Here is a 71170-nt window from a genome sequence, read left to right as displayed (position 1 = left end):
AATAGAGTTGTTGTACGCACAAGTACATCCAAAGAAATTTTCCTCAGGAACTAAATTTTAGATAAACGAAACTGCATGTCGCACAATGTTAAACGCAACCTATACGGAAGCTTTACAAGGCTGAAGACTCAGAAATGTGTGAGCCACCGAGCCAACATAGAAAAGTTTAATGAATGGGATCTTTTTAAACCTCAGTCACATTTAGTAAATATTTTTTTATGTCCTGATATACTTTTCAATTAATTTTTAATTGGTTCAATTAAAAATGTAATCGCAAAATTTAATTACTATTTTAATTGAGGCAATCAATTATTTTTATACCCTCCACCATAGGATGGGGGTATATTAACTTTGTCATTCCGTTTGTAACACATCGAAATATTGCTCTAAGACCCCATAAAGTATATATATTCTGGGTCGTGGTGAAATTCTGAGTCGATCTAAGCATGTCCGTCCGTCTGTCCGTCCGTCCGTCTGTCCGGCTGTCCGTCCGTCTGTGGAAATCACGCTAACTTCCGAACGAAACTAGCTATCGACTTGAAACTTGGCACAAGTAGTTGTTTTTGATGTAGGTCGGATGGTATTGAAAATGGGCCATATCGGCCCACGTTTACTTATAGCCCCCATATAAACCGATCCCCAAATTTGGCTTGCGGAGCCTTCCGGAGCAGCAAAATTCACCCGATCCGGTTGAAATTTGGTACGTGGTCTAAGTATACGGTCTCTAACAACCATGCAAAATATCGGTCCATAATTATATATAGCCCCCATATAAACCGATCCCCAGATTTGACCTCCGGAGCCTCTTGGAGGGGCAAAATTCATCCGATCCGGTTGAAATTTGGTACCTGATGTTAGTATACGGTCTCTAACAAGCATGCAAAAATTGGTCCATATCGGTCCATAATTATATATAGCTCCCATATAAACCGATCCCCAGATTTGAACTCTGGAGCCTCTTGGATGAGCAAAATTCATCCGATCCAATTGAAATTTAGTACGTGGTGTTAGTATATGGTCTCTAACAACCATGCAAAAATTGGTCCATATCGGTCCATAATTATATATAGCTCCCATATAAACCGATCCCCAGATTTGACCTCCGGAGCCTCTTGGAGGAGCAAAAGTCATCCGATGCGGTTGAAATTTGGTACATTTCGTTAGTATATGGCCTCTAACAGCCATGTAAAAATTGTCAAATTTTATTACTATAGAAAGTCTTGTCAAAATTTCATTTCTATAGAAAGTTTTGTAAAAAGTTTATTTCTATACCAATGTTTGTCAACATTTTATTTCCATAGAAAATTTTGTCAAAATTGTAAAAAATTTGTAAAAAATTTATTTCTGTAGAAAATTTTGTCAACATTATATTTCTATAGACAATTTTGTCAACATTTTATTTCTATAGAACATTTTGTCAACATTTTATTTCTATAGAAAATTTTGTCAACATTTTATTTCTATAGAAAATTTTGTCAAAATTTTATTGCTATAGAAAATTTTGTCAACATTTACTTCCATAGAAAATTTTGTCAACATTTTATTTCTATAGAAAATTTTGTCAAGTTTTTATTTCTATAGAAAATTTTGTCAAAATTTTATTTCTATAGAAAATTTTGTCAAACTGAATTATATACGTATTTAATCGGCCTTTTTTTGTTTAATATATACCCCTTATGGGCTAACTTACAATGTAGAAGACAGTGTTAAAAAGTTTTACGATACCTTGCCATCGGCAAGTGTTATCGCAACGTAAGTAATTCGATTGTGGATGACAGCTTTTAGTAGAAGTTCCTACGCAATCCATGGTGGAGGGTACATAAGATTCGGCCTGGCCGAACTTACGGCCGTATATACTTGTTTGTATTATTATTTATTTGTTCATAATTATTATTATTAGTTTAAAGGATTCTTATAAATTTTGTGATTATAATTATAATTGGAGTTTTCTTTGTTTTTAAGTCAAAATTTAGTGAAACAATGAATAGTAAGTATATAGAAATTCATTTATATAAATTGCCCGCTCCATGGTTTCAAATTCGTTTAAATTCAAATTTAATTGGAGAGATTTTTGTTATTTAATTAAAATTGGGGTTATTAGGATAATTTTCTTTAATTTGATTAACAATTTAATTGTATCAATTAAGTTCTCTTTTATTGATTACGTTTTAAACTTCAATCATTTTTTAATTGGAAATATTTGGGCGATATTTATGTTTTTCTGTGTATGATGAAGAATAACTTGATATCTGCAATAGTGGATCGTAGCCTGATAGGAGGATCGCAAAAACGGTTGGGTTAATAAAATATTAACGGAATAAAAGGAATCAATCAAGCACTTATGTGGTAGAATATAGCACTACAATACTGGCGAACATGGCAAAATTTACCATAAACCAGCAACTACAATCTTACCTAATGTCTATACAGAAGAATGTAGAGAGAAATGGACAAACGGGTTTGAAATGAACCAGAATGATCACGAAAATTAATTGATCCAATTAAATTTTAGAGAGATGCTTGTAAAAAGATTTATTTAGGCAAAAACCGACTGTCAAATATCTTTGTTTCGGAAGATTCAAGTGTAATTCACTTTGGGTTTAGTGAATTACCGGAATATATTCTGATAATTGGTTGATAGTTTTGCTGCAAGTAGACGATGCTGATAAAGAATGTGGTTCCGAAACGGCCATCCATCCAATCATCTATAGGGCCTTGCTCAAATTTTTGACAAACATACTGTTCCTCTGTTGGTTAAGCTACTCTTATAGTTTAGTCAACGCAATGGTCTTAAGCTGAAATAAAATAAATAAAATTTCGACAATTTTTTTTTATAGAAATACAATTTTAACAAATTTTCTATAGAAATAAAATTTTGACAAAATTTTCTATAGAATTAAATTTTGACAAAATTTTCTATAGAAATAAAATTTTGATAAAATCTTCTATAGAAATAAAATTTTGACTAAATTTTCTATACAAATAAAATTTTGACAAAATTTTCTATAGAAATAAACTCTTGACAAAATGTTCTAAAGGGTGATACGGTCAAAATTTGATCAATATAAACTTGACGTATTTCTTTCAATTTTGCATTTAAAAAACCTGAATACCCCTCATTTTGAAGGTGTGTGTGTAGAATGTTGCTCCTATTTTGATTTTGGAATTCACTCTTCAGTTGTCAAAATGCCGTCCAAGCAAGAAGAGCAGCGTATCAAAATGTTGCTCGCGCATTGCGAAAATCCGAGCTACTCGCACGCAAAGCTGGCAAAATCGCTGAAAGTTACCAAATCAACCGTTACTAATGTAATTAAAGTGTTTGGGGAACGTTTGTCGACAGCCAGGAAGTCTGGATGGGGGGGAAATCGAAAACCGGAAGCCGCTGAGACGACAAAGAGAGTTGCCGGTAGTTTCAAGCGAAACCCTAACCTCTCTCTCCGAGATGCCGCAAATAAGCTGGGTGTATCCTCTACAACCGTGCATCGAGCCAAAAAACGACCCGGACTATCGACTTACAAGAAGGTAGTGACTCCAAATCGCGATGATAAACAAAATACGACGGCCAAAGCGCGATCCCGGAGGCTGTACACGACGATGCTGACGAAGTTTGACTGCGTGGTAATGGACGACGAAACCTACGTCAAAGCCGACTACAAGCAGCTTCCGGGACAGGAGTTTTATACGGCAAAAGGGAGGGGAAAGGTAGCAGATATTTTCAAGCACATAAAACTGTCAAAGTTCGCAAAGAAATATCTGGTTTGGAAAGCCATCTGTACCTGTGGCTTGCAAAGCAGCATTTTTATAGCTTCCGGGACTGTCAACCAAGAAATTTACGTGAAAGAGTGTTTGAATAAACGTCTGCTGCCTTTCCTGAAGAAACACGGTTGTTCCGTACTGTTTTGGCCGGATTTGGCATCTTGCCATTACGGTAAAAAGGCCATGGAGTGGTACGCCGCCAACAACGTGCAGGTGGTTCCCAAGGACAAGAACCCTCCCAACACACCAGAGCTCCGCCCAATTGAGAAATACTGGGCTATTGTCAAGCGGAACCTAAAGAAGACCAAAAAAACTGCTAAGGACGAGCAGCAATTCAAGGCAAACTGGCTTTCTGCGGCGAAGAAGGTGGACAAGGTGGCTGTACAAAATCTGATGGCAGGTGTCAAGCGTGAGGCCCGGCAATTCGGATTTGGAAAAGCGAAAGCCTAACTGAATATTTTTTCTGAATTTTATACTAATTGAACTTGAAAAAGAAATTTAATTTGATTTTTTAAATAAACGATTTCACCGATTTACACGCGTTTTCCCTTGACCAAATTTTGACCGTATCACCCTTTAGGCTTCATAGGTAAAATCTTTAAATTTATCTTCGAGAAGTGTACTAATTGAACTGCTCTGTTTGGGAAAACATCTGTCATTAAATCCCCCTGACATTTCAAAGGAAACTATAATATTTGATTCATGGTGGTGGGTATTTAAGATTCGGCCCGGCCGAACTTACTGCTGTATATACTTGTTATAATTGGGAATATTTGAGCGATATTTATGTTTTTCTGTGTATGATGAAGAACGACTTGATATCTGCAATAATGGATCGTAGCCTGATAGGAGGATCGCAGAAATGATTGTTTAATAAAGTAATAACGGAATAAAAGGAATCAATCAAACACGTATGTGGTAGAAGATAGCACTACAGTACTGGCGAACATGGCAATTTACCATAAACCAGCAACTACAACAGAAGCCAGAATGATAACGAAAATTAATTGATCCAATTAAATTTTAGAGAGAAGCTTGTACAAAGATTTATTTAGGCAAAAACCACCTATCAAAAACCTTTTTTTCGGAAGATTCAAGTGTAATTCACTTTGGGTTTAGTGAATTACCCGAATATATTCTGATAATTGGTTGATAGTTTTGCTGCAAGTAGAGGGTGCTGATGAGGAATGTGGTTATTCCGAAACGGCCGTCCATTCAATCATCTTGCAGTCTATAGGGCTTTGCCCAAATAAATTTGGCAAACATACTTTTCCTCCCTTGGTTAAGCTAATCTTGTAGCTTAGTGAACGCAATGGTTTTAATCTGAAATCAAAGTAGTAAATAAATTTTGCACAATTTTTTTATAGAAATACAATTTTGACAAAATTTTCTAAAGAAATAAAATTTTGACAAAATTTTCTAAAGAAATAAAAATTTAACAAAATTTTCTATAGAAATAAAATTTTGACAAAGTTTTCTAGAGAAATGAAATTTGGACAAAATTTTCTAAGAAATAAAATTTTGATAAAATTTTCTATAGAAATAAAATTTTGACAAAATTTTCTATAGAAATAAAATTTTGACAAAGTTTTCTATAGAAATAAAATTTTGACAAAGTTTTCTATAGAAAAAAATTTTGACAAAATTTTCTATAGAAATAAAATGTTGACAAAATTTTCTATAGAAATAAAATTTTGACAAAATTTTCTATAGAAATAAATAAAATATATATAATAAAATAAATAAAATTTTGACAAAGTTTTCTAGAGAAATGAAATTTTGACAAAATTTTCTAAGAAATAAAATTTTGATAAAATTTTCTATAGAAATAAAATTTTGACAAAATTTTTTATAGAAATAAAATTTTGACAAAGTTTTCTATAGAAAAAATTTTTGACAAATTTTTCTATAGAAATAAAATGTTGACAAAATGTTCTATAGAAATAAAATTTTGACAAAATTTTCTATAGAAATAAAATTTTGAGGAAAAATTTTCTATAGAAATAAAATTTTGACAAAATTTTCTATAGAAATAAAATTTTGACAAAATTTTCTAAAGAAATAAAATTTTAACAAATTTTTCTATAGAAATAAAATTTTCTATGGAAATAAAATGTTGACAAAATTTTCTATTGAAATAAAATTTTGAGAAAATTTTCTATGGAAATAAAATGTTGACAAAATTTTCTATAGAAATAAAATTTTGACAACATTTTCTATAGAAATAAAATTTTGACAAATTTTCTATATAAATAAAATTTTGACAAAATTTTCTGTAGAAATAAAATTTTGACAAAGTTTTCTATAGAAATAGAATTTTGACAAAATTTTCTATAGACAAAAAATGTTGACAAAATTTTCCATAGAAATGAAATTTTGACAAAATATTCTAAGAAATAATATTTTGACAAAATGTTCTATAGAAATAAAATATTGACAGTTTCTATTGAAATAAAATTTTGACAACATTTTCAATAGAAATAAAATTTTGACAAAATTTTCTATAGAAATAAAATTTTTACCAAATTTTCTATAGAAATAAAATATTGACAGTTTCTATAGAAATAAATTTTTTTCTATTCAAATAAATTGTTGACAACATTTTCTATAGTAATAAAATGTTGACAAAATTATCTATAGAAATAAAATTTTGACAAAATTATCAATAGAAATAAAATTTTGCAAAATAAGAATTTTTGTTTGGCAGTTTTTCTGGTAAAATTGTCTCCAAATTTTGGTTGATGATTTTTTGCTCGAGTGGCAACCGTGTTTTTTAGAAAAATGTTGTGCTGTCTAAAGTATTAATTTTTGATTTTTTGGTTTAAGTAGCAAACCAAAAAACAATTAAAAGAGGCTAAAATGAAATGTATTTTGAATGAAATTCTTATGTACAGTTTATTATGACACTCACTGTATATGCCACCATTGTTATAGGCGAATATTGCTCTCATTTCTGTGTGGCCGAGTGGCATTTTTGCATGATTTAACATCAGATTTGTTCACTGAATTGCTTATAACTTTGTCATTTTTCGGTCGTTTTTCTTCTAGTTGGTTTTATTACTTATGTTAGAGTACCATCTATACGACCATGAAGAGAAACATTTTTTTTTTCAATGGTTTGTACTTTTCCGGCGGAAAAGGGTCATTGTAAAACATTTTTTGAAAATTTTGCATCGATATTTTAAATTATCACTGATCCAATTACACTCGATTACTCGTCATCTCAATACCTTTCATTTAAATTCCAACAACGATATAATCGGACATTTCTAACTCGAGATATAATTTGTTTAGTGAAAAAAGGGAGCGAAAAACTAAAAATAACGGGATATCTCAAAAACTACTTTTTCGATTTCAACAGATCAAAATACATGAGGTAGGTCACATCTCATCAAATCGATGTCTACATTCCAAAGGATGCAATGTCTAAAAAGTGAATTTTACAGGAAACAAGTTCAAAGTTTTTTGTAATGGAATTTCTCAAAAACTGTATAAAATAGAAATTCCCTTTTTTGGTCTTAAAATCATATTTATTATAGATTTTTTTAGTATGTACGAACTCAAAATAGTGATAATAGAACATGGCTAAAAATGAATTAGACCACTTTAGACCGAACAAAGTTTTTTGACCTTTTTGGATTGGACATTATTTAAAACTTTAGTCGCAGGCTAAGTACAATATTAACCATAACTTTTGATAGGAGTGTCCAATAAATTTCAACTTTTGACAGGATGTAATTCACATCAGTCCGAATAATAAACAACGAACTCCATCAAAACATGCCAAGTCGACTTATCGTACTCTGGAATTAGGGCATCGAAATGTACCTGAAAAAATTTTATTTTGTAAATTAGTGTTTTCAATATGTATAATGATACAGATAAGAAGCTAATATCGGTTCACGCAGAAGGAAAAACCCGGTGCTACGATCCAGGATCATAAGCGTAGGAAGGCCTCTGGGGAGTGGGCTTAGACCCCCCCAGAAAAATTTTAGCCTCCCCCCCCCCCCCAGAATTTGAAAACCTATTTACGATTTTACATTTTTATAAAAATTAAACAAGTATATACTCGTACAACGCACAAAGTTCCACTAAAGACTTTCATGCACAATCGAATTACTTGGGTTGTGGTAGAAGTCTGATATTTATGAAATAAAGCTGTGGTGGAACTTATGATTTAGTTGAAAAAAATGGTAATTGATATTAAAACTATTCTTTCATAAATTAATATCTTAGTAATGCTGCAAAAAAGCTGCTGGCGGAGAATTGGCGGAGAAGCGATGAATGTAATATGAACTTGTCATAGAACGAATGTCCATCGTTTCAACAGCCGTTGCAATGAATTTGTATCACTTCTTAAGGTGTGATCCGAATTCAGTATTTTGAATGTGAATTAAAAATTTTGTGATATTTTCCCAAATAAATAATTTTTATACTTTTTTAATGCATTCTAACGCTTGTTTGAAACGATTTCCCTCGAATATTTTCAAATATTATCGATTTTTCTATAATGGATTTAGCATTTTTGTGGCAAAATTTGAATAATTTGTGTTATTTATTCCTACACTTTTTTTTAACTATTTGAAAAAAGAAAACAAAAAATTACGCATTAAAATATAAAAAATGAAGTAAAAAACCTTCCTGTGTAGTTAAAATAGTTAACTTCTTTGTGAAGACAATCTTGGAAGTGCTTTTAAAGTTGTGCCTTTAGAATAACTCCCAATTTTTTGCTGGGAAAAGTGTGGAACTACCCTACGGGTAATGGATCAACCACAGAACTGGTACAGGACTAGTTCCTGGTGTGTATGGACCAGTCCCAGTTCTGATCAAAACGTATGGAAGGGACCGTCCACTTTAACATGGGGTTGTCATTGACGGAGTAAACTTACATTTTAGGACGCGTATTGGACACATCCCAAAGGACACGTCCTGGGACAATTTAGCAGGAGCAACCCATAAACAGGTCCTCAGGAACCAGTCTCGGACAAACTCTTAGAAATCTCTTTCAATTTGGGCTCCTAAAAGAACCCGAAATGAAAAAAACTTTTGAAATATGTCGAACAAAAGGTTATTCTGATAATTTTATTTCACTAAATGTGAAAATTGCACCTAACTGGAGCAAAGGTACCAGTTCTGTGATAGGTCCGTCAGTGGCAATTTGCACCAATTTCCCGTAGGGTACTTTTAGTTGCTTTATTATAAATTGATTGTCGAGTTATTTTGATGTCTATTTTTTTATTCAATTTTATGAAATTAGTTGAACCTATAAGTTCAGTCTATAAAGTTTTAGCTAGGGGGGCTATAGCCCCCCCTAGGAAAATTGTGTAGCTACGCTAATGTCCAGGATTGAAATGTATGCGACATCTTCAAACTTTGTATCAGAAATGGGTTATATATAACTTTAACCTGATTGATTGCCATACGATTTGATGACTTTTTTATACAATTTTTTTCGTTTTGCCTTTTGGAAAACATCAAGTTATTCACAATTGGAAAAAGTCGATAAAAATAATGGAACTTGAAGTCACATTTTTTACCATCCTAATTTAATTATTTAGCTATGAAGTTTGCTGTGAAAGGACTAAGTAAAGTATTCCCCGTCTTCGTTTGCTTCTAAATTATTTACCCTATCCATATAAGATTTCTAAAAAACTTTTTATATACCACACTGTGCCAACTAAAACTATTCTTAGGACACAATGGTTGCAGATATATTACGGTGAAATAAATGGACGGATTGAAAATAAACCAAAAATGCTTTGGAACACCGAAACATTGGCTATTGAGGATTTAATAAATATTTAATGATGTTGAAAAGTAATAAACAACATCAGTTGTTGTGCGTTTTCATTATTCTTGCAGGAGGTTTCAATTAAATTTTAAACAAGGTAATTTTCCGCAGGAGACAATCCCTGTACATAGGTAGATTAGATATTCCAAGGGTGGTAAGTGTGTAATGATGATTGGCATAATGATAATGATAGATTTTAAATTATGATTTAATTTTAATTACATTTTCTTTTGTAGTATTTGAAATATTTTTCACTTGATTTCACTTAAACATATGTTGATAAAGACAAAGAACTTTTTAATGATTAATTTAATTTATATTTTCTTTTTAATGATACTTGTTTCTCCTTTGGTGTGATAAATATATTTTTTTGTTGCATATTGTAGGAGGACAATAAATTATACACAATTGCTAAATTTCAATGGGGCCACTCAAATAGAACATAAAATAAATAATGCCAATTTGTTGATTTGCATTTTTTCTTCAATCACACGAACAAGGCAACATGTTAATCATCATTAGCAACAGAAAAAATATATATTTAAGTTCGTTTGATATTCGTATTATTATATATTTTTTTGACAAATTTTCGTTTTTTTTTTTTCAAGACATTTAATTCCTTTAATACTTCGTTGATGAATGGGAGACAACGTATTTCACGCGTTGTTCTAATATTTCTTTCATACAATGCCGTCGTATGCTTGAAAAAAGAACCGAACTAAATAAAAAACAAACCGAATTCAACCGTTGTGCACGAATTCTCGTTTCTAACTAAGCGCCAAATGCAAAATGCACGCACTTTTTGGTAGTATCCATTCATCCACATCTATCAGACACACAAACAATAGAAGAAAATTTCCCTACTTCATCGTTTACTACCTACCCCCCGCGAATGTTAAGTACACAGAGTCCCCCTCGTTTAGTCGATTCAAGAGGAAATTTCCCAAATAATGCAAAATTGTTCCCAAAACAAAGTTACTGCATCATATGTTTTTCTCTCTTGTCTCATAGTTAGCGGTACTTTTCATATAAATATTTGTTTGTTATAGCAACAACGCATGCGTCAAAATGAAACATGTGTAAAAATGTGTTTATGAATTTTTGGCGCCAAAAAATGAAAACTCACTAATACTCACATGATGGGCGAATGCCATTAATTCTGCTTCTCATATGTATGTTTCTCTCTTTTTATAGTGGCGATCTAGTAATGTTGGTTGAGATTTTTCTTTTTATTTCTTTTTGAAATATAGTGATATGCAGATGTAAGTCAAACCAATAATAATTGTTGTAAAATTGTTGAGGATTTTTTTATTTATTTACAATATGGTGATGACATTTTTAAACCTAAAAGGAAATGATTATATTAAATTTATAGTGGTTAAATAATAAAAACAAATGTATGTCAAGGTGTGTACTATGTTCGGTTTTCGAGTTGAAAATCACTTTATTTTCGCGATTACTTTTTGTTGTGTCGTTAAATTGGTTTCCAATAACAATAATTGAAAAAATGCACGCTGCTTTTATACTAAAACTGTATTTATTTTCTAACAGCAATTAATCTTATAATAATGATTACAAAAAGGTGACTTCTTTTTATTTAATGCGATCGTAAGTATATCAAGAACAAGAATAAGAAATAAGGGTAAACAAGAATGACAGTTGCCCTTTATGGTGATGCCATATTGATTGATCTGTACGGCTGTGCGATGATTAATGGTCATAACAATTCTCCCCCACTTATTGAAGACTCATCCAGTTAGTGTCGAACATAATCGCTGTAGTAGCTAGGTGGTTTCCTTAATCTGCTGGATGTACGCCGTGACGGAGTAGTGTCAACTTCCGAATTCCCTGTTGAGGTGCTTGGTTGTTGTTGTAGTGGTGTTGACGGTGTTTCAGGCTCATTACTGTGACTTGTTGAAATACTGCCGGGAATATTCGTAAGAAGATGCGGATGATACAAAAGTTGATTATCCGAATGTTGATTATCATTTGTTGCTGGTTCTGCCTCTTGAGACTCTTGTACATCAAGTTGATTCTTTGCCATGGTAAAATTAAGTTGATTTATATGGCGTTTAAAAATAAACCCATTGTCCAAACGAACAAGGTAGTGAAGACGACCAAGTTTTTTGACAACAGTCCCAAGCTTCCATGAAGGTTTATTTGCCATGTAATACCTTGCTTGTATTCTGTCTCCCACACGTAGCTGTCTGACAGGTAACTCCGGATTTGAAGATGCTGTAATTTTTGAAGGTTTTAATACATCCAACTTTATTTTAATCTGCCTTCCCAGATATTGTTCAGCAGGCGATTTACCGTTGTTTAGAGGAGTAGCTCTGTAACGAAAAAGTATTTCTTGCACCTTAGTTGAAATTGACGATGAATCATCTGCCATAGCCGATAGGCGTTTTTTCAAAGTCTGCACATTTCGCTCGGCTAAACCATTGGTCGCAGGATGACCAGGAGCGATGAATTTCTGGAAAATTCCACAATTGTGACAAAATGATGTGAATTCTTCGCTTTTGAAGATTGTAGCGTTATCTGAGACGATAACGTCAGGAAAGCCGTTTCTTGCAAATATATTGCTCAACATGTTTATGGTTGATGAAGATGATGGTGCATTGGAACAAATTCCAACTTCCACCCACTTCGATTTGGAGTCCACTACAATTAGAAATTGGTGGCCTTGGAAAGGTCCAGCGTAATCAATATGAATACGTTGCCAGTTTTGTTGCGGTTCCTCCCAGTGGTGTAAAATTACTCTTGGAGGACTGTTTTGCACTGAAGCACATGCTGCACAAGATCGAACGTAATTTTCGATGTCTTTATCAATAGCTGTCCAGTAGACGTAACGCCTCGCTAATTGCTTCATCTTTGTTATCCCTAAGTGGGTATGGTGAAGTTCCTCAAGAACAGCTTTTTGTAACAAATCTGGAACAACCACTCTCGGCCCCTTGAATAAAATTCCGCAATTTATTGTGTATTCAGTATCGACCATACCTGACGACTGCAAGTCGAACATAATTTTAGAAAGTTTTTGATCTGATTTTGTAGCTTTCTCGAGTGAATCGAAATTAATAATTGTTGATGATATCTGTTGCACAGTTGAATTACAAATAGACTGCACTTCTTTATCGATGAAATTTATATAATTTATCTTCGTACTTATTGGTGCACGTGAAAGACAATCAGCGTTTGCATTTTCTTCACTCCTTTTTGCTATAACTTCATAATTATATCCAGCTAGAAATGCTGCGTACCTTTGAAGTCTTGCCGAAGTCATTTGCGGTAGTTTAGAGTTTTGATGAAAAATTCGTGATAGCGGTCTATTATCAGTGACCAGCTTAAACGTTCTACCGTAAAGATATTCATGAAAATATTGAACAGCATAAACAATGGCTAAGGCTTCTCGGTCCAGCTGAGAATAATTTTGCTCTGACGACGTTAATGACCTTGAAGCAAAAGCTATAGGCCTTTCTTCGCCGTTGATTAAATGTGATAGCACCCCAGAAATGCCTGTAGGACTAGCATCACAGGCTAGCTGCACTGTATGATCCGGATTGAATGGCATGAGGACACGATTACCGGCTATTTCTTGCTTTAAAGCTTCAAAAGAATTTTTACAATTTGAATCGAATTTGAAAATTGAATTTTTGCACAATAATTTCCGTAAAGGTGCGGTAAGTGTTGACGCGTTAGGTATGAAACGAGAATAGTAGGTCACCATACCTAAAAATCTCCTGACGTCATCTACATTCTTGGGTTGTGGCATCTCGACAATCGCTTTTATTTTAGAATCAGATTTTTGCACTTTGTTGAATTCAACTATGTGGCCCAAGAATTCGATGCGTTCTTGAAAAAATGAGCATTTTGAAAGATTTAAGTGTAGATCGTATTTTTTTAGCTGCGCTAAACAAGCCTTCAGATTAGATTTGCACTCAGTTACAGTTTCGCCATGAACCAAAATATCATCGAAGTATGCTTCTGTTTTTGGAACCTCACGCAGTATTTGATCGATAATTCTATTGAATTCTGCTGGGGCGGTCTTGATTCCAAACGACAGACGGTTCATTCGAAATGTGCCTCGATGCGTTGAGATCGTTTGTATCTCAGATGACAAATCATCAACTGGAACGTGTAAATATGCTTTGTAGAGATCAAGGCGACAATAAAATCTCGAATCTTTGAGGGCATTAAAAATTTCATCCACTTTTGGAATGGGGTAATGTGCATCTACCAACCGCATATTGACTCCGACTTTATAATCAACGCAGAGGCGTACCCCTCCATCCGCTTTTGGGATTACTACCAAAGGTGACCCCCAATCGCTATTAGTTACTTTGGTTATAATGCCTTGATTTTCCAATTCATCGATCTCCTTATTAACACGTTCTATTAATGCATATGGTATTTGGCGCTCTTTGATATAAATAGGTTTTGCATTGTCTCGAAGTCGAAGGGAGACTTTATAATTTGGTACACAACCTATCTTCTGTTGAAAAACTGTTGAAAATTCTGACATTAAATCATCAATATGATTTAATTCGCTTATTGAATTTGTAATTGGCTCATTGTTGATTTTATCCAATTCGTTGAGATTAATGCATAATCGACGAATCCAAGTACGACCTATGAGGGCTGTACAGCCATCTGGCACAACATAAAGGTCATCATAAATTGAAATGTTGTTGAAAACAGCATGAACTCGAACTTTCCCTTCGGGCTTGAATGTATTTTGAGTGTATGATCGGAATATGATATTCGTACTTCCAAGTTTGTTTGACAAATTTAACTTATTGAAAATTCCTCGGGGTAGAAATGAAAATCCAGATCCAGAATCAACTTCGAATTTTATAACTTTGCCTTCTATCAATATATTAGCATAGTATCGATTAGAATTTACATTACCATAGCTGCTTTGGTATACGTCGACTATTTTGTAAATTCCGTAGTCGGAACCATCACTCTGAATTTGATTCGTTGAAATCGACTTGTTTTTGTTGTTATTTGTAGGTCCGGCATTAGGACTATCCGCCAAAAGAGATGCAATACAGACTTTTGCTACATGCCCGTGTCTAGAACACAAATTGCATTTTAAATTTGCACTAGAACGACATTCTTTTGCAAAATGATTATTTTTGCCACATCTTAAACATAAGCCAGCTATACCAAGTTGCTCATAATTAACTTTGACCTTCGATTTTTGCACATTAGGACGCTTTGGCATTTTCCTTTTGTTTGAAATTTTATTAATTGTTGCACTTGAACTATTTGTTTGTGATTGTGTTAGTTCTTTTGCATCTGCTTTCGCTGCTTCTAAAGCTAAAGCTTTTAAAACGATTTCTTCAAACTTCGATGAACTTGATTGCAGCAATTGCTCTCGAATACTATTGCAAGAAATTCCTCGAATAAATTGTGCACGTAAAAATACATCAGCAATTGAACTTTTGCACTCGCACTCTGAAACAAATTCACAATCACCAATGTCCGTTCGAAGCATTGCAACATATTCAGAAATTGACTGTCCATCCGTCTGGTATTTTGACAAAAATTTATGTTGTGCCACCAAGATATTTCTTTTTGGTGTCAAATGATCCTCCAACAATTTCAATAACTCGTCGTATGGCAGTTCCATTGCAATTTTTGGTGCCGCCAGCGATGTGACCATATTGAAGTATTTTGCTCCAATTGAATTTAAAAGCAGCTTCGTACAATAATCTTTATTCGACTCAATGCCTTTCATGGTTACGTAATTTGTAAACCGTTGAATGTAATTTCGGTATGTCTCCTTTGCCGGGTCGAAGATATCAAAATTGGGAACCAAAATTGTATTTATTGTTGCACTGCCACCATTTTGTACTGCACTAGATGTTGATGCACCAGTTGTTAATTTGGCTAATTGCGCCACCAAAGCTTGTTGCGCCTTCATAAACTCTGCAAATTGAGCGGCATCCATTTTGTAATGCGCGTACTGCCTTACAAAAAAAAAAAATGAAATAATTAATTTGCACAATAAAAATTAATTTATTTGGTTTCACTCTCGTCGCCAACTGTTGTGTCGTTAAATTGGTTTCCAATAACAATAATTGAAAAAATGCACGCTGCTTTTATACTAAAACTGTATTTATTTTCTAACAGCAATTAATCTTATAATAATGATTACAAAAAGGTGACTTCTTTTTATTTAATGCGATCGTAAGTATATCAAGAACAAGAATAAGAAATAAGGGTAAACAAGAATGACAGTTGCCCTTTATGGTGATGCCATATTGATTGATCTGTACGGCTGTGCGATGATTAATGGTCATAACACTTTTCCTCAAATAATCAAAATATTTCTGTAAAGTCTAGCCGAAATCTAGAGGAACAAGAAATTGCACATCAATTTAGTTAATGTATCTGCTTTATATTGAACTGTTTTAATAAAGTAACCGCGAAAATTTCAACGCGAAAAGCGAACATAGTACTTACCTTCACATATAATAAAAATATACGACAAAAAATTATGTAAAATAAAGCTACAATTAAAAACAATGGGAATGTTGATGGTAACAGTTGGCGATATATTAATGTGGTTAAGGACACAAATTTTCCTTTTTAATAGACAATAAAAATAATTTTGGAAATATTCATTAATAATATACATATGTACCAAACTATGCTAAAAATGTGCTTTGCTTATTTGAATGTGCAATGTATGTCTGCTCAAACATTTATATTTTTGAGCCATTTAGGATGGTTGTAGAATTTGGCAAAAATTAAAAAATTTTGGAAAAATCAAAACTCAAAATTGCAAAAAAAGTTCCATGCCAGATACTGGCAAAAACAATTTACGTATGTAAGTTATTATGTTCATCGCTTCTTCGAGTGTCGTATTTTCATTTTATAAATAACAAGTATATACGGCCGTAAGTTCGGCCAGGCCGAATCTTATGTACCCTCCACCATGGATTGCATAGAAACTTGTACTAAAGACTGTCATCCACAATCGAATTACTTGGGTTGTGGTATCTTAAAACTTCTTAACATCGTCTTCTAAATTGTGAGTTAGTCCATACGTGGTAAAGAGCCAGAATTGAAATATGGGGGTCGTTTATATGGGGGCTATATACAATTATGAACTTGATATGGACCAATTTTTGTGTGATTGGGGATCGATTTATCTGAGGGCTATATATAACTATAGACCGATATGGACCTAGTTAGGCATGGTTGTTAACGGCCATACACTAGCACTATGTACCAAATTTCAACTCACTCGGATGAAATTTGCTTCTCCAAGAGGCTCCAAAACCAAATCTCGGGATCGGTTTATATGGGGGCTATATATTATTAGGGACCAATTTCGACCAATTTTTGCATGGGTGTTTGAGGGCATATATTAACACCACGTACCAAATTTCAACCAGATCGGATGAATTTTGCTTCTCCAAAAGGCACCGGAGGTCAAATCTGGGGAACGGTTTATATGAGGGCTATATATAATTATGGACTGATATGAACCAATTCCTGCATGGTTGTTGGATACCATATACTAACATCACGTACCAAATTTCAACTGACTCGGATGAAATTTGCTCCTCCAAGAGGCTCCAAAACCAAATCTGGGGATCGGTTTATATGGGGGCTATATATAATTATGGACCAATTTCGACCAATTTTTGCATGGGTGTTTGAGGCCATATATTAACACCACGTACCAAATTTTGAAATTTGCTTCTCTTAGAGGTTCCGCAAGCCAAATCGGGGGATCGGTTTATGTGGGGGCTATATATAATTATGGACCGATGTGGACCAATTTTTGCATGGTTGTTAGAGATCATATGCTGACACCATGTACCAAATTTCAGCTGGATCGGATGAAATTTGCTTCTCTTAGAGTCCCCGCAAGCCAAATTTGGGGGTCCGTTTATATGGGGGCTATACGTAAAAGTAGACCGATATGGCCCATTTGCAATACCATCCGACCTACATCAATAACAACTACTTGTGCCAAGTTTCAAGTCGATAGTTTGTTTCGTTCGGACGTTAGCGTGATTTCAACAGACGGACGGACGGACGAACATGCCCAGATCACCACGACCCAGAATATATATACTTTATGCGGTCATAGAGCAATATTTCGATGTGTTACAAACGGAATGACAAAGTTATGGAGGGTGGAGGGTATAAAAATGCTGAAATAGGTTTAATTCGAAATTTTACTAAAACCAACTAGAAATAATATGACAGCAGCGCCTTTAGTGGAGAATAGAGGCGAAACTTTACCATCATCAAAGCAGCAACTTTGCACTTGTGGAAAATATCCTGAAAACGTATCTTTTTTCAAAATATTAAAATTCGTATTAGAAATATTAATCGTAGATTATATAATCAAAAATTAATTAATAATCTAAAAATTGAAATGTTAATAATAGTTCCCGGTATATTGATGTGATCGCAGGACACATATCTTCCATGTTTTTTTTTTTCTAGACAATTGACCAAATGTTTGAAACTCTAATTCCCAGCAGTGAGGTGTGGTGCATACATACCCCGGGGAATAAACGTTATAAAGTTTTCTGATGACTCCAAATTGGATGGACAAGTGAGTTTCGGAGTATATTCTAAAGACCTGGAACTTCGAATAGAATAACTAATCACTGCAGTTTTTTTAAGAGAGGTGGCGAATTTGCTGAGAAGTAATGTTCCAACAAATGTTGGCATTAATATATATGTACTCAGATGGTCAACCTGCAATAAAATCATAGGACCCTATGTTCCTTAACTCGGAAACGGCCATCGATTGCCGCAAATCTCTCAACGAGATAGCTGAGCAGTACAATATTTACCTAATATGGGTACCTGGCATACCGGGGAATTGCGAAGCAAATGAGTTAGCAAGGATAGGAACTACCTTACATAATCCAGGAGAGTCGAATCTGTTCGTATACTTCTGGCTACCTGCAAGCTCTAACTGTGTATACCTTGTGCACACAAATTTTTTTTTCTGATTCAATCACGAAATTAATTAATTTTTATTAATTAATTAATTTTTAATTGAAATGTCTTCAATCACAGAAATGGCAGTATCAATTTAAAAAATTAATTGAAAGTCAATTAAAAAATAATTGATACTATTAATTTTTGTGATTGATTTTTGTTTCAATTAAAAAAACATGTTGAATCAATTACATTTTTAATTGAATATTTTTTAAAACTCAAGTAAGACTTTAATTGGAAAAATTTTCGTGATTTTTTTTTCTGTGTAGATTGATTAGAGGCATAGGATTTTTTTTTGTAATTTGTACAATTTTTTAACCTAACAGTAGTGATTTTACAAGGAAAATTTGAGTATTTCGAAGTAATTCGGAGTGACAATTTGACCTTCGGTGGTCATATGAGTAAAAATCGGGTGAAAGATATATATGGGAACCAAATTTAACACACTTTACTATAATATCAATTGTATACCTTGTGCAAATTTTAAGTAAATCAAGGTAAACCTCTGTTTTCTATGACCATATAAGTGCATATCGGTCGAAAAATATATATAATAGCTATATTTAAATCTGAACCGATTTCTTCCAAAATCAATAAGGTTATATTCAGACCCGAAACACATATTGAAATCGATTGAACTAAAACTGCGACCCAGAGGCAGCCCCTGAGCGTTATACCTCATTCACATTACACTTCCAAAATCCACTTTACCCAGATTTCAAATGTCATTTCCCTTATAAAAAAGGGATTTCAAATCTACTTTTAGTAGATTGTGAGCCTAATGTGTTTGGCCTATTACACATGAGGTCTTTGGCAGTAAGGTCGAAAAGTCGACTTTTCGTCGATTTTTTAAATAAATTTGAAAAGAAGATCACCCAAATAAGCTATCTCTCCATATGCCGATGTTGAAACTTGTATAGCCAGGTGTTTGTAAATTTGAAACGTGTTGTCATGAAACCAAATTATGTATAGACTACTTTTGTTTGGCCACATTTTTATTACAATTTTGAATGTTCAATTTAGTGTTGCACTGTTTAAAAAATTGTATTGAAATTATTATGAATATGAACTGAAAACAATTATAAATATTACTAACTTAGAATGAATATACCTACTCATGATGAAGTAATGTTTTTTGCACTGCAAAAACTCGAACTGGTGGTGTATGTTTGTATGCGCTCCTCTGTAATGTGAATTTCATCTTCCTCCTCTATGTCAAAGTAACTATTATTTTGTGTTTCCGGTATTGGAGAGCCCATCGAAGACTTTGAGGAATCCAGTTCTATGCAATCAATTACGTATTCAGTGACTGTGGGCAACGATGTAGTGTCTGCAGTAGTAGAGTTTGATTGTAAAGGCGTTGAAGAAGGTGATTCAATATCATAGAAAAGATATACATGAGAAGGTGAAGAGTCCGCAGAAAATTGATTACTTTGATCGCCAGGAGTCTCAGCAAATTCATTTGCTATATGGGAAATATCATTTTCAAGATTTACATCTTCGACAATTTGGACATCATCATCATAATCCTCTGTTATCGGTAAGTGTGCGGTCTCTTCGGGCATATTTACAACTTCAGGCAGTTTATTAGCTTCAGTGGTTTCTTCGACTTCATTTTCATACATGGAAGCTATACCAATATAATGATTTTCATTTTCCATATTCTTTGTATTATTATCAACATTTGACGACTCCGAAATTACATCAGGTATAAAAGTAGCTGTTTGGATTCCACCTTCATTATCCGAATCAACAATGTCCACAGCCCGTAAATGAACCGTTCTGGCATGACGTTTCAAATCGTATTTTAATGCAAACTCTTCCGGGCATTCCGCACATTTGAACGCTTTTATGGTATGATAATGCTCCCGACGCAAATGATCCCTTAATCTCCATTTGGTAACAAAACCCTCACTACATATAGAACATTTGATGGGTTTATTGAAGGAATGCTTATTCATTAAATGATGTTTCAGATGTATGACTTGACGAAAAGATTGGCCGCATATATCACAAGCAAATGGTTTCTCATTATTGTGAATCAATTCATGGTTTGACAATGCATAACGAGTCCGAAAACTTTTTGGACACTGTGAGCAAGGGAAAGGCTTAATATTTTCATGAATCAAGAGATGGGTTTTATAGTTCGATATTGATTTGAACATCATTTTACAAAAGTAGCATTTGTATCTATTGTCGGGACTTAATGCAATGTATTCTGGTGGTATTTCAAATCTAGGGCGACCATATCGCACAACTATTGGGTTCGTACATGCCTGCTGGGCCTTGTGTTCATCCAAAATTTGCTGAGATCGAAAGCTGTAAGAAGTTTGGGTAAAAAAAGAGGCATTGATTAACCGTTTTAGAAAATTTTTAAAATTCTAACCTATTCACAAAAAGGAATTTTCTTTATCATTAAACTTAACAATTTTTAATATTATCCATAACCGACTAGTCGTATGTAAATGCGGTAATTGGTAATTAATAAGTATTTTCCATTAGGTAAAGTATGAAAATATTGAAAATTCAACGGTTTCGAAGTTCTAAATTTCCAAAAGGTAGACGTTTCAGTATTGCGAGCATTTCAAACTTTCGAAAATATGCAATAAAACTCAAAAGTCAAAATTGGGAAAATTTTGAGAATATGACTTTTCCAAATTTAAATAAATACGTCGTAATTAAATGTCATAAATTCCAATTCTAGCTTTTCAAGCTTGAAGAGTAGACTTTTTTTACATTTCCAAATATCGAAAAATTATTTTCAAATTTTATTTATTTATTGATTTACCCCCATTTTCATGAAGCTCCGTTAGTGTTCCATTAGCTAACAATTTTTTAAACCGTGCTATGGATATATCCGTCGTCTTGCCTATATATTCCATATTGCAGTTAGGAGCTTAATTGTTCAAAAATTTTCAGTTATAATTAAGCGGAGAGAAGATATTTACATTTTATTTTCTGTTAACTGACAGTGCTTCATGAAAATGGGCGTTAATCAACCAAACTTGTTGATAGAATTTAACAATTTTTTCAAATTTTTTACAAATTTGAAAATGTGACTTCTCCAAATCTAAAATGCGTCTAAAAATCATCTCTTAATTTGAAAAACTATGAATATCGAAAACTCGAGGATCAAGTGTTTGAAAGTTTTACAATATTAAATTAATTTATGAATAAGTCCGAAACCCGATCTCTCAAAATTATTAAAATGACGAAAACGTTTTTCTTTTTTAATTTGAACAAAGAAAAAAGTTTTCTAAAATTGAAATAGATGACTTTGTGGTTTTGATTGCAATTCCCAGCGCAAATAATTACCTTTTGCTGCATTGTTTGCAGTACCACTTTTTATTATTATTATTATTGGCTTTGCTTTGGTCACCGCAATGTGCACTCTTCTGGTGTCTTGTCAACGAATCTGGCCTACTAAAGCTCTGATGACAAATGTTACACTCCGTCTTGGTTGGTTCGGAATGACAGTCTTTGAAATGTTTCCGTAAATGATGCAACTTCCGAAATTGTCTATTGCATTGTGAGCATTTATAATCCTGGCCATTACTATGGGTTTTTTCATGTTGCACCATTCGATAACGTGTTGGAAATGTTTCCAAACATTGTACACATTTATACCTTTTAGGACCATGTTGTACAATATGCTCTTGATAATCTTTCTTCTTTGGAAAAAATTCATTACACGTAACACAATGGTAGGGTTTTTTGCGACAATTTGGGAAATATTCAGTGTCATCGTCTATAGGACGACGTTTATGAGATCCAACATCCGATTTCATATCGATTTTAAGAAAATTTTGTGGCTGAAGAAGATTGGAGCTAGAATCTGATGGTACAAAGTTATCCTCGTTATTGTCCCCTACTACAACCGATTCATTATTATGGGTTTTTTCATGTCGCACCAAACGATATCGTGTTGGAAATATTTGCAAGCATTGTTCACATTGGAAATGTTTATGTCCATGTTGTAGAAGATGCTGTTGATAATCCCTTTTCTTTGGAAAAAATGCATTACACGTAACACAGTTATAGGGCTTTTTGCGACAATTTGGAAAGTATTCAGTGTCATCGTCAATAGCACGACGTTTATGAGATCCATCGTCCAATTTCATATCGATTTGAAGAATATCTTGTGGCTGAAGAAGATTGGAGCTACAATCTGAAGGTACAAAACTGTCATCGATTTGGCCTCCCACTTCAACTGACTCCTCATTGTCTTCCATTTCGACCATAACATTTTTGTCTTCTTCTCTTGTTATCCTTTTCTGCATCTCTGCTGTGGCACTAAAACTTTCACTTGATTCAATATCATCGACATCATCAATCGTTGGTGCTCTAGGCATATCATAGTTTGATCGACTGGAGGTATGTGTATCCACAATTGTTGTGGAAGGTATATGATATTCGTAATCCATTTCAAAGTCATCACGTTCTTCAGTTTCGGATGCAACAAGCGTTGATTCACTATGAGTATCCAAAAGATCTATTTCCTCTGGTTGTTCTATGCCATTTATAATGGCACTATCCTGTATATTGGATTCTTTTCTTAATTGCTCCTTATCTGGCACACATTGAATATCATTGCCTTGCTTCTGCAATTCATTTTGGAAACGCTTCTGCATTAGTTCACTTTGTTTTCTTAACATATAGGACATATCGAGCCTTTCATCACATTGCTCACAAATAACTTTCGGCAATACATCATCGGGTTTAATCTACATGGTCAAAAAAATAAAAATATTTGACTATAAAATGTAAACTTTGGAATTTGTGAACTAGACTTACATCTATATTAGCACATATACGTAGTTTGTCCAGCATTTCTGGACCCTTCTTAAAAACGTTAACAAGATTTTTATCATTTCCACAAATACGACACAATTCCAGAAGACGCGGCATTTTGATGAAAATCCATAGGACGAAAACTAATTTCATATAAACAAATAGGGTATAAGTGACTTTGACGGTTGTAAAACATGTGTTGAATACAATGTCGACAAGCGGCGATTTTTCCCACTTTTGACGTGTGCATACCGCTTGTAACGTTGGCAACTCCAAATGCTCTTGTATTTGAAAATCCCATGCACACCTTCTGTGGTAACTGGACGTGGTACAACTTCTCTATAGTGACGGCACTTTGCGACGAGTTTTGGATATCGTATACGACTGTTTTCGACGTGGTGTGGTTTCTCAGAAGTGCCGTCAAATTAAAAAAATGTTTGCAGTGGTGTACCGCCGATTGGTTGCTGTGGGCGGGTTATAGCCACACATTGGATGTGTTGCCATAACCGATTGGTGCTAGGAGACTTGAATGGCAATCACTTCTGGATAATGACAAAAGAGGCATTGCTTTGGAAGAGCAAATAGATGACTCCAAATTTTGCTCGGTGAATGAAGAGACCCCCGAAGTTATGGGAGAATGCAGCAGTTCGACCGACATATCTTTAGCGTCACCGAAATATCTTTAGCGGTCTGATAAATGACGTATCCTGACATCCCGTCATTTCACTGGGATCAGATCACCTTCCAATAATACTCAACATTGACCGACCGTGCGAATTCAGAACCTCTGAACGCCGGTGTTCATCAACCAAAAGACAGCCAACTGGAACGGCTTCAGAGAATGTATAGATCGCCGCTTCATTGAGATTCTGTTTCACTCCCATGTTCATATCGGTTGTTCCGGGATAGTCGACGAGCGTGAGTGGAACGAGCACTTGATGCAATGTAACCTAGGCACTGGCACAGGTAAATTGTGATCAACAGTAAGAGCTGTCTGAAAACCCGCTACAAGAGATGATGGAATCTCAATCACCTTTGGCGATGTGACTGATCCGAAAAGATGCGCGAGGTTATTCAATATTCAACCAACAGTTTATGGAGTAACCCGAAAGTAATAGAACGAGAGTCACCCAGCAGAAACGATGGGAGTCATAGTCGAGCGAAATGAACGACGACTTGCCATCCCTGCTAATTCTTTAATCAGGTAATCTAATCTAGAGATTAGTAAGATAGTCGACGAGCACAAGCGGAACCCAAGGATAGAGCATATTGTTACGAATTTGATAATTATAGATATAAGTTTATTTAAATTAGTTTCCGTTAATTTAAAATTTCAAATTGTAACGATAAAATTTCGCTATCACTTGTTGGAATCATCTACTCATTTTCTAGTATTTTCCTGAATTTCTTTTATGTTCTTTTGTTTGCTTACCGAAATGTTAGTTCTTACTCTCTCATAGAATAGCAACCCCTTTGCTTTGTTATTCTGCATTCTCATTTCATCTCATTGTCTATTGTCATTGTTGTTGTAGTAATGCGAGCATATATCTATGTGAGTGTGTGTGTGTGTTTGGCAGCCACCAGATGAACAACTTAATGGTCGTAGATCCTTCTAGCATTGTCTAAGAATGTTCTGGCGTTGCCAGAATATTGTAGTGCTACCAGAATGTTCTCGTATTGCCACACCGTCATATATAAAAGCGCTCGCATGCTGCTAACGAGTCAGTCTTAATTAAAGCGTCAAACGAATAACTTCAGTGTGAACGAATTGTAAATTGTGAAGTCATAGTAAATAAATTGTAGATTGTCGTTATTTAGAAGAACTGTGTTTTAATTGTCGGGTAATTAAAAACGCCTAAATATAAAAACGTAACAATATGAAGCAATGGAACCTAAGCTCTGGCACTAGTATCTTGTGGTAAACAGTAAAAGCCCTCTCGAACCCTGCAACAAGGGATGATGGGAGCTCAGTCACCTATGGCATCGTGACGGTGACTGATTCGAATAGATGCGAGAAGTTTTTCAACCGACAGTTTAAGGAGTATCCCAAAAGTGATAGTGTGCCACTCGACGCATCCGTGGATACGAGCAATCTTCTTCTTAGACACTTCTCCGTGACGGAAAACACGAACATCTATTTAGACGAATATGCTATTTGGACATTCCATTCCTCATGCTACTTAACTGTTTAAAACACCCCCCTTCACTTTATTCTAGTGCATGTAGCTGATATTCCCCAAGGATCGTTTCTGTATCATTCTATTAATGAGTCTCTATACTAATGTCAATCTGTTAGCTAATAACTAAAACAATTGTCCAAAAAACTTTTAAAATATTTTGTGAGAAAAAAATTATAGTCTTATTTCATAATTCAGATATTTTTTAACTTTTTATTTAAGCGATTTGACTACTGATTTGAGTCATGATCCATCATATGCACTTTAAAATCTTGTATAGTTTTAAATACTAATTGTGGACATGTTGCACAAGCAAACTGATGAAACTCTGACAAATGATCTTGGTACTCCATGGAACTTGAAAATTGCATATCGCAATCTGAGCATTCGGTAATTTCGTCTTCCACGTTCTCGTAGTGTATAGACATATGGCGTATGAGACTTTTTCTGAAAGAAAAGAAGATATCAGCATTTAGATATAAACTAAAGATTTATACTTACTTTAGGGCAAAGCATTTAAAACATTTACGACATTGGAATTTCTTTGCTCTTTGTGGTTCCGAAGCAGATGATGCTGATACGTTCACTACAGCTGCGTCGAAACGTTCTTGCTCATGCGAGTCGTAACCGTGGCTACCGGAAGTTGTTGCAATGGAATGAAACATTCTTTGGTCTGCGACAGATTCGTTTGTTTGCTTTTCAGTTGTGGTCGTATGAATTTTCATATGGATTTTAAAATCCTCCTTGGCGTTAAATTTCTTTTGACATATAATACATATGTAGCTCTCTTTTCCATCGTGCGTGATTTCCGCAATTACATGGTATTTCAGGATATGTATCTGACAAAAGAAGGATAATTGAGTGTGGAAAACTAATCAAAAAGTGGAAGTTAAAATATTGTACAATAAAGTTATGGGGCCATAAGGTAGCAGAGCACCTAACTTCCTAACTTGGATTATTTTCCCAACTACGTAACCAATGCGATAGCTTATGTCTTATGTAGACATGCGCCCGTAAGCAACAAAATCATTTCCTTTGTCCGTACCTTAAGGCCGGTACTATGTTCATTCTTGCGAAAAAAAATTATAGAAACCATTATTTCGCACATAGAAAGCGGTGTTTATTTAGGTAACATTGAGCGATATTGAATTAAGTTGGTGCTTGCTGCTTGCTGTTATGCACTTTACAGACTATCAGTTATTCCGGACGGAATGTCGGCGTTTGTAAAGAATCTTACAGTGTGTCGGATCGATACGACTTGTCGGCGATGACTAAATAATCGGTAAATGTGTTATCGATCCCATAAACATGCAGCAGTATCGATTATGCCTTCGGACTTAGCTTATAATGTGCACAATATATGGGATATGTTCGACACGAGCACTGTCGTCCGGAATAACTGATAGTCTGTAAATCGCATTACAAAATTAACATTTTATTTTTCCTTGGGCAATTAATCTGCTACTCCTTTGATCCTTTGTATATTTTCGGAACAAAAATATGATCCGTGTTTGCGTTATAAATCCACAAAAATAGTTTTAATAAATTAATTATTTCTTAACTCACATTGCAAATGCATTAGCGTAGCTAGACAATTTTCCTAGGGGGGGCTATAGCCCCCCTAGCTAAAACTTTATAGACTGAGCTTATAGGTTCAACTAATGTTTTATTTCATAAAATTGAATAGAAAATAGACATCAAAATAACTCGCGAATCAATTTATAATAAAGCAACTAAAAGTACCCTACGGGAAACTGGTGCAAATTGCCACTGACGGACCTATCACAGAACTGGTACCTGTGCTCCAGTTAATTTCAATTTTCACATTTATTGAAATAAAATTATCAGAATAACCTTTTGTTCGACAAATTTCAAAAAAAAAAATTCATTTCGGAGGCCAAATTGAAAGAGATTTCTAAGAGTTTGTCCGAGACTGGTTCCTGAGGACCTGTTTATGGGTTGCTCCTGCTAAATTGTCGCAGGACGTGTCCTTTGGGGTGAGTCCAAGACGCGTCCTAAAATGTAAGTGTACTCCGTCAATGACAAACCCATGTTAAGGTGGACGGTTCCTTCCATACGTTTTGATCAGAACTGGGACTGGTCCATACACACCAGGGACAAGTCCTGTACCAGTTCTGTGGTTGATCCATTTCCCGTAGGGTAGTTCCACACTTTTCCCAGCAAAAAATTGGGAGTTGTTCTAAAGGCACAACTTTAAAAGCACTTCCAAAAATGTTCTCACAAAGAAGTTAACTATTTTAACTACACAGGAAGTTTTTTTACTTCATTTTTTTATTTATATTTTAATGCGTAATTTTTTGTTTTCTTCTTTCAAATAGTTAAAAAAAAGAGTAAGAATAAATAAAATGGTACAAATTATTCAAATTTTGCCTCAAAAATGCTAAATCCATTATAGAAAAATCGATAATATTTGAAAAAAAAAACGTTTCAAACAAGCGTTAGAATGCATTAAAAATCATAAAAAAGTATACAAATTATTTATTTGGGAAAATATCACAAAATGTTTAATTCACATTCAAAACACTGAATTCAGATCACGCCTTAAGAAGTGATGCAAATTCATTGCAACGGTTGTTGAAACGGTGGACATTCGTTCTATGACAAGTTCATATTACATTCATCGCTTCTCCGCCAATTTTGTACCACTTCCAGACCCAAAAAGAACATTTTCACTTTTTTGGCGACGCTTTTTGGCAGCACAGCATTATTAAGATATTAATTTATGAAAGAATAGTTTTAATATCAATCAATTAATAAAATCATAGATTCAACCACAGCTTTATTTCATAAATATCAGACTTCTACCACAACCCAAGTAATTCGATTGTTCATGAAAGTCTTTAGAGGAACTTTGTGCGTTGTACGAGTATATACTTGTTTAATTTTTATAAAAATGTAAAATCGTAAATAGGTTTTCAAATTCTGGGGGGGGCTAAAATTTTTCTGGGGGGGTCTAAGCCCCCTCCCCAGAGGCCTTCCTACGCTTATGTGCAAATGGCGCCATGCTATAAACGTCAGTTTTTCAACTCGAAAAAACAAAGTACCACAAATGGAAAAAATGTCGCTAGTTTTTCGCATTTTTTTGGTTTGTATGGAGTTTCAACGCGAAAACCGAACAGAGTACCTGGCTTTACGTGGAAATGCTCTCGTAAGCAAAATAATCAGTGCCTTCTTTCTCAGTTCGAGTCAATGTGTCCCTCGAAAGTATACCCCAGCACATGAGGGGAAACCTGTCGTTACAAAGAACATTTGTTTTTGTGTTCATTGTCAACAGCATATGCAACCCTGGTTTTAGGGTACATTTCTCAGCACTTTGGTTTTTTGAATGTGTTAAAAATATCCTTAAACCTCCTGGTTATATGGCAAAATTTCTACAGAATGCCCGCGCAAACTACTGCATTGTAAAATGGAACGTAAAAATATTGTTATTGGTGCAAATGGTGAATAGAATGCACATGTATTCCCACTTGCGGTTGTTCGAAATATTGAAAAATGTGCACTCTTCAATGACAAAACGGAGACGAAGAAAGAAAGTACCTACAGTCACTTGGTAAATTAAAAATATATATTAATTCTAATATGTATATGAAGAAAACTTACCCTTAGAGCATCTTTCTGTCTGAACCATATCAAACAGTATTCACATTGAAATGGTTTTTCGCCAGTATGCCTTCTCATATGAAATATGAGACTCTTACATTGAGTAAATCCACGATTACATACATCACAAACATATGGTTTTTCGCCGCTATGTGTATACATATGTTGTTTGAGGGTGGCTTTCTGAGAAAAACTTTTCGAGCATTCGGGACACACATGGGGCTTGCTGCCGTTATGTGATTGCATATGTCGATTCAGATTAGTTTTCGTACTAAAATCGCGGTCACATTGATGGCAATAGAACCGATTATGTTTTTGAGATGCTTCTTTTAGACTCACAGAAGATGGTTTTGGTAAAATTTTCTCTTGTTCCGCTTTGCTTTTCACATCGTATACTTCTTCGTCATATTTGTCAATGCCACCATCTTCCTCATCGTTGACATCGGACATTTCCTCATGGATTTCAATTATGTCGCTAGTTTTCAGTACATTCTCTTCCAAAGAATTCTCATCGATGTAGTCATTGGGAATATATTGTACTCGCAAATCATTTACTTGATTGCTTAGCATCGATTCATATTGACTCAAATAAGTATCCGTTTCTTCCGATACAATATTACCGATATCATTATTTACAAGCGAGGGTTGGAGGACATCCGATTGCAATCCCAGTTCATTTAATTCTGCCGGTGACCCTTGGGATACTGCCTCATTATTAGTTAGTTCGTCAGTAGGATGAGTTTTGAAAATCGATTGCTCTTTTATGGTATCATCAGATACGTTTTGCACTTCTGCAAATTCTTGTCCTTGATCATCTAAAGTGTCGTGGATTCCATCGTCATCTTCAGCATGTTCATGATCCTCAAAATGATGGTGATCATCATCGTCGTCGTCCCCCAAATTTTGTCGGCGTACTTCTTCCGAAAGGATCTCCTCATCTTCACATAAATTTACCACACTCTCAAATTTAATCGCATCATTTTCCGAATGCACAAACAAAATCTCTTCATCTCGAACATAAGTAGAGTGTAATGGAATACTCTTTCGACTTTTATTCTCAACGGTATTAAATACCAACGTAGATCTATTCGAATAACTATCCTTTAAATCATTATTAGTATCTTCTTTAAACACCTTGCATGGTGATACTTTAATTGGTGATGCTTTCCGTTTTTCAAGACATTTGTCATTAGCATTGGAGTCCTTTTTGAGTGTATCATCTCTTTTATCTAGTTCGCCTTCACCAATCAATGTTAACATTTCATCTTCTGTAAGATCTTGCTCAGAATTCACAACACAACTGGTATTTGTGATTTTTGTAGATTTACCGCTTTGAGTGACCTCTTGAAATTCATTACTTATTCTTGTTAGGAAAGCCTTCAAATTCTTTTCGGATTCATGAGCAGTTTCAATAAAAGAATGGGCCACCTTTAGACGAATTATGCATTTGGAACAAATAACTTTCGGCAGATTGTCACATTCCAGAACCTATCAAAAAAACATACGATGCAAAATAATTAAATCCGATGAAGGCATTTTGGGAAGCGAAGGAATGCATGGCCCCGACGGGGCGCTGGTTGCTGGCGTATGACTATAAAAGCTAATAGTTGTAGGACAAAACGTATGGCCATAAAACAAGATAAGTTCATAACCATACTAACTACAAGAGAGCATCCAAATTCATAAATGTGCAAAAATTATGCAGACCATCGTTAAACTGATCTATTTTATGTTACGCAGAAAATTATATATACATTGAATGATGGTTTTTTTTATCCAGTTTAGTTCTACTGGACCATTCGAAGGCATGTCTTTGCGTATATCGCCAGCTAATAACTCAGTTCGACTTTTCCCATCCATTCCCGTGGGGGATTTAAATACCGTATCATTATAATGATTTGAAAACTTTACACACCTGAGCTAGCCACATGATTTTCTAATAAATAATAAAGCAAAACAACTCGAACTATATGTTGATTTTAGGTCGTTTGCAAGAGATCAGATATAGCTATCCTGTGTTACTTGGAAGCTAATATATTGAATATGTACCAAAAGTTAAGGACTTGGGAGATGAAGTGATTATATTATCGTCCGAACTTTCTGAAAAGTTTATATGCTATTTCACTGCGGGCCACTTGTTCACACTGGTGCTGCACAGTTTACCACGAACATACCAATAAGTCAACAAGGTTTCCTTCTCGGCAACCGGTGTGCTTCCTGCAAGGGACTGAAGAACCTCAGGCATGTGAGTTGCCGCTTCAGTGAGCTCCTCATGTTCATGTCGGCCAGAGGGTGTTCCGGGACATTATCAACACAGCAGCCGCTCGCTTCATACCCGTTGGTCGAATTGCCCATGTGAGGCCCAACATCTCAGCCGAAGCGGAGGGACTCGCAGGCGAGCGTGATGAACGCCATCGTGCTAACCCTGCTGATCCTAGAATCAGGAAGCCCTCTCGAACCCCACCACAAGGGATGATGGGGTCGCAGTCACCTTTGGCAACGTGACAGTAAGAAGCGCTAGATTCTTCAACCGACAGTTTGTCAAGCACTGCAAGAGTGATAGAGCTGCCCTTAGAACTACTACAGTATGTCTCCGCGGTACACCCCTGGATCACCTTTATGAGGAGACCAAGAACATCCCAGTTCGTCGACACAATTACATGCTGTCAAAGCAGTGTCCCATGGGTTGCTTTCGAAGTTGTCATTCAAATCACCATCTTGTGGATAGGCAACCTCCACCCAGGAATGTAAGGGTTGATCTTCACCTTCTAGAGCGATAGATCCAGCGTTATAAAAGAGAGCCTCAAGATCAGGCAGCATATCAGAGAGGTCTGAACAGGATTCATGGGAGTAATGTAGCGGAAGCGGTGAGGAACTACCAGGTTAATCATGTTCTCGGAGCTCGACCTAGCGCCTAGCACCGGAAGAGAGGGACCCCTCACGGTGGACCAGGGTAGTTTTAGCCCAACTAAAATCAGACAAGTGCAACCGCCTCAATTCCCATTTACCAGTGATTGATAGCAGCGTAGCTGACGTGTGTCCCATCTGTAATCAAGACCACATGATACTCGTCACCTTTTTTCTTGCCCAGCTAAGCCTACTCGTCTCACCACCAGATCACTCTGGACACACCCCATCCTTGTCGCAGAGTTCCTTGATCTGGCTACTAATTGAACTACCAAGGCATACAACGAAATGGAAGAAACTACATTAAAAACTGTTACAACAACAACCAATACCAGTCCTGTGATAGGTCCGTCAGTGGCAATTTGCACGAATTTTCCGTAGGGTAGTGTCTGGTGCAAGTAAGATAAGTATATACTGCACTGAACGAGTGTTATGTACCCCAATAGAATTTGACAACATCATATTTGGTACATCTAACTGTGAGCCCAAGAAAATACTGCGTTAGACAGTGTTCTCAAGATTTTAAATTATTATTTTTATAAAATAATACTACATAGAAAACAAGTAAGGAAAGTCTAAAGTCGGGCGGGGCCGACAATATTATACCCTGCACCACTTTGTAGATCTAAATTTCCGATACCATATCACATCCGTCAAATGTGTTGGGTGCTATATATAAAGGTTTGTCCCAAATACACACATTTAAATATCACTCGATTTGGACAGAATTTGATAGACTTTTACAAAATCTATAGACTCAAAATTTAAGTTGGCTAATGCCCTAGGGTGGAACACAATTTTAGTAAAAAATATGGGAAACATTTATTTATGATTTATCGCTCGATATATATGTATTAGAAGTTTAGGAAAATTAGAGTCATTTTAACAACTTTTCGACTAAGCAGTGGCGATTTAACAAGGAAAATGTTGGTATTTTGAGCATTTTTGTCGAAATCAGAAAAACATATATATGGGAGCTATATCTAAATCTGAACTGATGTCAACCAAATTTGGCACGCATAGCTACAATGCTAATTCTACTCCCTGTGCAAAATTTCAAATAAATCGGAGCAAAAAATTGGCCTCTGTGGTGAGTGTAAATCGGGCGAAAGCTATATATGGGAGATATATCCAAATCTGAACCGATTTCAACCAAATTTGGCACGCATAGTTACAATGCTAATTCTACTCCCTATGCAAAATTTCAACTAAATCGGAGCAAAAAATTGGCCTCTGTGGGCAAATGAGTGTAAATCGGGCGAAAGCTATATATGGGAGCTATATCTAAATCTGAACCGATGTGGCTGATATTTTGCAAGTTTTTCGAGACTCATAAAATATTCGGATGTACGGAATTTGAGGAATATCGGTTGATATACACGCCAATTATGACCAGAGCGGTGAAAAATATATGCAGCTATGTCTAAATCTGAAATCAATAGGGATCGTCTTTGAGCCGAAACAGTACCCTATACCAAATTTTAGGACAATCCGACTAAAACTGCGAGCTGTACTTTGCACACAAAAATACACCAACAGACAGACGGACATCGCTAAATCGACTCAGAATTTAATTCTAAGGCGATCCGTATACTAAAAGGTTGGTCTATGATTACTCCTTCCTTACAAATGCACAAACTTATTATACCCTCCTTACAAATGCACAAACTTATTATACCCTGTACCACAGTAGTGGTAAAGGGTATAAAAATATAATACCATAATATTTCCAATTATAAATTTGATTGCATTTTTTATTAATTTAAAAGTAACTTTTTAATCAAAATAAAATATTAAGTGAATTAAGGAAATTATTGGAATTTTGTCTTTGATTAAAATTTTAATTATATTAAAAACTATTTCTAAATATAATTGTATTTGTCGTCGCCGCAAAAATGTTTCGCCTACCGTCTATCGCTATGGTTATATTTATACACATACTCCAACAAACAATCCCAACGTTTTTTGCAAACCAATACTTTGGCAACCCAATGTAAAACATATGTGCAAATATTTTGTTGCTGTTATTATTAACTTCATGCCTATTAGTTGCAAACAATTCTCGAACGTTTCTGGTAGTGGTGGAGTGTTTAATGCATTTTCTTCGAAATTTATTTATTACCACGTCATATTTATTGGTAGCCCGCAAAGCAATTCCCATTTCTGGCCATCTAAACTCGAACTCATTGCCACCAAGTTTTTGTACCAAAGTGTCCACTGATTCCTTATCAAAGAGCAATATGGACAATGAATTCAAATACGAGTCCGGCACGGCATCAGTTGCATTTGTAACAGCACCAGATGAAAAAATCGCGAAGAAACTGGCCCATGGTTTGTTGGAACAAAAATTAGCGGCATGTATCAATATAATTCCCAGCATACAATCTATTTATATGTGGGAAGGCAAGGTCAATGAGGATATCGAATACCTAATGATAATCAAAACTCAAACAGGTCATGTTGATGAACTTACTAAATGGGTACGTGCCAATCATCCCTATAGCGTAGCAGAAGTTATCACACTACCAATTGAAAAGGGAAATCCGCCTTACATGAAATGGTTGAAGGAATCAGTGCCGGAGAAAAATTGATGGCAGATCATGATACTTTATTTAAAATATATAAAATGAATTAATATGGACTGATTAAATATATATTTTTAAGATTTACGTTCTCTTAAATTTTACTTAACGCTTCGAAATTTCCCAAACAATGTTTCACACTACAGCAGTGCTTCCCAAATGGTGGGCGCGCCCCGAGGTTCCAGGGGAGCGCAGTGTCATTTTTGGTTGAGCAGGTTTTATATCATTAAAATTGTTAAAACAACACAAATTGTTAAATTCAACAAAACATCAATAATATACTACAAAAGAGCCATACCATTCGTACATTTCGAAATGTTCACTTATAACCACAATGGGAAAAGAATAGAAGTTACATGCAATTCTATAATTTCTTGTATGTTTTCCATTATTAGTCGTTCACTTTATCTGCAACGGCTAAATTTCTTGCTAAAATATCAGAACTAGTATCCATTTTTGTATTCACACATTTTAAAAATTTTGAAACCTTTTTCGTCACTTTTAGACATAAAGTCAAAATATCTGCCTTGCCTTCATGTTGAAACTGATTTGAGGTATACTCTATCAGTAATAGTACCAAATATTAAAAATCTAGCTAATGGAAGGAGCAATTGCCAAATTTCCCACTAATTGATAAACTCTTTTATATTATATTATTATTTGTTTTATTTTTAATTATTTAATTAATTATTGTTAATCATATTTTCAGCCTTTGTTAATATTTATTTCTGTTTGGGTAAACAAAATTTGTTTTAGGTTGGGGGCGACACGAAATTTATAAATTTTTTGGGTGGAGCGAAGCAAATTGGGTTGGGAAGCTCTGGACTACAGCATAATCAATATCGGATTGCCAGATGAACTCTGATATTGCAGATAATCGGTCGCTAACACGGATATATGAGTATTTTTTTAATTTTCGTAATCAAATTTGCTTTGGCTCTCTGTCGACAATATATAACGTCATTTCTTTCATGTTAGATTAGGTTAGGTGGCAGCCCGATGGATCAGGCTCACTTAGACTATTCAGTCCATTGTGATACCACATTGGTGAACTTCTCTGCCCGATTCCATGACATATGACAAGGGACCTCCTTTTTACAGCCGAGTTCGAACGGCGTTCCACATTGCAGTGAAACCACTTAGAGAAGCTTTGAAACCCTCAGAAATGTAACCAGCATTACTAAGGTGGGATAATCCACCGCTGAAAAATTTTTGTTATTAACTGAACAAATAGTTCATAGGTAATAACAAATCTTAACATGTTTCAAAATTCCGTAAGATTGTGAAATATAAGATGTAGTTATCAAAAGTCGACTAACTTTTTTAAACACAATTTTTTACCTCATTTTTGATTATAAAGGGTGATTCTTTTGAGGTTAGGATTTTCATGCATTAGTATTTGACAGATCACGTGGGATTTCAGACATGGTGTCAAAGAGAAAGATGCTCAGTATGCTTTGACATTTCATCATGAATAGACTTACGATCTGCCACAACGTCGAATTTTCAGTGAATGGGCCCTAGAAAAGTTGGCAGAAAATCCGCTTTTTTATCGACAAATTTTGTTCAGCGATGAGGCTCATTTCTGGTTGAATGGCTACGTAAATAAGCAAAATTGCCGCATTTGGAGTGAAGAGCAACCAGAAGCCGTTCAAGAACTGCCCACGTATCCCGAAAAATGCACTGTTTGGTGTGGTTTGTACGCTGGTGGAATCATTGGACCGTATTTTTTCAAAGATGCTGTTGGACGCAACGTTACGGTGAATGGCGATCGCTATCGTTCGATGCTAATAAACTTTTTGTTGCCAAAATGGAAGAACTGAACTTGGTTAACATGTGGTTTCAACAAGATGGCGCTACATGCCACACAGCTCGCGATTCTATGGCCATTTTGAGGGAAAACTTCGGAGAACAATTCATCTCAAGAAATGGACCGGTAAGTTGGCCACCAAGATCATGCGATTTGACGCCTTTAGACTATTTTTTGTGGGGCTACGTCAAGTCTAAAGTCTACAGAAATAAGCCAGCAACAATTCCAGCTTTGGAAGACAACATTTCCGAAGAAATTCGGGCTATTCCGGCCGAAATGCTCGAAAAAGTTGCCCAAAATTGGACTTTCCGAATGGACCACCTAAGACGCAGCCGCGGTCAACATTTAAATGAAATTATCTTCAAAAAGTAAATGTCATGGACCAATCTAACGTTTCAAATAAAGAACCGATGAGATTTTGCAAATTTTATGCGTTTTTTTAAAAAAAAAAGTTATCAAGCTCTTAACAAATCACCCTTTACAATCGAATTTTGAATTTGACCACGAAGGAAAAGCATTAAGGAAATGTTAGTGGACGCACAGTCTAAAGCCCGGATTGCAAAAATTCCGGGGCAATATATTTTCTATATCTGATAACATCACATAAATGAAAATTTCTCTATCGAGCTATCACGGAACTAGTACCAGTGCTCTACTTTATCACAAATTTTAAAATGTTCATATAATTTTTGGATTTCAATACGCTCATGATATTAAAATCTTATTGGAACTACAGATTTACTGAAATACAATCATCATAATAATGTATTGTTCAATATATTTGAATCCATCCACACCTTTTCTGGTGCGATTCGGATGTTCAAATTGAAACAGATTCCTAAGAGTTTGTTCCCAGATTGATTCATAAAGAGCTGACTATGTGGTAGTCCTACTAAGTTGTCCCGGGATGCATCCTTTGGAATGAGTCCAAGTCGTCTCCTAAAATGTAAATTTAGGGACTAATCCTATAGCAAAGATAGGTTTCATTGCCATATATTGGAATGCCCTGTCTCCATTCAAAAGTAAACAGGAATTGCGGCCCCATTGATAAGAAGGTTGGGTCCGTTGGAAAAAAACAGCAGTAAGAACGTTTTCGATTTTATATATAACCTATTAACATTAGACTCGAATTCTTCTAAAATGACAGTTAAAATCTAGTTAAGAAGGTTTCGAAAGTGTAATGTGAATGACGTATTACAGAAACAGGGAATTTGATCCCCGGAACCAGCGCAGATTGTGTTCCACGGCAACCCTGTAGGTTGTTCGCCTAATTTCCAATTCTCATAGAAATTCTTGTTGTAATAGAATGGAATTTTTTAAATAATTTACTTACCGTTAATCGGGTGGTGTATGTAAACTTCTCCAGTAGATCCTTATTGCCATATAAATCAGAGGTATGTTCATTTTTCATGCAGACACGACAAACATTAATATTAAATAAAAAATTCATGGCCGCGATGTTAAACAACTCGAATCAAATCACAAGTAATAGAATGACACTAATTGACAGCTGTTGGTGTTATTGTGAATGTTCAAGATGCAATGGCGTCAAATTGGAACGTCCCTGGGGATATGTTTTTTGTTTACAAAAACCAGCTGATTTTGAGAGAGAGAGAGGCCCAAAACCAAACACTCCAGGTTTGGAGATTTGGGTACCAAGAATCAAGATTTCGCCCGTGTGTTCCATACCTGAAGTTGCATCTATTTCGCATTAAATTGCACAAAGACAAAATGCTTCCATTCGATGAAGAGCATTTCTGTCGATCTTGTTTAGTGAAGCTAGAAATGGATACGGCGTTCGAAGATCAAGAAGATGCAATGAAATTTGTGAAAATCTCCACATCTCCGGATGTTCAACTTTTAATAGATCTATGTTTGCGGGGGCAATCAAGTGGAATAACGTATAATTTACCAAATATGTGCCGGCAATGCTTTGAAAAGTGGCAAGATTTTTCTCGATATTACGAAATATTAGTGAGGAATAACATCAGGCTTGAAAAAATCCTTGTCAAGAAATTAACAAATGGTGCGGCGGAAGAGGAACAGGTATTATTCATTTTTTCAACAAAGTCATTCAATAATTCATACGAGTAATCTACAATCTAATTGAAAATGCTTTTATTGAAATACTTTTATTAAATTTTTGTACTATCCTATTTCCTTTTCAGGCTAACAAAATATTCATTGAAACACCAGGCGATTTAATGGAAATAGAAAAGTACGAAACCAATTCCCCATTTTATGAGAACAATAATTTAAATGATGACTCTTGTCATAGTATAGAGGATATACCAGTGGAATGTAATTCTATCGGTAATTCGCCTCAAATGGATGTTCTGGAGAACGAAGACTCCATCTTAAATACCCATCACGATGGAGATATTGTAAAAACAACGAAAGCAAAGATAAGTCGTGGTCGTTCAAAAGCGTCTATGATTAAAAGAAAATACACAAGACGAAATGCTGCAAAAATTCATGGAAGAGAACCGTCCTTCTCCGGAAATATCACCAAAAAAGCTCGTTACCGTTGCGAACCCTGTAAAAAGTATTTCTACGAAATTAATAGATACAAAGGACACATTAAACTGGTGCATGAAGGAATTTCCAAAGCATTCCAGTGTAGCCATTGTGGAAAAGGTTACAAATTCTACAAAAATCTTACCGAACATATTGCAGACAATCACTCGAATAAACACCAGGAGGCTCCATTTTGTGAACTGTGTAATAAAGAATTCAAGACACAAACAACTCTAAAAAATCACATGAAAATAAAACATCCAAATGATAAGAGCACAATAACCAATAGACGGGCTATTTGTGAACAATGCGGATTTATAGCTTCAAGTCCTGAATCGTTGACTGCTCACATCAAAAATAAACATACAGAAGCTGAGCGTTTTAAATGTGAGCATTGTCCCAAAGTCTTCAAATGTCGATACTATTTGAAACACCACATTATGACACATCATAGTGAAGTGAAGATTAAACCATTTCAATGCTCAGAATGTGACATGGCATTTTCAAGACGAAATGGTTTAACCAAACACAAATTTACTCACCTAAACTATACCGAACGAATCAAATGTGATTTCGAAGGTTGCGATGTTCGTTTCTTGAATAACGATGCCAAAAAACGTCATATTCAACTTGTACACTTAAAGTTGAAACAGCATGTATGCGATATTTGCGGAGAAGCATTCGGCATAAAGGCGACACTTCGACATCACAGGTATCATATTATATTACATATAATATTTTATAATTGTATTTTGTGAGTATGTGTGTGTTTTTTTAGATATATTCATACAGGAGAGAAACCGTATAAATGCAGTGTATGTGGTCAAGGATTCAGGCAGCATACTGCTATGAAAACTCACACAAAAATTCATCTCGCTAAAAATTCAAAATATGAAATTCGAAGGTCTAGTATAGATGTTGAACAAACTTCCTAAATAAAAACTAAATAAAATCAAATCATATATGAATACTATTCAAGGCATTGATTGCGTAACATTTCGTCGGAATTATTCTTTAGTTGGTGTGTTAAAGTTAATATCCACGATCCATCGGACTGTTCGACAGTTTCGAGATTCCCTTTCGATTTCAAAATTTTCGAATTTCAGCCAACATTTGAAGATTTATAAAGCGGTAAATGTTTTAAAAAATACTTAAGACTTAATATTTGCAAAAAAAAAAATACTTGCAAAACCTCGAAAATAATAAATTAAATTTTTAGGGGGATTTCTCCTTTGCGAAAATAAGTGTAACTTATTTTTGCTAGTAAACTGATATTTTTCAATTTTTTAATAAAAATGCACATGATTACCAACCTTTACCCTGGCCTTTTATGTGAACGACAATGGCGATTACAACCACACACAAACAAATTATAATCAACCTATTTTAATATAAACAAGCCATATGAGCCACATATTTTGGTAGAAAGAAAAAAGTAAAATTATCTTCAAATTTTTTACTGAGAGTATTATCGTAATTTTCTTTTAACCCTGGACAGTCATCCTTCGTCAAAATGACGACGCATAATTTCAATTTCGATCTAAAATGTATTTTAGTCGATTGGGAAATGATAAATTTAAGCTATACTAATTAAACTATTTTATGAATTTTTGTTGTATACTAATTAAAAACATATTGAATAAGAAAATATTCTCAAATTTGGTTCTCATTTTTGCTCACAATGCAAATTATAGCGTCTTTAAATATGCCGTAGTCAAAATGACGAAGGATGACGTTAGTGTACAAAAAATAAGGATGACTTTCCAGGGTTAATAAACTGGAAAAAAAGTAAACCAACAGACCTAATATGAAATTTATATCAGCTGGTTGTATATTCATGGCATTCACTCCTTGTTCATTGTATGAATAAAAAGAAGAAGAAAATTCTTAGTATGAGCAAGACTTGGGTAAATTTGGTCTACAGTGACCCAAGATTGATTACTATCTGATCCACTAGTGTTGGATATTATAGTTCAGTGATGTGATTCCCAAGGAACGCAAAAATAACTGAGCGATCAGACTTATACAATTTGCTTAGTTAGACCGATTGAAGCGAACCAGTTCAATTCAGCGACCCGTTAACTGAATTAGTTCGTTCGCGAACTACCCAACTCTAAGATCCACAAAGATTTTGCAAAATGGAAATTGTCTACGAGGAGTTTCTTTGCCGGTCATGTTTAGTAAAGCTAGAAATAGATACGGACTTTGAAGTTCAAGATGACACAACTAAATTTGTAAAAATCTCCACATCTTCAGATGTTCAGCAGTTATTAGATCTATGTTTGCGGGGGCAAACAAGTAAAGTAACATATAACTTACCAAATATGTGTCGGGAGTGCTTTGAAAAATGGTTAGACTTTGCTCGATATTACGAATTACTAGTGAAGAATAACACTAGGCTTGAAAAAATCCTTGCCCAGAATTTATCAAATATTGTGGCGGAAGAAGAGCAGGTATGTGTTTTATTGTTAATTTTTACATTTATATAAATGTCCATCTAATCGAATACAATCCAATTCAAACTGGCCTTGTTCAAATCAATTTATTTCAATTTTATATTATCCTATGTCCTTTTCAGGCTAACAAAATATTCATTGAGACTTCAGATGACTTAATGCAAATAGAAAAATACGAGACCAATTCACCATTCTATGAGGACAATAATTCAAATGATGACTCTTATCATAAGGTAGATGATGTACCGGTGGAATGTCATTTAATCAATAATTCGCCTCTATTGGATGTACTGGGAGATGAGACCTGCCCCTCAAGAGGACATAACGACGGAGATGTCATGAAAATTTCGAAATTAAAGATACGGCATGGTCGTTCAAATGCGTCAATGATTAAAAGAAAATACAGAAGACGACATGTTGCAAAATGTTGTGGTACAGACTCCTCCATTATCTTCTCCGGAACTAAGACTAAAAAACCCCTTTACCGTTGCGATCCCTGTAAAAAGTATTTCTTCGAAATTAATACATACAAAGGACACATCAAAATGGTGCATGAAGGAATTTCCAAAGCATATCAGTGTAGTCATTGTGGAAAAGGTTACAAATTCTATAAAAACCTCACCGTACATATTGCTGAAAATCATTCGGATAAACGTCAGGAAGCTCCTTTTTGTAAACTTTGCAATAAAGAATTCAAAACACAAGCAACTCTAAAAAACCACATGAAAATCAAACATCCAAGCGATGAAAGCATAATTATCAATAGACGTGCTGTTTGCGAGCAATGCGGTTTCATAGCATCGAGCCCGGAATCATTGGCTGCTCACATCAAAAATAAACATACAGAGTCTGAGAGTTTTAAATGTGAACTTTGTCCCAAGGTATTTAAATGTCGATACACTTTAAAACGTCACATTGTGACCCTTCATAGTGGAATCAAACTATTTCAATGCCCAGAATGTGGAATGACATTTTCTAGACGAAATGGTTTAAGCAAACACAAATCTACTCACCTAAGTTATAACGAACGCATCAAATGTGATTTTGAAGGTTGCGATGTTCGTTTCTCGAATAACGATGCCAAAAAAAGTCATATTCAACTTGTTCACTTAAAAGTGAGACAGCATATATGCGATATTTGTGGGGAAGCATTCGGAATAAAGGCTACACTCCGACATCACAGGTAGATACTATACTACATATAACATTTGAATATAATTTTAATTGGGGCTTTGTTTGTTTGTTTGTTTTAGATATATTCATACAGGAGAAAACCCGTATAAATGCGGTGTATGTGGTCAAGGATTTAGGCAACATACCGCTATGAAAACTCATGAAAAAACTCATAAGGCCAAAAATTCGAAATATGGCAAAGACAACAGGGAGATACAAAAAATTGGTATATACGTTGATCAATTTCTCTAAATAATATAACAGGAATTAAATAAATTTTAAAATTAGTATAATTATTTTAGTTTTTCTTTAAAAAGCATTTAGAACTAACTTGTGAGAAAAATTGATTATTATTACTTTACCTCGAGTTGTTAAAAATTAAAAAAAAATATGGGTGGGAGAGAACATTTTGTTTGTTTACCGTTTCTATATATCCACAGCTGAACATTGGTATTGTTCTTTTTATTTGTGTCAACTTTAGTTGCAATTTTCTGAATTTTTAGCGTATTTGGTAAATATGCTCATTTTAAAGAGAAAATGTTAAATAAACATTTTGTCGGAAGAGCCTAGTTTTCGAGATATCGTCACCTGAAAATTGGTATTAAAAAACCAAAATTGGTAAATAAAAAAACCAATATTTAAATATTTATTATAAGGTGCATTTTAAAGAGAAAATATTTATTAATAATTTTGCTGAAAGAGCCTAATAATATCGAATTGCTATTTTGGACTTAATTTTCGAGATATACCCCCCTATTATGGTTTTCGAATTCGCAAAACGCAAAATTTTCCTCAAGCGCTAGTTTCCGAACCACAATATAATACGAAATGTTTACATACTTTTACATACTCTTATGGATAAAGAAATTAAATGGAAGAAATTTGTTGGCAAAATATGAAATGGTTCAGAAATTATTGACAGTTAAAAATTGTGTGTTTTGCGAATTCGTAGACCAGAACAAGGGGGATAGACTTCAAAAGATTGACCCTTTCTCATATAAGCAATATGGTCCTCATATTAAAGCTAATTTCGAGTACATTGCGATGATGAAGAGAGTTTTATATAGAAACTCATTAAAGCGAAAAAATAAAAAACAAATTTCCAAATTAAATGGAAGAAATTAAATGGAAGAAATTTGTTGGCAAAATATGAAATGGTTCAGAAATTATTGACAGTTAAAAATTGTGTGTTTTGCGAATTCGTAGACCAGAACAAGGGGGATAGACTTCAAAAGATTGACCCTTTCTCATATAAGCAATATGGTCCTCATATTAAAGCTAATTTCGAGTACTTTGCGATGATGAAGAGAGTTTTATATAGAAACTCATTAAAGCGAAAAAATAAAAAACAATTTTCCAAATTTGATTTTATTTTGTTTTCAAATGTAGGAGAGTCTGTTTTTTTAGGAATTCATTTTGTTATTTTTTCTCTTTAATCTTAATTTTGAAGGACCCGGGACTTCTTCGGTTCATGGTTATAAAGTTTTTTATATGATTTCTAAATATACATTTTATTACCTATTATTTTTTAAACGAGGTTTTTATATTTTGTACTCTTTATTGAATATTTCGGATTAATTTATAAACATATTTCGTGTATTTGAAAATTAGTTTAGAATTCAGATAGGACTAAAAATAACTTAAAATAAATTTGATAGTCTGTCTGTGTCTGGGTATTTGTGTGAGGTTGAGGCGTCCAGATGGGATTCCTGGGATAATTCTGAGGTTTTGCTCCGAATGTCTCTCTGCTCCATTGTCGATGTTATTTAATAGTTCATTGAGGTTCGGTTATTTCCCTCTAAGATGGAGGAACTCTTTTGTCGTACTACTTCATAAGTCGGGGAGCCCCTTTGTTGTGGGTAATTATAGTGGGATAGTAAAATTGAGTACTATTCCCAAGGTTTTTGAAAAGATGGTGACTGATGTTTTGTCGCATGGCATTTCTTCGATACTGAATCCCTGCCAGCATGGTTTTCGTAAGGGCTTATCGACTACTACGAACTTGGTGGAATTTACTTCTCAGACTCATGTTATTTATACGGATTTTAGTAAGGCTTTTGACCGGGTGAAACATAAGCTCTTGTTATATAAGCAGGATTGGATTGGCCAGTACACTTTTGGCTTGGATTTCGTCGTATTTTGATTGCCGTACGCAGATTGTGTCTTTTTGTAATTCCTATTCAAGGTGCTTTGTTGTCCCATTTCATTTGGGACCTTTTTGTTATTTATAAACGATTTACCTCAGTCCGTAGTTAACTCTAGAATTTTTATGTATGCTGATGACGTTAAGTTATTCTCTTCGTTTGATAATTCTGGTCAGGTGCATTTATTACAAGTTGATTTGGATAGCTTTGATGATTGGTGTAGGGTATATCTGATGGATTTGAACCTGAGGAAATGCAAGTTTATGCGATTCTTTAGGTCTAGGCCTATTGATGTTCGGTATAGCATACGGGGCTCGTTATTGGAAGAGGTTGATTCTTTTGTTGATCTTGGCATTGTTATGGATCGTAGGCTTAATTTTAATGGTCATATTGATTCGATGGTGAGTAAGGCGTATAGGGTTCTAGGATTCATAAAGCGTTGGGTGGAGTTTTCGGACCCTTATGTTACAAAGAGGCTTTTTACTGCCCTTGTTAGACTCATTCTAGAGTATGGTTCTATCGTGTGGAATCCTCAGTATGAAGTTTACCTTGATAGGATGAAATCGGTTCAGAAGCAGTTCTTGTTGTTCGCTTTGAGACATCTTCATTGGAAGAGTGATTTTGTTCTTCCTTCATACACTTCTAGATTGAGGCTGATTAATTTGCCTACTCTTAGGAGCCGAAGGGCGATGTTGGGCTCAATGATGATGTATCGGTTAGTTAGTGAGGATATTCCATGCTCGGAATTGATATCTAGGATTAGGATAAATGTTTTAGGGCATCTAGGAATTACCAGTTTCTTTACATTGATTTTCAACGTTCGAATTATGCTTCTGTGGAGCCTATTCGTAGGATGTGCATTATTTTTAATTCAATCTATCATCTAGTTGACACTAACCTCAGTATTGATATGATGAAGTCTAGAATTTTAGCATATTTGGATAGCTAATACATTAGTTTTATTGAATAACCTAATATTTGATCTTGTGTTTTAATATATCCGGCTGATGAGTCCTTCTCTGTAGCTGGTCAAATCCCTTTGCCTCCACCCCGCCATGGTCCGGATCATGGTGTGTACGCTATCCTTACGTCATGGAAACGTGGCCCTCACGGTCGGAAGGGGCGGGAAAGTGGGCGATGGGACCGTTCATAAAATAAAGTAAATTCAAGTAATTCCTCGAATTTTATGTGGACAGTAAAATAGGTGTATATGAAAAAACATGAAAATAATATAAGGATTTCTACATGTTAGTGTTTGCAATAAGCATCAAACCAGGTCGTTAATATCCATATATTCACTGGGATTTTTAGGGACAGCTTCAATTCTATTAGGCATGGATGAACTTAACTTACGGCAAATCACTACCTGTACATTATACCATACTTTTTGAATATTTTCCCACAATTGTTTTTTGTAGCTGCAGGGCAACTTAGAGAATTGTCTCTTGAGTTCGCCCCAAAGGTTTTCAATGGGATTGATGTCGGTGGACTGACTTGGCCACTCAACAACGTTCGAATTATGATCTCGAAACCATTCTCCCACCAATTTTGATGAGTGTTTGGGGTCGTTATCCTGCTGATATCTCCAATGTTAGCAATTGGTATTTAATCAGCTGGACTTTAATTTGCCATGCGCGAAATGCTATAGAGATTATTATTTTGGCTCAATAAAATCAATAAATGACAATATAGATGTTTTCTTAATAAACAATGAAGAAATTAAGGAAGAAAAGATAAAATAAATATTTAATAATATTTAAAAAAAAAAATGTTTCCTTTCTCTCTTTTTTCCAATGCACTCGTAAGTCATCACAGGTGATTTTATTATATTTGAAAATCGAGTGTTGGCATCCCTATTAATCAATATCAAGTTGGGCTTAAAAAGGATAGGATATCGCATTGTTTTATCGGAATGTTATCTTTACAGGATCTAAAATTTCATTGTCGGATATGTTTAAAGAAGTTATGTCCCGATTTAGAGGGAACAGAACATTCTATCGGGTTTATTGCCATAACAGAATTTTCCGAAGTACATGAATTAATTCAAGTGTGTTTGAGAAGTGGATGTTCCGAAAACAATAAGCCAGCAGAGGTATTGAATAAAACTATGCCGAACATATGCATTAATTGTTTTCGCAAGTGGATGGATTTTGCCACATGTCACTACCAAGTACTGAAGGAGAATACCGAGGAGTTGAAGATAATACTAAACAACGGATTAAAGGATAATTCAAAATTTTCCGATAAAATGGAAAACGTAAGAGGTTTATAAATTATATAAGTTGTATTTATTTACAATAACAAATACCCTTATTAAAATGGTAATTGATGGTTTAGTAATAGGGATAAACTAGGCCATATTTTATTGCCAGATAGATTTATTCTTGGACAATTTTCAACAATATTTAAACTAATTTTCTTTCAGATGAATAAAAATGTGAACGATGAAAATATGTGGGAAATTGAAAATTATGATACTATGTCTCCTTTTTATCATGAAGACGAGTGTTCCACTGCCTTAACCCCTGAAGAAACAACAAATATCGAAGAATTCAAAAAATGCAATCAAGACGACTGCAGGACAGCTATAAATGATGGCGAAATTGTAAAAGACGATTTGTTAAAAGCATGCGAGTATTCCACGTCCGTGGAAAACCCGGAAAGTAAAAGAAGAATAATATCTGAGGAATGTCGGAATACTCCACTTCCTACGAACTCCAGTGAAGATCCAGAGAATGATCTTTCTAATTCTGAAAACATCACATATCATAACGATGATATATTTAATGATGGCAGTTCAAAAAGAGATAGCATAAAAAAGAATAATTCCCGCAAAAATTATAATAGAAAAGGAAATAAAACATCAACTAAAAGGGAAATATATCGTTGCGAACCATGCAAGAAATACTTTTATGGTATCCATAAATATGAAGGACATCGGAAAGAAATCCATGAGGGCATAAGTAAGGCTTACCAATGTAATTATTGCGAGAAAGCCTATCGTTTCTACAAAAATCTCCGCGAGCATATTGCCACAAACCATTCATCAATTGAACCATCACAAAAATATTTGGAAAAGGAAATTTTCAAATGTGAAGTGTGTAGTGGAGTATTCAAAACGCAACAGACCTTGAAAACTCATCAAAAAATTAAACATCAAAATCTTTCCAAAAGTTGTATATGTGAGCAATGTGGCTTTTTATCTCATAGCCAGTATGGTCTTGAAAATCATATAAAAAATAGGCATTCTGTTGCTGAACAAATCAAATGTCCTAAATGCCCTAAAATTTTTAAAAATCGCTATTATCTAAAGTACCATACAATGAATGTACACAATGATGACAATGACAAGCCTTTTAAATGTACTGACTGTGATATGGCATTCACGAGGCAAGCTTTACTTAATGTCCACAAGCGTAGTCATTTGAAACTTTCAGAACGCATTAAATGTGATTTTGAAGGCTGTGAAGTTCGATTTCTATTTAATGGGGAAAAGATTCGGCACATAAAAATGGTTCATTTAAAAATTAAGAAATATGTTTGTGATATATGCGGAGAAGCTTTTGCTACTGGCCAAACATTGAAACACCATCGCTATATTCATCTAGAATTGAAGCCTTTCATTTGTACACTATGCGGACAAGGATTTCGGCAACGTTCAGCAATGAGAACACACCAGAAAACTCACAAGCCACATGATGATTCTCCCCCGAATGTTATTGATAACAAATCGGAAGTACGATATACTTTGAATTTAGAAAATTTTTAAAATATATTATTTTTCTCACCTGAAAATAGTAATAATTTATTCTATGACAGCGGACGTTTTATATGAAGGGCGATACTAGGTTTTATATGAAGGGCGGTACTATGTACTAGGGAGCCACCGTGGTGCAATGGTTAGCATGCCCGCCTTGCATACACAAGGTCGTGGGATCGATTCCTGCTACGACCGAACACCAAAAAGTTTTTCAGCGGTGGATTATCCCACCTCAGTAATGCAGGTGACATTTCTGAGGGTTTCAAAGCTTCTCTAAGTGGTTTCACTGCAATGTGGAACGCCGTTCGGACTCGGCTATAAAAAGGAGGTCCCTTATCATTGAGCTTAACATGGAACGGGCAGCACTCAGTGATAAGAGAGAAGTTCACCAATGTGGTATCACAATGGACTGAATAGTCTAAGTGAGCCTGATACATCGGGCTGCCACATAACCTAACCTAACCTAACCTAGGTAATAATAATAATTTAACTCAATTGATACGCATTGTCTTTTTCATCTAGATTTGATTAAGATGTAACAATAATATATGTTTTCATTCGCAAAAGTGTATTTATGATTTATCGGTTCATAGATATGTATTAAAAGTATAGGCAAATTGGAGTAATTTTTACAAGTTTTCGACTTAACAGTGACGATTTTATAAGGAAAATGTGGGTATTTTGGCCATTTTTGCCCAAATCGGAAAAATAAATAAAAATATATGGAATCTATATCGAAATCTGAACCGATGTCAACCAAATTTGATATGCATAGTTACTATGTTAATTCTTCTCCCTGTGCAAAATTTGACGTAAATCGGACTACAACTTTGAACAATGTGGTCATATGACGGAAAATCGCGCGAAAGATATATATGGAAGCTATATCTCAACCTGAACAGATTTCAACCAAATTTGGCATACATAGTAAGAATGTTAATTCTGCTCGTTAATTACGTCACATACGTGCATATCGGGCGAAATATATATATGGGAGCTATATCTAAATCTGAACCGATTTCTTTCAAAATCGATAGGGTTTTATTGTGACCCAATACACATATTTGTGCCAATTTTGAAGTCGATTGGACTAAAATTGCGACCTAGACTTTGATCACAAAAATATGTTGACAGACAGACGGACAGGGGCAGACCCTGAGCAATATTGCACCGTGGTGCAATGGTTAGCATGCCCGCCTTGCATACACAAGGTCGTGGGTTCGATTCCTGCTTCGACCGAACACAAAAAAGTTTTTCAGCGGTGGATTATCAGTAATCCTCAGTAATGCTGGTGACATTTCTGAGGGTTTCAAAGCTGCTCTAAGTGGTTTCACTGTAATGTGGAACGCCGTTCGGCCTCGGCTATAAAAAGGAGGTCCCTTGTCATTGAGCTTAACATGGAATCGAGCAGCACTCAGTGATAAGAGAGAAGTTCACCAATGTGGTATCACAATGGACTGAATAGCGAGCCTGATACATCGGGCTGCCACCTAACCTAACCTAATATTGCCAAAGACACCATGTGTCTATGTCGTCTCCTTCTGGGTGTTGCAAACATATGCACTAACTTATAATACCCTGTTCCACAGTGTGGCGCAGGGTATAAAAATCAAACGAAATCTTTATGGAAGTCACTAAACAGAAATCTTTAAGCAGAAAACTAATATTTTTGGATGCTATATTCTTGGAAGCATTAAGATGCTGAACGAACAAACAATTTTTTTTCTAAAATTTTGGTATTGACGTTCAGTTAGAAGTGGGGTTAGCTTTTATACAAATTTTGATCGAAAACAAATATATATATTTTTTTTAATTTTCCTCATATCGAAAACTTTTTGAGAAATTATTGAGTAGCGTGTATTTCAATTTGGTATTGACTTTCAGTTAGAAGTGGGGTTAGCTTTTATACAAATTTTGATCGAAAACAAATATATATATATATATTTTTTTTTAATTTTCCTCATATCGAAAACTTTTTGAGAAATTATTGAGTAGCGTGTATTTCAATTTGAACAGTTGAGAAATTGTTATTGATGAGATTAATTCTACTGTTCTGGTTTTTGTTGGAAAAGCTATTTTCTCAACTATTTCCAAAATGTTTATTACTCTAATCCGGCTTAAGTCTACTTTAGTAAAAGTGGTCCGATTGGACCAATTTTTGGCCAGCGTGTAAACTTTTCGATTCTAAACACAAAATGTGGTATACCACTTTTTGGCGGAAAGACCTATTTTCGGAGTTACGGGCCCCTACAGTTTTCATTGCCACGTATATTGGATTTAGTATCCATCGCACATAATCATCCTAAAAGTATTATATTTAGAATAACATGGACCCGGAGAGGTCCTGGGTTCGCGTTAGCCCACTTTGGACTCTGAATATAGGAGAAAGTCTCAAACCCCTACCTATCTTCTTTTGGTTCGCGTTAGCCCACTTTGGACCCTCTCCATAGGAGAAAGTCTCAACCCCCGGCCGAAGGCCGGCTACCTATCCTCTTTGGGTTCGCGTTAGCCCACTTTGGACCCTGTCCATAGGAGAAAGGCTCAAATCCCGGCCGAAGGCTGGCCACCTATACCCAATTTTTAAGGGTCGGTATCTCGAAAACTACGCTCTTCCGACAAAATTTTTACTTAATATTTTCTGCTTAAAATGTACTATTTTTACCAAATACACAAAAAAACGGAATTTTATTCATTTAATGAAAAATTGCTGTCAGAATTAAGAAAAATATAAAGGAAAATACCGATTTTCAGATGTCGATATCTCGAAAACTAGGCTTTTACGCCAAATTTGTTAAATAACATTTTCGATTTGAAATCCTTTCTTCTACACTCAAAAAAAATTGTTTGTTTATTTTTAACAACTTGTGCTAAAGTAGATTTGTTCCTCTAATCCTATGAAAAATTGTTGAATTTGAGCATTTTTCAAACGTTTGTGTTTATTGGAATGACGTTATTTTGTAAAAGAGCACAAGCCTCTAAAACGCCGACGCTTGCGTTTATATTTTGCTCTGATTGCAAACCAATAAAAACATATGATTTTGCTACTTCTTTTTTACCATCTCATTATTGTCAGAAGTTGTTTATGTCCAAACATTTTTGCGAAATATTATTTTTTTTTATAAAAAATGTCATCGTCTGCTTTGACAAAAAGTAACGCAAAAGAGCGTTGTCGAACATGCTTAAGTAAATTAATTAAAAACGAGGATAATTTAGAGGATGTAGACTCTGGGAAGAATTTCGTTTGTATTAATGCCAATCCCGAATTAAAAGACCTATTGGAAAAATATGTGGGTATAGAAGGCGATGAGGAGACAAATCAGGATAAAGATTATCCGGCTAGTGTGTGCATCAATTGCATGGGACATTTGCAACAGTTTGAAACTTTTCGCAATAAAGCTCTAGATAGTGCTGAAAAGTTATTCCGTGTCTTTCGTGGAACCAGAGAATGTAAAATAGAGTTGGACGACAATGGTTTGGAAAACATACGAGACCACCAGAGTGCAGGAAAAGAACATGAAAATGATATATTCAACATGCTTGTAAGTAAATTCAGTTTAATGAATATTTAAATAATTCAAGAGAACTTGGTTATCAGAAGGAACACAGTATAATCCGGACAGCTAAATTTTTCGAACACTTTCACTAAAATTTTCCTCTATAATCCGGATATTAATATTTGTGCCGTAGCAATTGTTCTTTGTTTTATCGGAGTGCTAATTTGCGCGTTGTCACAGTTCGTCAGATATTATAAAAAGCAAAGCAAGTTACTTTCGCAGAAAATCTTTGAGACAAGATAAGTTTTCTGCTACTATCGATTATGTGTAAAAATTAAAATTTTGAAGCGGTATAAAATGTTTACAAATACATGGTGAACAATTCAATTTTTATTAATCAATTAAGGCCCATTTTGGACTAGTCAAGTCATCTTTCGGCTCTGTCCAGACGTTAAGTCAATAAAATGGGTCTTAATGAAGATCAACTATATAACGCAGACGAATCTGCTCTATTTTGGAAACTCTTGCCAACAAAAATATGCGTTCACCAGCATTAAAAATAAAAATTTTAAAATTGCGATAAACTGGCAAATTGCTCCAATTTTCTTTGATTGAAAGCATTTCAATTAAAAATTAATTGGATCAATTAATTTCGTGATTGATTCCAAATGTTTTTTTTTTTTGTGTATCGAACAATATCTATTCTGTAGCCTTAATTAAAGAAAAGTAAGGTACATTTCTTATATTCCTTTAATTATTCTACCATAGCTCCTAGAATAAAATTTTAGTTTTAATAAAGTTTAGATCCCGATGTAGTTTTCTCCAAGATGTTGACATTTTTTGATAGGATTGAAATTATAGAATTGAATTCGGTATGGTATAGCGTTTTATAGAAGTGAAACTTCTAAACAAAAAATTGACTATTCCGGTACTGTCATGTTTAATGATTTACCTTTCAATATCAAGACCAATTTTCTTAGATAATTAAATATTATAACGTTTTGATAACTTATAAAAAAAGCAGATTAACATTAAAAAATTTCACTACTAAAAATTTCAAAAAATTATGACATTTATTCCATTTCAGCTTAAAGATTCCTTAATGGAGACAGAAGCAATTTTACTGGAAGGTGCCGAAAGTGATAATGTTGATAACAATATGGATCCCGATCCATTCCAAGCCGAAATTTGCAAAAATATACGAACATTTAAGAAAACAAAACGGAAGGTTGATCCATCTGCGAAAGATAATGGTACAAAATCTAAAATAAACAAACCAAATTTTACAACAAATAAAACTACACGTAAAAAGAAACGCAAAGAAATGGCGAACTTTGATTCACATATAAATGACGATGTCACAGAGGAAATAGAGGGTGATGAGGAAAAGCAGCAAACAATGGAAATATTGGAAGAAGTCTCTGAAATTCCTTGCGAAGTCAAGGTAAAGGAAATTGATGAAGAGTACGATGATTGGCAACAAATGGACTTCCATACGAATGACAGCAATGATAGTTCCGATGATGAAGTACTAAGCAAAAAAGTTGAAAACTCCCGAAGTGGACAAAGAAAAAAATCCAAGGTCTATCCAAAAGTAGAGCCTAGTGATGATGTTTTTGCCAATGATAACGATTCCGATCCAGATTTTATTTTAGAGACATATAAAAAGGCTGGAGAATTAAAAAAATCTCCCAATGGAAGAAATGATATGAATGAACTCCAAGTTAAAGATATGGATAATAAATTCGACATAGAATCTAGTCCATCATCTGAATCTGACTTTGATATGAAACACAAGAAGAAAAAATCTTCACCGTCTCCTGGAAAGCGATCTGCGGCAAGTGGACGGAAAAAAGGTCTTACCAATCAATACAAGTGTGAAATGTGCAGTCGAAGATTTGCCCATAAAATAACGCTAGATGCTCATGTTAGAAAAGTACATCAAGGAGAAAAGAGAGCATATAAATGTGAGCTATGTGATAAATCATATTCCTTTATGGGTGGACTATCTACACACATGCGAGAAACACATGAACGTCAGGAGGAGGCCTATACATGCAAAATACCGGGTTGCGACAAAAAATATACAAGTTACATAACTCTCCAACGTCATATTCGTGTGAAACATTTAATGAGCGAAATCCCAACAAGATACGTATGTGAACAGTGTGGTGCAACATTCAAACAAACCTCCAACTTAAGATACCATATGAGAACTCGACATCCCACAGAGGAAGATTTGAAACAAAAGGAAATCATAAAAGAACGTCTGGAATGCGAAATATGTAAAAAGTCCTTTAATTCACAGTATACACTTAAATACCATAAACTACGTATTCATGCGGACGATAAGAAATACGAATGTAAAATCTGTGGTAGACGGGTGGCCAAGAAGTTTATGTTAGATCAGCATATGTTAGTACATTCCGAAGACAAGACCGCTTGTAAGTTCTGCGGGCGTGAATTTGTCAGAAAATATCAGGTTGAGGCGCACATAAAGGCTGTCCACCAAAAACTGAAGCCCTTCCAATGTTCACATTGTAGTGAAAGTTTTGCTTCTAGAAAAACATTGCGGCATCATGTTTATATACACACTGGTAAGTTTTTTTATTTTCCATCAAGATATTATAGCATTTGAAAAATGTTCTTTCAATGGTATTCCAGGTGAAAAGCCTTATGTTTGCGATATTTGTGGTCAGGCATATCGTCAACCTACATGTCTAAAAAATCACCGTAAGATACACAATAAAGGGAACAATAATAGTGGTAATACAATTCAGGAACCTGAAACAGCAATAATAGAAGCAGCAGCCATAGCCAATCGAAATTTCATGAATACACTAATGCAAGAGAGTGAAAATGTAATGGATACAAATGACTTGGGATTAAATTAGGAAAGATATTTACATCGGATGTTTGTATGTACTTACACTCTTTCAGATATTTGTGTAAATAGAATATGCTATATATTAAAAATCTTACTTTGGTTATAATACAAAAAGTATCCTTTTGTCATCCATAGCATTTGTGGTTATAGTGTAATTTTTCTATTACTAAGTTTTAAACTTTTCTTTTGTAAAATGGGAACATTACTATGAATTCGCTTTTGAACACATCGGAAGTTCACTTTTGGGTATAAATTTATATTTAGTAAAGGAATGTATTTTCTACTATATTTTAAAACTATACAATAAACTTTAATTAGTTTCAAAATTTTGCATATTTTTAGTAAGTTTGATATTTTGATTGAATTTGAGAATGAAACAAAATAGATGGTTTAAAGTTAAATAGGAAAAAATTCAGTAAGTTAACACTAGCAATTGCAATGCAACGTATATTTTCATTCCAATCTTTCCAGAGACACTTTCTCGTAATGTTAAGGCAGCTTGAATACAAGCATTTCTCCAGTGTTTGTGTCTATTGGGTATGCCGTGTGCAATGCTCTTATTCGTTTACGAAAATTCATCTATATATGAATTACGTTGGTAACACTGTTTTCTCAAACATATGTTTCCCAAAGCAAATGTTACATAAAAACATTCACAATAAACCATCAACGCAATGTAAATTTTGGGGAAATATTAAAAGAATTACCTGTACTTTATATTTTTGAGATATGAAAGTGTACAGCTCGACATTAAAACGTTTTCTGGATATTGTGCCTGGGAAGAAACGATTTGGCGTTTACAGATTTCTGCCTGTATTTTTTTGTTTGGGTGCCGCTCTTGAGTACTCTATGATTAATTGGACAGTTGGGGAAACAAATTTCTGTAAGTTTATTGCATTTGTTCCACTGAAATGAATGAATAAAGCTATAAATTGTTTTCAGATAAAACATTTAAGAAACGTCAGGCGAAAAATTACGTTGAAGAGAAAATTCATCATCTTGGCTCAGATAGTCCATCAGCACAATAAACAAAACAAATAACCATTTAAAATCATACAGATAACAATGCCTGCTGGAGTTTCTTGGGGTCAATATTTGAAATTCATGTCCTGTGCCGTATTATCTATGATGGCGGGTTCCCAATTGGTTCATATGTATTATAAACCTCTGGAGGATTTAGATAGGTACATAGATAAAGAACTGCAAGATGCGTCCAAAACAACCGGTATAAAATTAACGGACATTACCAACAAAACGATTAGTAATAAATAAAAAAAGAGGTACAAAAAAAATAAAAAAATAAAACACTAGATCTTGTTGACATTGGTTTCATTTTCGGGCGCGATTATGGTAAATATTACACAAATAGACACCCAATAGTAATAGCTTGTTTAGAATAGTCATTCGCTTGTTGAAGTAATTATTTTTTACTTTCAATATCCTTTATTCCATTGAATTAATGTCTTATTTATTCCACTGAATGAATATCTTATTTCATGATACAATGATTATAAGGTAGCCTTATTCCGTCAGGTGACGGCTCATCATAATGTCAAAAATATTGTTGACATTTTTAAATTATGTTGTAATTGACGTCTTAAATTTAAATTGTATTTGAAATTCGGAGAAACAAAATTCAACGGAAAATGCGAAAGTGTTGTCTGGATACAGAAATTCCAAAATTATTGCACGCGTTTGAATATTTCCACGCACAATGTATTTCCATACCAAACAAAAAAACATTTCTCATGAGCAACACAAAATCAAAACAAACATTTTTGTATTTGTTTATTTACTTTTTACCGACATTTAGTTTGACGTTATGATGAGCTGCTTTTATGTTTTTGTTGTTATTTTTCTTCTACAGAGGCTACCTTACAGTCATTGTATCATGTCTTATTTAAAGTGACTATGAAAACCTCTTTGAAATTATTTGCATTAATTGTCAAAAATTTACTTTTCAATAAAAGACACATTATTGTTTTAAAAGTTACTACACATAAAAAATTTAAACTTATAAACAAAAGTTCTTTAAAATGTTGGTTCTATTTCGAGATATCTATGTAGATTTATATTTTATCTTTTACATTAAGTACTACTTGCGACACTTTTGAGTGCTTTGGCGTTTTAAAAACTTCTTTATCAGTGGTGCCTTATTAGGGATGTCAGACGTGTTCTCTTAAAGAGCACATGTGCTCTTTTTAACAAAATGTGCTCTTTAAACTAGATATGCCAAAAGAGCACGCAAAAGTGCTCTATTTTTAGTTAAGTACTCTTTTTGTGCTCTTCGTATGCATCACAACAAATATTACTCCAACGCGATTCAATAAATGGTAAAAGTAAACTGAACATACGTAAGTGTCACACTACGAGATTTTCCTATGCCGTTATTTTCTAATTAAATAGTGTTTTACTTTATAAATCAGAGTCGAAGAAGAGCACGTCGATGTTGCTTCTTCACTTTGTAATCTGTTTTGAATGCAAACAAACTTCTTTCAATAACATTTTTCACAAAAACACCAAACAAATGACTTACAAAGTATTGTAAGAAAATTAGCTTGAGTTGAAATTGGTTTATTTTATGTGTATGTTATGAACATTTTTTATGTTTAAATGAATTATTATGGATTTAAATGTTTTTATTTTATTTGAAAAAGTGTGCTCTATTTTTTTCGTATGTGCTCTTTTTATAAACTGAATGTGCTCTTTTTGCCTCTTCAAAATCTGGCATCCCTATGCCTTATATATGTGGGTGGCCTAATAATTACTTAGCATATATACATATTAAGCTAAATTTGACAGGACTAGGGAAAACAATCACTTATTATTCGTTTGTTATTATAATCCGTCATTTCCATCAACATCTCACTTCTGCACCAATACATAAAATATGTATGCCGGAAGAGTTGACAGAGGCATGCCATCAATAAGCACAATTTCGGATGTTCTGCTAACCGAGTATCCTAGAGAGGCAGGGTGCATTTTTACTTCAAATGAATATTTTCTCAAAACAAATGAAACTTAAAAAAATAAACCTTTTTTCATTTCAAATGAAACTTTTTTCAAATCAACGAGGAGTCCGTCGTAAATAAGGAAAAAACATTACTAATATTGTCGTTAGAATTGTTGTTGTGTCCTTAGAAACCAGTTTCATATAGTTATCACAGTAATTGTTGTTGACTAGAAACAAGACATTGTGTGATCGTTCGCCAATCAGGTGAATTCAGCAAAGTCTTTAAAAATAGATTTCGATTTGTTGGTACATTAGTGTAGTAACAAATCGAAAATCTAAAAATAATATTAAGGGATTGTAAAGTTATACGAAAAAGATGATGCACAGTGCGGGGAAAAATGGTTGAATTTGGGGAATAATTCTCGTATGCAAATTTCATAAGAAATTAACATAAAAGAACCAAGTTTAATCATCTCACCCGGCCAGATCTCGCTAAAGACTATGGAAATGTGTAGTGGCCAACACTGAAACATATGTATTGTCAGGCTTGCGAGATGGGTATCTGGCATTTTCTTTTCAGTAACTTAATGATGTCAATTCCCTTAATCTTCCTGTCCAATTAGCTCGAATAAATATTGTAATAATGAATTTTTTGTAATTTTCGATTAAAGTTTGATCCAGATTTTTATTCGATTTCAGACTTTAGATCATTGGTGGTTGGGGTATAATTATGGAACGCCTAGAAGGAAAAATTTTGTGCTTTGAGACTGATTGGATTGATGGAAAATTTTCGATAAAAATAAAAAAATTAGATTTGGATATAGATCCGTACACAAAAACATTTATTTACTTCCTCCATAAAGAAATTTAAGACAAATTAATATCATATACGATTTGCTTTTTAAAGCAAATTTTTTGTGCCCATTTTTGCTAAATGGGCACAATTTCGTAAAAATAAATTTAGGTGTATATACATCGCAATATTTTGACTCATAATGTCACCAAAACTTTATTTTACAACTAAACTCAAAGAAATGTGAGTTTTCGATTGGTTTTCGATATTCCTATGAAATATCGAAATAAATGAAATGAAATGAAATAGTGGACAATGATTAATTTAATTAAAGTCCTAATAAATTTATGTATAACATTTACGTATATTCAATTAAAAAGTTTATGTTTAAGAAGGCGCGCATTCCTAAAATAAAACTTGCAAAAGGAATAATTTTACCACTGGTTAGATATTCATTTGACATGATAATTTTCATGGGATTTACGGCCATTTTCATATAGCTCCGTTAGGCTTTAACTGCCAGTTAACAGAAAGAAAAGTGGAAATATCTTTTCTCCGGTTAACTTGAACTGAAAAATTTTCAGCAGTTAAGTTTCTAACTGGCATATGGAATATATACGCAAGATGACAGATATGTAGATATCACGGTTTAAAAGTTCATTAGCTAACGTAGCACTAACGGAGCTTCATGAAAATGGGGTTAAAAAGGGTTTCATTTGATTTGAAAAAGGTTTCATTTGATTTGAGATATAAAATTGATGTGTTGTTTTTTCGAAGTGACAATCAAAATATATCAATTTCAATTTCCATTTATTTCGTAATACAAAGCCAATGAGGCCAAATAATAAATGTATTGCATGACTAAAACCCAAGTAAAGATACATAAAATAACAAGTGTGTAAATTTAAAATTATATAACAATTTTTTACATGAGTAACTCATAAAGGGCTCCCCTGCCAAGTAAGTATAATGTAATGGAATACGAATTCAAAAGACAAACTAACAAACAGGGTCCAGCTATTAGCACCAAAAATATAGAGCATTATATAATATCAATATCAACTTCAAATTGATGCTCCCGAAAAAAAACGATACATTTTTAAACGAAAAGCATTATTCGAATGGGAGAAAATTCTCAAATCAAGAGGCAACATGTTCCAGATACGAGCGATTCGCACATGAAACGACTTTTCATATAAAGAACAAGAAATACGAGGAATCACAATCTGAGGATTTCTCGTCGAGCAAAAGAATCGAAAAGAGTCACATAGAAAGCTAGGCATCCCACTACGAATAACTTTATATAAGAATAGCAGATTGGTACACTTGACATAATGAGCAAACGATACACCAAGGAACCTCCCCACAAATTCTGAAACATGGTCTCTTCTTCTTAGATTGAAGACAAATCTGACAATAGTATTCATTGCGTATTTTAATCGCTGAAAATGGTTAGCAGTCACTCCCGAAAAATTTCCAGACCGTATTGTATAGTAGGCAACAATAACGCATGTGCAAGTCTGTATCTAATCCAATGTGGAAAGACTAAATTGCATGAATTGCATTCGACGCAAGGAAGAATATAATTTATTTTGAACCAACTCAATATGAGGAACAAAACTGAAATGTTGGTCAATTAGAATACCCAAACACTTAATCTGGCTAACAAATTCAATCCTATCCATCCCCAAACGGACATCAATCACATCACTATCACCGCCAAACAGTAATGCTTTCGCCTTTTGGCGGGTTTATAACAAAAGAATTATCACCTGACCATTGTGCGACTCTACCCAAACAATAATTAATGTTGCTTTCCAAAACATCAGAAAATTCGCGACGAGAGTTAAAGAGAAGGAAAACATCATATAAATAAATATAAATAAAGAGCAAGCACAACTACTTAAATATTCCCCCAAATCATCCATGTATAAAAGAAAAAGCAGCGGGCCAAGTATCGAGCCCTGGGGAATACCCGAATTTAAGGGCAAAATACAAGAGGTTCTGTTATTCAAATGACATGACATTGTATATTACATACCGACAAGATATTTATTTCAATAATTCCATTGAAATCAGCTTTTTGGATTAGAACATAACAACGGCGTTGATTATTAATACACATTTTTTATTTTGAAATTAAATTTCATTTGAATATATATAGTACACATATGAATGTTACTTAAAATACTCCGCTTTGTGGTGTAAATATTAATTATATACGGCTCCTTAAACAGCGCCATTATAATCGTATGTTTTATTATATCGTTCGTTTAGTTTTGAACACAACTGAAATATAATAGCTCTTGACGAGAGATGTGAAAAGATCAAACTTGATTAGCATAAATATATAAAATAGTTATAAGATTTCTTAGATCTAGCACAAAAATTGGATAAAAATGACTTAAAATTTGTGAATGTTTTTTTTTTTTAATGTTAATGGAAGAAAGAGGCCAGATTATATGGAAGGGATGTGTCATAAAAAAGTTTTTTTTTGTTTGTTTTAATAATATCATATTAATAACGTATTTTAAAAATTTCTTTCCATGGAAGAGACTATACAATTAGGTAACATGGATCGTTAGGCTTGATTTCTATGGATATAGACATTCAAAATATGCCCATTTCAATATTTACACAAATAAAACTAAATGAATATACATATTTGGTAAGTATTCAAATGTTTTATATGGGTTAAAAATTAAACATGCAATATGAAAAGGGCATATATAGTTAGTAAATGCCACACAATAGCAATGTTCCAAAATAGCCTTGTTCATGGAATGTAACATTTTGTAGAGTATTCACGTGTTCTTTTGCTCATTAAAAAAAAATTATTGCTGGTTCTTTGTGCAGGCTCTATAAACTACTGTACGATTCAACTAAATTAGGCTTTGATTTAACAAGAGTATGTTGTTTCCATTTATATTTTTGATTATGTTATATAAAGTAAAATTGAAATTCAACTCGAAAACCGAACAAACCACTGGTATTAATTCGAACGAACTTGGTAGTAATAAACTATTCACCGAAACCGTTTGTTCTTGATACTGATAGGTATTACCGTCATGACTTTATAAAAAAACTAAAAATAATTTCTAAACAGACAGACCTCCTCCTATAACTGGTATCGAAAATGACTGGTAAACATTTTACACTGTCATGGATATCACCATTGTGAATTCTTTGTTTGTCAGAGACACCGGCCTTCATATGCATTAAAATTATTTTTGTTTATCATATTTAAAATTCTATATATGGCGATAGTTCGGTCAAGATTTGAGATCTTAATCTTTCTTTTCAATGGGTGTCATGAATAAACACGATTTTTGTTGATTTTTTTAAACATGAAATAATATTTTTATCTTCATTTAATTATTATTTTCATTTAACTCTTGCCCGTACTTATGTTTGTGCATCATCTAAATCGATAAAATTATGAACCCTATATATAAAAAAATATTTTGCATCATAACATCATAACTTAGAACCTACACAAAGAGATTGGAAGTACAATTGAATTGGAAATAATAGTACAACAAAGACTTCTACTGGAAGTTTTAAAATCTGCAAGCTGCTTTCTTTTATACCAAATTCATGGCAATGGAGAAATCATATAAAAAAGACAAACCATATTTTAACAGTAAGATCCGATAAAACTAATAGACATAGAATCTGATACAGGATCAGGGGCAGAGATCGGCTTCCAATATCTGTTGTAGCTTACTACAATTAAAACAAAAAATGCATATATGTATTTTAATCGTAATAAATACTTAATCTTTTCGTATTGTTTTTTTTTTTTGGGTACTTACATACAAATGATTGTGGCAAACGCATTGACAGTGTACGACATCGATGTCTACATTCACTCGTGGGTCGAAGAATAATGAAACGAGACCCTAATGATTGTTGTATGTAAACATGGGGACATTCGGTATCTGGTAGTGTATACGAAGGATATCTGGCAGTATCAATTGCCATAAATCTTTCCAATGCTAAACTACTTGGTAATTTTGTGGGACGCGATATTATTGATCTTAGAAGACGAGCTGGTAGCATACGATTGCATCGCCACAAGTTATGTGTTTCTTTGATTTCAGTCTGATTGAATTGGCTGAATAATTCATCAAGATTTGTAACATCTCGATTTGTTGATTGTACCCGATATGCATCGCGTTGGAAGATATCATGATTATCGACAAAGATTTTATGAAAATCTTGAAGATCTATGGGTTTTTGGTCAATCTAAAAAGAAGTGTAATCAAATTTATTCTAAAAATGTTATTTTTCCTTTGGAATTGAAAAAAAAAAAAAATACAATAAATACAATGTGGTGTAAAGAAGGTTCCTTTCAAAAAGAAAAAACAAGAGCTGAAATTTTACAAGTAGATAATGGGATTCAAAACAAATATTTGTGTACAACTAGCATACGAAAAAGTTCCATTCCACTCACCTTAAACACAAAAGGCACATACTCCGAATGTAGTAGTTTATTTAACGCAGCTTGGGCTTCGCCTTCACTAACATTCTCCATATTTTCACTGCTACCGTTCCCCATAAATTTTGTCAAATCCATAACACCATCAACTTTCGCACAAGACGAACAACTCGAATCATCAACTTGAAAGAATGGATTCCCCATGAGACATGATTCATCATATAATTCTGTAAGTCGCGGAAATCTTTGGAGCAACGGTAGTGTTATTCGACGCCATATACGCATTCCAGGATATACAATTTGAACACTATGATCTGAGGCAGATGTCTCATGGCGATAGACAAAGAAACACAAAAGAGCTAAGATCAAAAACAGTAAATAATACATGATCTGCCTTCTACGATCCAAAATAAAATTGAGTAGTTCCATTTTGAGATAGTTCATGGGCGAAAAACCCATTATACCAACTCGTCTTCGCCCATCGCCCGAAGAATCTGTGTCAACATGCTGCTGAAAAAAATACTGATAGACAACGTAATTATCGAAAGCGAATGGACGTATTTCATAGTTTTTCTCGGCAAGAGATCTCAACTGCAGTAGGGCGTTTATGTATTTGGCTAAAACCTGATGCCTGGAAAGTTGCGGGCCATAATTCACATCAATGTTCTCCATTTGCTTGTGTGAATTTCCTTTTGTCTTTGTTGGTTTGGTTGATCACTGCTCACTATCACAAGCATTACTTCTTTGATGTAGTTTTGCTCAAAATAATGGACTTGATTAGAAACAAGATCCTTTTTGTCCAATTGTTGCAAGAATAAATTGGTTTCTCTGATTTTTTCTTATCTTTTCAATGACTGTTTGGTTGTTTGTTGTTTTTTAGCATTAGGGATACCAAGTTGTTGCAACATTTGTTAGGATGTAGAGGAAGCAGATGTAACACTAAATAAAAGCGTTAAAACGAACAAATAAACGCAATTTTATATTGGCCGAACAGGAAACAAATTTAAAACTTTATTTGAAAAAAAAAATGATGGGAATTTGATGCGAGATGCACGTGTAAAAAGGCATATAACTGAAAAAACTGGGGTTTGGGGATAAAATGTACTTTAAAACCATTATACTGTATGTAAAACTTGATGCCGTTATTCCGCAATATACCCTGCCAACATTTTTTGAATTTGGGGGCGCTTCTGAGAATCCCCAGTACGTCGAAAACAATCATATACGATATCAAAAACTCGTCGGAAAAGCGCCGTCACTATTGAGAAGTTGTACCACGCCAAGTTACTACAAAAAGGTTTCGCATGAGTGCAATTATTAGGTGCCTTTATAGATCAATTTAGAACGACGCCAATAAGAGACCCTCCAAACAATCAGAAAAAGTACATTTTAAGATAGTGGTAAAAGAATCATTGTGGTCGAGTAAAACACGTTTGTTTAGATATTTATTAATTTGATTAATCATTTACAAATTCTTAAAAATATAACATTTATACCACTATCACATCACATTTAACATAATTTTTTGCATTAATGATGATGTAGAGTTACAAGTAGCGAGTTACATGTTGCAGCGTCTATCAGCCAGTGTTTTTATTCGATGGAGGCAGCGTGTCTATAAAATATTTGAAAAACAATCACTTTATTCCATTTGGAAAATCAAAAATTGTTCACCAATATACCTTTCACAATTTTAAGCGTAAAAACTATGTTTTCAGAACTTTATTTTCGTTTTTATTTAAATAAAATATAACAAGCTGGTTGCGCTTGGCGTTTCACAAAAAATAAAATGGCTTTTGTAAAAGTAGTGATTGCAAAATACGTGTATGAAGTACATTTTGTACTTTATGATATGCTGCCCCCCATCACAGTAGGATGGTTGTAGTGACATTTACGAGTCTGTGGTAGCGATGAAGATGAAATGGAACTTTGAAATGCTGGCAGGGATAAACAATTGAAAGGGCTACTTACATAGAATTGTCTAATTGACAAGAACTTAAGGCAAAGAGAGTAATTAAAAGATTTCAATAAAAATATGTACATATGTTGAAAAATGTCAAATATTTATATAACTAGAAAATTAATACATTTATTAACATTAGTACCAAATAGAAAGTAGAGTATTCTCGGTTAAAAAAAAAAACGTTGTATTTAAATCTTGCGTATAAACTTATCACAAACACTATCTGTTCATAATTCGACCGTATTTCCTAATTTATCGTCTTTGATCTGTGAAGATTTCTCTCCACAAGCATGTCCTTTACGATGCGTTTTCATGGCAGTAAGTTGTCGAAATCCCTGCCCACAAACATCACATTTATATGGTTTTTCGCCCGTATGAATATACCTAGAAAACACATATGTATATTAAATATTGTTATATATATATTGTACTATAATTTGTGAAATATATACCGATGATGACGTAGAGTTTGCAAAGCTCCAAACGCTTCTCCACAAAAATCACAAATATGTTTTTTCACCTTTAAATGCACTAAACGCATGTGTAACCTTTTATCAGCCGGTGTAATAAAATGTACGCTACAACCCTCAAAATCACATTTCAATCGATCAGTATATTGGAGATGTGTGAGTTTGTGCTTATTTAATAAATTTTTTCGACCAAAAGCCATAGGACATTCCGTACATTGGAAGGGTTTCTTCCTTGTGGGATTGTGACTTAACATGTGATATTTCAAATAATTTTGGGATTTAAATACCTTTGGGCAATGTTCACATTTTAGCCCTTGTGTCTCCATGTGTTTATTTTTGATATGTTGAACTAGAGTATATTGATTGGCAGCAATAAATCCACACTGATCACATATTGCTGGTGGTAGGACTTTTTTGTCACTAACAAAATCCTTTGTTGTATCATTTGAATTTCGACGTATATGCTGGTTTCGAATATGTTGTTTAAGATTGTCCTTAGTTTTAAAGATTTTATCATTACATTCTGTACACTTGAATATTTCTTGGTGGTTTTCAGTATGATTTGTAGCTATATGGTATGTTAAATTTTTATATTTGCTATAACGCTTATTGCAATTCTCTACTTGACAACGATACGGTTTCGAAACACCCTCATGGATCTGCTTAATGTGGCCTTCATATTTGTTAACTTGGTAAAAGTATTTATTGCAGAGCTCACAATGATATCGAATTTTGTTGTTGCTATTTGTGGAATGGCTATTTGTTTCATTTTCCTTCATTTCCTCTACTACGCCAGCTTTTGTTTTATAGTTTCTGCATTTTCTTTTAACTCTACAAATTGTTCGTTTCACTTTGGAAAATTTGTGGACAATGGCTAATTTTCTAGGAGGAATCTCAGATTTATTAATGGGATCTTCCGTGGGCTGTGTATCACTTTCTTCATTGAATGGGTCGGTAAGATTTTCTTCATAAAGAGGTGAAGTTGTCTCAAAATTTCCATCATCAATGTTCGCGATATGAGTCGGAAGACAATTCTCGTGAGACTGGAAAAATAATACAATTGGACATTAATTTTTTTAAAATTAAACTAATTTTCTGACTGCTACCAATGAATCCGTTTTTTATTATAAAGAATGCAGGGTTAAACACCACTTTCAGAGAAGAATTTACAAGGCTAAAACTACCGTTGAAAAATATATTTGCCTGGGATTAAAACCATTCTCATTATTATGGGTACAATTTGTCTGAAATTAACATGACAATTGAGCCAGGATTGTATATAATAAAACTGGTCCGAATTGGTTCATTCGATTCTCTCCATCTGTCAGTCTCTTTGTGAAAACAACTACCTAATTTTAGTAATAAGAATAAATCTTTTCTTAACAAACCTTGTCGACGAGTTCTATTTCGGCCTTAATGTCTCCCTTTTCAGGTGCATTTGAAGATAACGTTTCATCCAAATACTTTGTCAATTTTTCGGCACTTCTAACAGCAAGATAATAACAGTCAACAAAATCCTGCCATTTCGAAAGGCAAGTTGAACATATGTTTGGAACATACATGTCCAATTGACTTTGTTCTATATTGACTTTTCCTTCCCTCAAACAAATGAGAACCAAGCGATCGACATCTGGCAATGATTTCAGAGTAACATCTTCACCATCCAATAACTTTTCCTGACACGTTCGGCAGTGATTCCTGAGGTATTCCATTGATATTATGTACTCCTTAGATAAAAAGAAAACAAGAAAACTTATTTGTAAAACATATCAACATATGTTTTTTTTTTTTTTTTTTTTTTTTTCCTTTTTTTTTTTCCTTTTAAGTTGCTCCCAATGCCGATGAAAAAAAACACCCTTATTGGAAGACTTATTTGGCCCGGAATCACAAAGCCAACACTAATAGACATCGCAATGCTGTGATGAAACTAAATGCATGGACCAGTCTTCTCCAAGAAATCCGCTAAAATGCTCAAACCTTCTATACCAAATTTGTCAACAAATTGTTCAATATCAAATATACCATCCAATTCGGTGAAGTGCGTTCTTTCCAAGAAAAATCTAGGGCATTCAAAAATCACATGGGATGGGGTCTCCACCCCACCACATGACTCACACTCTGGAGAATCAGCTACTCGCACCTTATAAAGTGTAGAATTGCAGAATGCATTGTCACTCAGTATTCTATTAATTGCTTTACACTGAAGAGTATTCACTGCCACATTACCGAACCACGGCTTCTTCCGCACCGTCGGAAAGATTCTGAAGTAACAGGAATTTCGTACTGACGCCTCTTGTATATATTCCGTTGACCATTTCAACCACAATTTTTCCTCTATTGTACGAATAGCATCACCTAAGGGCCATTTCAAATCTAAACGCCATCCCTCTTCAAATGCCTTTTTCGCTGCTTCATCCACTTTCTCATTGTGAGGTATTCCCATGTGCCCGGGAATGAAATGTATTTCGATGCTTCCACAGTGTTCATTTGCAAGAGCCAGAAATTGATGTGCCAAAAAATTAAGTCCTCCGTTGTTTTTAAGCGCTTGAACTCCAGCTAGACTATCCGTTAAAAATGCAATATTTGTCAGCCCGTTGTTTGTAGCAAATTCAAGAGCTTTATATAACGCAACAAGCTCCGCCGACATAGAAGACAGTCTTTTGGTGACACAGAAGGCCTGAACCAAACCAGAAGCCTGGTGGTAGAAAGCAGCCCCCGTATATTCAGCATGCACTGAGCCATCCGTGAAGATTAAATCAAACTTTCTATCTTGTAGATCCGCCTCCTTCTCCAACCTCAGACTCCTAACCAGTTCAACGCTAGCTTCAGCCTTATTTTTGACAGCTCCTTTGAAAAAGTCCTCATCAAACTTTATATTACTTGGCTTAATGATTGATTCAGAGATCTGTGCGACGTCTTCAAAAATATGCTGGAATTGATGATAGATTCTGTAGTAACTAGAATTCAATGGACGATCCCGAACAGCCATTATCTCCTTTGCCGGAAGGTTCAACGCAAAAACTTTTATTAGTTCCTTTGCCGTTGCCAATTCAAATCTCTTGTCAGGAGGCAATTCACCAGCCATATGATATATGACTGAAACAGGTGTTGTGCGTATGAGACCCAGGGCCTTTCTCAGGACATTATTAAGGCAACTTTTAATTCTGCCAGAAGCAACTTGAGACATATTTGAAAGAGCCGAGGCTCCATATTCAGCTTTCGACCTCACAAATGCTTTATAAAAAAGTAATGCCTTAATCGGATGCACTCCAAAACGACACCCATTGATAATATTCATGAAGCGGCATTTCTTTTCAATCTCCCTGATCGTAAAGTCCACATGTTCGTTCGACGAACCATTTGTCGAGATCACCACACCTAGGTATTTCATTTCCTGTACTTGATTCAGGAGTGTGTTTTCAACGCATATGTTCAAATCTCGTTGTCTTCTGTTAAAGTGAACCACACTTGTCTTGGCCATGTTGAAATTAAGACTCTTTTCATTACATCTTGCCTTAAAGTCAATAATTTTAGACTGAAGCAATGTCTTGGTACTGTTAAAATCCTTGTCATAACAGATCAAAACAAAGTCATCTGCATATTGAAATAAACGACATTGACTCGAATTGACATGATGAAGTGAAATGGTGTATAAGTTAAAAAGAATTGGACTCAGCCCACTCCCTTGAGCTAGTCCACCAAATGTCTCTTTCGACTTTGTCCCGCAAATTAATATCCTTTCTCTAAAAAATTCATAGATCCACCAAGTAATGTGACTGTTAAAGCCCAAAATTTCCATGACATCCTTCAGAACCTCTATATCTGTGCAATCATACGCTTTCTCCACATCAACACACATACCCATTACATGCATTGACCTCGACTTCAGGTCGGCCACAAAATTCACAAGGTCGTTTATGCACATGGCTGTCGAATGATGAGGTCTAAAGGCATAAGAGCGTTCAGGGAGCAGGTTAAATGATCTGATATGTTCATTAATCAGATTTTTCAGCACACCTTCTATTAATTTGACATGTACACTCAGAAGCGATATCGGTCTAAAGTTTACGATCATGGTGGCATCTTTGTTCCTCTTTGGGACCGGCGTTAAAAGAATTCTCCTCCAGGAATTAGGAAAAATACCGTCCTCGAAAAGCTTCTTCAGGATTTCGAAAAACGCAATTCTGTCTGAGTCCTTTAAATTAATAATCATTTCATAAGTTATCTTATCAGCACCAGCTGCAGATCCGGGATTTCTTGATCTAATGAACGATTCAAAATCACATACTCCGAATTGAGGTAATGGGTCTCTATTTTTAAAATCAGTTGAGAGCGGCGGCGGGATGTTAATGGGAGCAGATTCTGTGACCATATTGATAAAACACTCTTTCTGTTCCTCATTCCAGATGTTGTTTATATTTTTTTCCTTACCAAATTTCCGCACGTTCTTCACTTTATCCCAAACCTCCCTCGGAGAGCAAGCCGAAGAGACTTCAGAGAGGAAGGCTTGAAAATTCGATTTCTTTAAAGTTCCAATATAGTTCTTCAATTCATTGTCAGCCATAATCCAATCTTGACAGTTCTCATAAGTTCTGTATCGGTGATATTTCAATCTAAGAGCATTGCGCCTTCGAAATAATCTTGAGGCCTCGGGGTCCCACCATGGTTTGGGTTTATATTTGTTCCTAGAATCTATGTATTCCGAACAATTTTGAATTATAGAATCCATTTTGGAACTGAATTCCTCATATGAGGTGCCCACACTCAAACGACTAACACCGTCTAATACACGGCGATGGCACACTTTGTAGAAACCCCTTGGTGCCGGATCAATATCACAGATTTCAATTACAATGGGAAAATGATTACTGTTAGTCAGTTTTGCCTTCCGAACAGACCAACTCGGATTTCGAACAAAGTTTCTGCAGAACGTAACATCAAGAAAAGAGAATTGGCCATCACGAACAGAAAAAGTGTAGTCACCAGTGTTGAGACAGCAAAAAGAAGAACCATACATCAAATCTGCAAGAATGTCACCTCTCGTATCAGAAACTGGAGACCCCCAAAGATGCGATTTGGCATTCAAATCACCGCCAAAAATCATCGGAAGGGACATGTTCTCAACAGAGTCAATGAAACTGGAAATAATCGCCTTAAAAGCACCGTTTGAGGTATTAGGTGGTATGTAAGCCGAAACAACACAGACATTTTTCCTCAAATTATGAGTACGAATACCAACCACTTCCCCAACAGGAAATTTGTCCAAAATTGAAAATGATATATCTCTTCTAATGTAGATGCCTACACCTCCATATCCATCACTCCTGTTCTTATAAACATAATTAAAATTACAAATGCTTGTAGTCGAATTATCAGTCAACCATGTTTCAGACAGTAGTGCTATGTCTATCTTGTTAGTCTCAAGAAATAATTCCAAGACATCTTTGTTCTCTCTCTTTCTCAGGCTCTGAATATTCAGTTGTAAAATTCTCATCTTTTCCTTAACAATAATAATACAATGAAAAAAAACAAAATTACACTGAGAGGCTAGTGGCCCCCCCAGCTTTTATCAACTCGACGTCTTGCGTAGCAAAAAAGCGATTCATATCTTGATGAAGATCTTGAATGAAGTTCAAATGGTCTCCTCCGGAGCCATTTGCACCCACAACAATGTAATTATTTAATTTCTTAGCTAATTCATTTAT

At 34.5% G+C, this 71170-nt stretch overlaps 10 protein-coding genes across 11 annotated transcripts in view; 6 read left to right on the top strand and 4 right to left on the bottom strand.

The window, feature by feature from the left end:
• LOC142228676 (uncharacterized) overlaps positions 1 to 10924 on the bottom strand; it is a 596821-nt gene extending 585897 nt beyond the window's left edge. The window contains exon 1 of the mRNA XM_075299164.1: positions 10684 to 10924. Coding sequence (XP_075155279.1) covers positions 10684 to 10701 — 18 coding nt within the window. The 5' untranslated portion in view covers positions 10702 to 10924. The remainder of the gene's footprint in view (positions 1 to 10683) is intronic.
• A 4725-nt stretch (positions 10925 to 15649) lies between these two features.
• LOC142231301 (uncharacterized) lies at positions 15650 to 37905 on the bottom strand. Its single transcript, XM_075301916.1, has 7 exons — positions 37748 to 37905; positions 29116 to 30603; positions 25996 to 26333; positions 25729 to 25941; positions 23321 to 23636; positions 21842 to 23250; positions 15650 to 20845 (listed from the first exon to the last, which is right to left on the bottom strand). Exons 1-7 carry the CDS (start codon positions 37862 to 37864, stop codon positions 19642 to 19644), a joined length of 5085 nt encoding a protein of 1694 aa, XP_075158031.1. The 5' UTR covers positions 37865 to 37905; the 3' UTR covers positions 15650 to 19641.
• Positions 34039 to 34691, top strand: LOC142228677 (divalent-cation tolerance protein CutA). Its single transcript, XM_075299165.1, has one exon. The coding sequence runs from the start codon at positions 34116 to 34118 to the stop codon at positions 34611 to 34613; it is 498 nt and encodes a 165-aa protein (XP_075155280.1). The 5' UTR covers positions 34039 to 34115; the 3' UTR covers positions 34614 to 34691.
• An 89-nt stretch (positions 37906 to 37994) lies between the features above and the next one.
• Positions 37995 to 54979, top strand: LOC142231300 (uncharacterized). Its single transcript, XM_075301915.1, has 7 exons — positions 37995 to 38460; positions 38583 to 39643; positions 39710 to 39863; positions 44881 to 45105; positions 51590 to 52003; positions 53046 to 54555; positions 54623 to 54979. Exons 1-7 carry the CDS (start codon positions 38146 to 38148, stop codon positions 54850 to 54852), a joined length of 3909 nt encoding a protein of 1302 aa, XP_075158030.1. The 5' UTR covers positions 37995 to 38145; the 3' UTR covers positions 54853 to 54979.
• LOC142228673 (zinc finger protein 711-like) lies at positions 40803 to 42853 on the top strand. The gene is made up of 3 exons (XM_075299161.1): positions 40803 to 41384; positions 41510 to 42570; positions 42641 to 42853. The coding sequence occupies exons 1-3, from the start codon at positions 41070 to 41072 to the stop codon at positions 42810 to 42812; spliced, it is 1548 nt and encodes a 515-aa protein (XP_075155276.1). The 5' UTR covers positions 40803 to 41069; the 3' UTR covers positions 42813 to 42853.
• On the top strand, positions 46586 to 48499 carry LOC142228672 (uncharacterized). Its single transcript, XM_075299160.1, has 2 exons — positions 46586 to 46961; positions 47130 to 48499. The coding sequence occupies exons 1-2, from the start codon at positions 46617 to 46619 to the stop codon at positions 48471 to 48473; spliced, it is 1689 nt and encodes a 562-aa protein (XP_075155275.1). The 5' UTR covers positions 46586 to 46616; the 3' UTR covers positions 48474 to 48499.
• Positions 54980 to 55509: 530 nt separating the features above from the next.
• Positions 55510 to 55927, top strand: sloth1 (sloth 1). Its single transcript, XM_075299167.1, has 2 exons — positions 55510 to 55728; positions 55788 to 55927. Exons 1-2 carry the CDS (start codon positions 55575 to 55577, stop codon positions 55871 to 55873), a joined length of 240 nt encoding a protein of 79 aa, XP_075155282.1. The 5' UTR covers positions 55510 to 55574; the 3' UTR covers positions 55874 to 55927.
• On the top strand, positions 55911 to 56155 carry sloth2 (ubiquinol-cytochrome c reductase complex assembly factor 6 sloth 2). The gene has a single exon (XM_075299168.1). It carries the CDS (start codon positions 55911 to 55913, stop codon positions 56115 to 56117), a length of 207 nt encoding a protein of 68 aa, XP_075155283.1. The 3' UTR covers positions 56118 to 56155.
• Positions 56156 to 60698: 4543 nt separating this feature from the next.
• LOC142228675 (uncharacterized) lies at positions 60699 to 63918 on the bottom strand. Its single transcript, XM_075299163.1, has 3 exons — positions 63048 to 63918; positions 62407 to 62839; positions 60699 to 62317 (listed from the first exon to the last, which is right to left on the bottom strand). The coding sequence occupies exons 1-3, from the start codon at positions 63702 to 63704 to the stop codon at positions 62229 to 62231; spliced, it is 1179 nt and encodes a 392-aa protein (XP_075155278.1). The 5' UTR covers positions 63705 to 63918; the 3' UTR covers positions 60699 to 62228.
• A 526-nt stretch (positions 63919 to 64444) lies between these two features.
• Positions 64445 to 67246, bottom strand: LOC142228674 (uncharacterized). 2 transcript variants are annotated; one of them, XR_012720242.1, is made up of 4 exons: positions 66854 to 67246; positions 65448 to 66508; positions 64715 to 65379; positions 64445 to 64647 (listed from the first exon to the last, which is right to left on the bottom strand). XR_012720242.1 is itself a non-coding variant. In XM_075299162.1 (3 exons), exons 1-3 carry the CDS (start codon positions 67175 to 67177, stop codon positions 65223 to 65225), a joined length of 1542 nt encoding a protein of 513 aa, XP_075155277.1. In that variant the 5' UTR covers positions 67178 to 67246; the 3' UTR covers positions 64445 to 65222. The 2 variants fall into 2 exon arrangements, 1 of the variants encoding a protein (XP_075155277.1); XM_075299162.1 differs by having other exon boundaries at positions 64445 to 65379.
• Between the last annotated feature and the right edge of the window lie 3924 nt (positions 67247 to 71170).

This window comes from Haematobia irritans, chromosome 3, assembly GCF_050003625.1.
Source record: "Haematobia irritans isolate KBUSLIRL chromosome 3, ASM5000362v1, whole genome shotgun sequence".
NCBI classification, from domain to species: domain Eukaryota; kingdom Metazoa; phylum Arthropoda; class Insecta; order Diptera; family Muscidae; genus Haematobia; species Haematobia irritans.
Note: the sequence above shows the minus strand (reverse complement) of the source record. Positions and strands in the feature narration are given on the sequence as shown.

Coding starts and splice junctions, on each gene's coding strand:
- LOC142228675 (XM_075299163.1), bottom strand. CDS start 63,704: ATGGAGAACATTGATGTGAATTATGGCCCGCAACTTTCCAGGCATCAG. Junction 62,840..63,047: donor ATGTGCCTTTTGTGTTTAAG/GTGAGTGGAATG, acceptor ACTTCTTTTTAG/ATTGACCAAAAACCCATAGA. Junction 62,318..62,406: donor TTTGCCACAATCATTTGTAT/GTAAGTACCCAA, acceptor TTTTAATTGTAG/TAAGCTACAACAGATATTGG.
- LOC142228677 (XM_075299165.1), top strand. CDS start 34,116: ATGCATTTTCTTCGAAATTTATTTATTACCACGTCATATTTATTGGTA.
- LOC142228673 (XM_075299161.1), top strand. CDS start 41,070: ATGGAAATTGTCTACGAGGAGTTTCTTTGCCGGTCATGTTTAGTAAAG. Junction 41,385..41,509: donor TTGTGGCGGAAGAAGAGCAG/GTATGTGTTTTA, acceptor TGTCCTTTTCAG/GCTAACAAAATATTCATTGA. Junction 42,571..42,640: donor GCTACACTCCGACATCACAG/GTAGATACTATA, acceptor TGTTTGTTTTAG/ATATATTCATACAGGAGAAA.
- LOC142228672 (XM_075299160.1), top strand. CDS start 46,617: ATGTTATCTTTACAGGATCTAAAATTTCATTGTCGGATATGTTTAAAG. Junction 46,962..47,129: donor TTTCCGATAAAATGGAAAAC/GTAAGAGGTTTA, acceptor ATTTTCTTTCAG/ATGAATAAAAATGTGAACGA.
- sloth2 (XM_075299168.1), top strand. CDS start 55,911: ATGCCTGCTGGAGTTTCTTGGGGTCAATATTTGAAATTCATGTCCTGT.
- LOC142231300 (XM_075301915.1), top strand. CDS start 38,146: ATGCTTCCATTCGATGAAGAGCATTTCTGTCGATCTTGTTTAGTGAAG. Junction 39,644..39,709: donor GCGACACTTCGACATCACAG/GTATCATATTAT, acceptor GTGTTTTTTTAG/ATATATTCATACAGGAGAGA. Junction 52,004..53,045: donor ATGATATATTCAACATGCTT/GTAAGTAAATTC, acceptor ATTCCATTTCAG/CTTAAAGATTCCTTAATGGA.
- sloth1 (XM_075299167.1), top strand. CDS start 55,575: ATGAAAGTGTACAGCTCGACATTAAAACGTTTTCTGGATATTGTGCCT. Junction 55,729..55,787: donor AGTTGGGGAAACAAATTTCT/GTAAGTTTATTG, acceptor AATTGTTTTCAG/ATAAAACATTTAAGAAACGT.
- LOC142228674 (XM_075299162.1), bottom strand. CDS start 67,177: ATGGAATACCTCAGGAATCACTGCCGAACGTGTCAGGAAAAGTTATTG. Junction 66,509..66,853: donor AAATAGAACTCGTCGACAAG/GTTTGTTAAGAA, acceptor TTATTTTTCCAG/TCTCACGAGAATTGTCTTCC. Junction 65,380..65,447: donor CAAACTCTACGTCATCATCG/GTATATATTTCA, acceptor TGTGTTTTCTAG/GTATATTCATACGGGCGAAA.
- LOC142231301 (XM_075301916.1), bottom strand. CDS start 37,864: ATGAATTTTTTATTTAATATTAATGTTTGTCGTGTCTGCATGAAAAAT. Junction 30,604..37,747: donor CATACACCACCCGATTAACG/GTAAGTAAATTA, acceptor TTTTTTTGATAG/GTTCTGGAATGTGACAATCT. Junction 26,334..29,115: donor GACAGAAAGATGCTCTAAGG/GTAAGTTTTCTT, acceptor TTCTTTTGTCAG/ATACATATCCTGAAATACCA.